Here is a 61879-nt window from a genome sequence, read left to right as displayed (position 1 = left end):
GGTAAGTAAACAAAGTGGTAGTGCAAAATCATAACCATTTATAACAGCGATTCACTAATTCTATTCCTTAGTTTGTTTCGTTCAACAGAAATAACACCGGAGGAAGAAACCGCCCTTGGGAGAGCAGAATGTTGAAGAAGCGGAGGAATTCTACGAAAAATAAAAATTTCCGCGTTGGCGGCTCGAGCAGAATACAACACCGTCTTCTCCGTCTCATTTGACATCCGAAATGGATTATATAGTTGTGTGCGTGCCATTATGGTGAAATAGCACGCACACATTCGTAACCTCTGTTTGGCACTAACACCACCACAAAATAACCGATTGAATGTTGCACCCCACCCCCTTTTTTGGTGCAACACTGTCTCGTTATGGACATCGAAAATTAACAAACGAGATGGTAACGATATGATAACGAGACAAAATTCGCCAGTTGGGTTGGGATCGCTTGTAAAAATTTGGCTCATTGGGAGACGATTGCGGTTGATGGTACGCTCAGTTGCATGCCTTAAGGCGCTTGAGGCACTGTTTAACCGCGTAACTACATTAGGCGTACCATACCAAAAAATGGTGCGGCCCAGGTGGTAAAAACCGACTTTTCTCTCTTTCTATCGCACCATCGTCACTGGTAAGCTGTCACTAGACCGTACCAGGTTTTTGGTATGGTACGCTTAATGTAGTCACGCGGTAAGACGTTCGATCCATAAAAGAAATGAAACCTTGGATTTATGCCTAGTTAGCGAATGCATTTTAAAAAGCAGTTCAGCTCTTTTATAAAATGAGATATGTTATATATTTTTAAAATTATTAAGAGATAACAACATTATGTGGTAAACATTACAGTTAACTAGTTGTAAGACTTAGTAAGTTTACTAGTCATAAAAGCGGTTAATGAAATTATTAGCAATTGCGAACTTAAAGTTCATAAATCAATAGAATATTTCCAATTTAAAAGAGATTTGAGCCCAACATATAGACTTGTCCAACAGTCCAACTTATGCCTAGAATGTAAATAAGAAAAACAAATGGATAGATATTACGGTTCTTTCCCAGATCTTCGTTAACGGAAAATCAATTAGTTTAACACTCGTCAACTGTTTTTTAACTCTATTTTTTGCATATGTAGTAATTCAAGTAGATAAGAATATCAACAGACGATTGCATTTTTATAATAATTTATTAGCATATAAACTTAACATATAAAACTTATTTGTATTAGTATTCCACCGTGACGCATTTGGTTTTGAGGTATTCATTTAAAGCTTCTTTCCCTGTGGAAAACAAAAAAACCAAAGAGAAACCAATGAATATTAAATGGTCGGTTCTTTCCCGCAGTCAACAGCACTTACCTAAATCCTTTCCAAAGCCACTCTGCTTGAATCCACCGAACGGCGCGGCAACGTCCGTCTTGTTGTACGTATTGATAAAAACTGTCCCCGCTTCGACCTTCTCGGCAAACAGGAGTGCCTTCTGGATGTCCTTGGTGAACACACCGCTCGCCAGCCCGTACTCGGTGTTGTTGGCGCGAGCAACGAGTGCCTCAAAGTCGCTGCTATGGAACTTGGAGATGACCATGATCGGCCCGAACGACTCCTCCTGTGCGATGTACATGTGATCCTCGACGTCGGTGAACACGGTCGGCTCAAAGAAGAGTCCCTTGAGGTGAGGTACCCGCTTGCCGCCGCACACCAGGGTGGCACCTTCCTTCACTCCCACGGTGCAGTACTCCTGGAGCTTCTGCAGGTGGGCCAGATGGTTCTGGGGGCCGTGCGCCGTGGCACGGTCGAGTGGATCACCGATCTTCATCGTGCGGATACCCTTCACCACCTTGCGCACGAACTCATCGTGCACACGATCCTCCACGAAAAGGCGACCGGCGGCGATGCAGTTTTCGCCCTTGTTGAAGAACACCGCCGACATGCCGAGCCGGACCGCCTTCTCGAGGTCGCAGTCGGCGAAGATGACCAGCGGTGACTTGCCACCGAGCTCCATCGAGCACTTTTTAATGTTCGACTCAGCGCACGACGCCATGATGCGCTTGCCGATCGGTGTCGAGCCGGTGAAGCCGAGCTTGCGCACCAGCGGATGGTCGGCCAACGCTTGCCCCGCCAGGGAACCGGTCCCGGTGACGACGTTGATGACGCCGGGTGGGAACCCGGCCCGAACCGTCAGCTCGGCAAACTTGAGCGCCGTCATTGGACACACCTGGGCCGGCTTGATGACGACCGTGTTGCCGGCCGCAATGCACGCCGCCATCTTCCACGAGAGCATCATGAGCGGATAGTTCCAGGGGGTGATGAGCGCGCATACACCGATCGGTTCCCGTTTGGTAAACGTCAGGACGTGGTTCGGCCGTGCCGGGCTTACCGGGATAGTGGTTCCCTCGATCTTGTCCGCCCAACCGGCATAGTAACGCCACGCATCGATCGACATACCAACGTGGGTCTTCAGCGCGAGTGTATAGACAGCTCCCGAGTCAATCGATTCGATCGTCGCCAGTTCCTCCTTGTGTTGTTCCATCAGCTCGGCCAACCGGAACATCATCTGACCCCGTTCACGAGCCGACACGTTCGTCCACACGGTCTTGAATGCCTCATCGGCACTCTTCACCGCCTCATCGACATCACCCTTCGAAGCGGCGGCTACCTCGCAAATAGGCTGTTCCGTCGTGGGATTTACAATTGGAAGTGTTTTGCCACCCTCGGCATCGACGAACCGGCCACCCACAAACATCTGCGTGGGGACAACAATTTCCCTTCGGTTCGCCTTAAGCACCACGTGTCGAAAGTCGTATCCAATGTTTGCACCGACTCCAACCGAATCGTTGCCACTGCGCAACCGAAGCACCACTTCCTGCATGAACTCACCGTACGTCGGAGCCATGAAAAGGGTTTCGTTGCTAATCGGCACCTCGAGGGTGTCCTTTACCTCCTCCACCAGGCGTACGACATCCATGGAGCCGGCGCCGCACGCGAAGAAGTCCGTTTCCGGCTCGATCTCCACCTTGAGGATCGCCTTCCAAATTCCCCGCAGGATGGCGTCCGATTCGAGCTCCTTCTCGGTCAGCTCGAGCGGAGCGGCCGGTTTGGCGTTCGCCTGCTCAAACCACTGGCTGGCCTGAATCACCTTATTGCCCCGCTTGAGGCGCTTCACCTTCACCAAGCGTCCATCCGTGCCGGTGATAAAGATTCCTTCCTTGCACACGTACGCCGGCTCGGTGGTTCCTTTGAATTGGATTTGTTTGGCATTGGCGAAGGATCTCCGTGCGCATAGTGATGCTCCGAACAATCGCACGGGAACCTCCGTGCCTGATTCCGTTTCGACAATCGCCAACGCTCCCGGGACCGAATCGAGACCACGGATAAAGTTAAACACCGCTACCGCTGACTGGTTGAGGTTAACGTATTGGTTCTCCTCTCGGAACAGCGCCGGATCGTAGCTGGCACCGATTTCCGTTTGCGGAATCTTTGGAGCCGTCCCGGCGGCGATCATGTCCACCGCTTCCGCCATCGACGTCACGCCCTCCGGGTAGAGGAACCGCTTGTACAGCGAGTCGAGCGTATCGTCGCCGTACACCGGGCACTGCTTCTGCAGCAGCACCGGGCCCGTGTCCAGCCCGTCGTCGGCCCAGAAAATGGAAAACCCGGCCCGCTCGTCACCGTTGATCAGCGTCCAGGAGATGGCACTGGCACCGCGGTGCAGCGGCAGCAGCGACGGATGGTAGCAGATGCTCCCGAACGACGCTCCATCGATCACCTCCATCGGGATGAACTGACTACAGAAGGGTAGCACATTGAGGTTTGCCCCGACCGACCGGTACTGCTCGAGCACTTCCGGTATGGGGACCCCCTTACGGCGCCAGGCCGGGAACTTGAACACCGGTATGCGATGCTGCCGGGCCGTCGTCGCCAGGACGTCCTCCCGGGAGCCCTTATCGGCGATGGTGAACACACCGACTACCATGTGCTCTCGCTCGAGCAGCACCTCGAGCACCTCGGCGGCAAAGTTGCTCTGGCCGATGATGGCAATCTTTAGATCCTCCGGATGTTGGTGGCCATTGGTGGAGGCGCTCTGGAGAGGTGGAAACACACAAACACTCGTCATGAGCAATTTTAAAACAGATCTAAGAAGGCTTTGGAGACACCATCAATGCATACTGCGATATCTACAAACTCGACACGTCACTTCGTCACGATTGAAAAGGAACAACGTAAGTCTGCATCGAAACCAGTATTCAACAACAGTTCACATACTTACATGCACTCCGTTTGTTTTTCCAGTTCCATTCACTGCGCCACTCATGTTTTCCAACGCAATTTTCTATTTTGGCACTGCTGAGTAAACCGTCCACCAGGACGAACACAACTAGATCCCGGCACCCACTCTGGTACAGCGTTGACAGCTGGTAGGCACTGAACTGATCGTCCGATCGCGATCGGACCCATTATTTATACACCGAGCCCCCAACACGCCGGCGGAGGTCGCCGGAGTGTGGCCGAAAAGAATCCCTATCACTTAACGGTCGGGATGCTGCATCATGCCACGCCACGGGTGTGTGCATCTGTGTACGGTGATTAGGGCCGCCAATCCAGGCCGTGCAGCCCGTCCGTATGTTGATAATCGTACCTATAGCAGATCGCCGCTGGATGCCTTACGTCGTCCGGGCACCTCTAGGAGTTGACTTCATCCGATGTAATCACCGCAGCCCGGGGAAGACGGGGGGAGCGGGTCATAAATTTGCTGACTGTTGTATTTAAATTGATAGAACCTCAAAGGCCCATTACGCGTAACACGAACACAATGACGCCGCCTAGAGGGAGCCCCGTGCCAAGCCCCAAAGTGATCTGTTTTGACCCGCTCGACATTCGGCAGCGTTCTGGAATATGATTACGATGGCGTAGAACTCGCACAGCCGAATCGCGATGTGTTATGTTTACTTGGCGTCACGAGTTCACCCAGTCCCAGTCCCGATCGGCCGAGGATGCTATTTATGGGTTCGGGTACCGGTCCGAACCGGCTCGGCGATGACGGGAGAGAAAGTGCGCTTGCGTGACTGCTCGTGTAGATCAGCTGGTGCAAGCGTGTCCCTTAACAGCATAGCATGATCGATCGATGCCAGATCGATTATCAATGAAAGTAGAACCCGTCTCCCCGCCGGCAATGTCATTGTTTGTCAGCACATGAGGGATGCACCGGCAGTCGGTCGGTTCCATACACATCCGATCTGTCGCACATCTGGTCCACACCGGTTCGGAGCCGATGGTTCAATCCAGATCCTTTGCGGAACGGTGCATCTAGGTTACGGGCGGCCGATCGGTTTACTTCGGCTGACCCCGCGGTGCACCGACACGATGGGGCACCTGATACGGCACGGCGAGGATGCTGTAACCGGTTATTTCCAGCTCCGATGGAAAACTACTGCAGACATGGTCGGTAGTCGGTACGGAGTCGTTACGAAGAGTGGTGAAATGTAAATTAATACCGACCCACTGGAGCTGCTTCAACCGAGGCAATAAACCCGCGTGTTCGATGGTGGTACGTTATCGCTTTGTTTAATGTTTGGGTGCCGCTCTGTTTGCTTGCAAAACCACAGTTTGAGCCGAAGAAATTGAACAACAAGTTCAAGTCAGCAGGCATTGCGTGGAGTATTGTGAAATTTACTTGAAGTACGCTTAGTAATCGTGTGATATTGTGAAATTTTTATTCGTGTTATGTAAGTAAAGAAGAGTAGCATTGTTCTATTAAACATCTGTGAACGTACTTCTAGTGTGATACTGTGGTATCGCATGCCAAAGAAACCTAAACGTTGTAGTACAGCTAGGATGGCAGGCCCGTTTATCTTTAGTTGTAACATTTAATTAAGCACTTTTAAACACCTTGGGAAATACTGACAACAACAAGCTAAGATGAAACAACAGCTTACAAGCGTATATTTATTTTTTTCCTGTCTCATTGAACACATCTGGTATTGCTTTAATCACAATCTTGTCATGGTATTCCCCTCCCCCATAATCTTTACTAGACTTTTTCCCTTTGTATGTGTGATTAGTCAAGTCCTCTCGTACAGAGGAGGAACCCATGGTTATAGTAGTCTTTCCCGTTTTAATGGCTCCAACAATCTTGAGATAGTATTCTTTTCCGGAATGATATGTGTGTATGTTTTAAACATAAAATAACTTAACAGGCAGTTGAAAAAAAGATTCACAACTCATGTGCACGTTTTTTGAAGTTATTTAACATTTTTTCAGCATAGAAATATTTTCCATTTGCTTGACCATGAAGACGATTCAAGTCATCGACACTATCTACCACGTGCTGATGCTTGCGAAAGCAACTGGTTTTTAAATCGCGTCATGCGATATAAGTATGAATTTATAACATTTAGAGTACGAATTATGCATTTTTTCAAGCACATGGGATTTTGAAAGATCCAAAAAATTCATTCTTCATATGAGTTTTTGAAAGATGTTCAGTTTTGGTTGGATGGAAACGATTTCCCTACGATTCTACGTTATGTCCATGCTGGTTGACCACCTACAATGCACTAAGATTGACATTTTATTTAACTACACTATTGACCTATCAAAGCTGGTGCTACCACTTTCTCCTTCGAATTGGCAAATCTGTTTGTCACCAATCAGATCTGTTTGGAACTCCAACGCTCTCTTTGACCTAACATTCTTCAAAAGTTTGGTGCTCCATTTTTGGAGTAAGCCTCTGTTTTCGCTGTTCCAGCTTTTTTGGTGTTGAAAGTACGGTTTTGTTGTGGCAGTGAAATCTGGGCTGCCTAAGACTAAAATAAGCAAAAACAATCCTTAAGATGAAAGGCAAGCAAAACAAAAAAATTACTGACGTGTTTTTTCATATAATTTTTGAATAGCCTCACGGCCACGAGAGGCGAAAATTATTTTTCACCCGAAAAAAACCGGTTTTTTTTCGCTTCAACACCGTTTTCACGAAGTTCACCATGGCCGGGCTCTTTATCGTAGGGCACTCACAACACTGTCTTTTATCAGAAGATTTTGGATGAAATTGATAATTCTTTAATTAATATATCAAATAAACGTTCAATAATTGCTAGACTCGGTGATAATACGCACCACGGCAGAACAGTTTGCTTAGATTTGAGCTGTCAAAACATTTTCACCCTTTTTTCGCTACCATTTTCGTGGTCCATCCACAGATTTTGAAAAACTTTTTCGGCACTCACAGTCGCGAAAAAGTGAGTGCCGAAAAAGTTTTTCGTCTCTCGTGGCCGTGAGGCTAATGAAAACAAAACCGGTTTATATGAAAGCTTGTTAATATTAGGTCTCTATATAATAATTCACACTTCTGTGACATGTTTGGTAAATTTTTGTATGACAAATGTGGGTCTTTACAGAGATTTAGATAGAAATCGTTGTGGTTGTATGCAAACTGCTATATTGTTTCGATACCATGAAACGTGTCAACTCTCATCCGTGTTAGAAAATATGTTGTTTGGCATGTTGGTGTGCTGCAAATTGTAGAAAAACAGACTACCATATCGCTGATGTTTTAAAACAGTTCAGTATATGGATAGAATCGATCTAGCACTTACAGATCAATGTCTCTAAATGCAAAAAGAGCTAGTCAACGGTTCACCGTCCAATTTTCCACCCACCGGTAGCCATGATAATCTGTAATGGGTCAACATTCCGTCAACCGTCCCCATTGGGAGGTGGGGACAGTGAACATATTTACCCAGACATTCGATGGCATTCTTCAGATAATGCCGAAGTACTTGAAAAGATTAGCGTGGTATAGAAAAAAACCGTACCTCCTTTTTTCCCTACAACTAAGCACGTTTTGCTGAAGAACTCCACGCCGGCGGATGTGATGCTCCACTGGTAAGTGTGCAGTATTTATAGCCACCAGTTCAAGTGTGTTTTTCACCCGTCAAGTGTTCCGTTAACCACCAGTGTGTGTATATGTGTGTGTGTGTGTGCACTCGGGACGTCCTTTGGTGCGATAACCACTCGGGTTTGATGTTGATTTTTATTTGCGTTAATTGCGTGGAATAAATTTGCGTTCTCGGCAATTAGCATCCCTCCGGTTGAGAATAATGCTGGTGGCGCCATGGGACGCCCAATCGACCATGGGAGACCCGCAACAGTGCGTTCCCTAATCGGTCGCGGCAGCCGACGTCGATCGACAAGGTGTAATCTTTATCGACAGTGCATTTCGCCTGAGTTCGGATGCGTGAGCCGGCTTACGGAAATCGGTCTGGGCGTGCGCTAGTTAAGCTGCGATAATGTTCAAGAGTGTCGCTACTTCTGGAGGCTTAAGAAAGGCTGTTTTAGCATTCGTGGCAAACGCTCACGCTGTGCCAAAAGGCTCGATAACGAAAGAGAGGGGGTCGGACACACTTCACCGTACCGGATCCGTATCTCGATTACCGTCAGCCGCGGTGCGAGGGGTTACATCCTTCAATGTACAGGTGCGGAGGAAGACATCGCTTGAGGCCCGGCATGTACACCCGCATGGGATCCCCGGTATAAAAAGGCTACTCCATCGGGAACATGCCGGTACAGTCGAGTGGAGCGAGCGAGCGAACGAACATGCAGCGGAACGTGGCCTACTTCGGAACGGTTCTGGCGGTGGCGTTGGCCTTCGGGGCCGTCGCGATCGAAGCGGCGGAAGTAGCGCGCTACGATAACTACCGGCTCTATCTGGTGACACCCCAGAGCGAGGAACAGTTCGAAGCGATCGCGTCCATGGCTAGGGCGAGCGACAGTCTGATATTCCTCGAGACGGCGCGGAAGGTGGGCGACCGATTCGACATCATTGTGGCACCGCACAAGCTGGCCGACTTCACCGAGGCACTCGAAGCCGACTACATCCCGCACACGGTGCTCGATGAGAACGTGCAGCGATCGTTTGACGTCGAGCGGAGCCGGCTGATGAACAAGCGCGCCAAGGGAGTGTTCGACTGGACGGACTACCACACGCTGGAGGAGATTCATGCCTGGCTGGACAAGCTGGCCAAGGAGCACCGGGAGGTGCAGCTGTTGGACGCGGGTCGCTCCCATCAGAACCGCACGCTCAAGGGTGTAAAGGTGTCGTACGGCGAGGGACGGCCGGGAGTGTTCCTCGAGGGTGGAATACACGCGCGGGAATGGATCTCGCCCGCCACGGTCACGTACATCCTGAACGAGCTGCTCACCAGCCAGAACCCGCAGGTGCGCGCCGTGGCCGAAAAGTTCGACTGGTACGTGTTCCCGAACGTGAACCCCGACGGGTACGAGTACACGTTCAAGGTGAACCGACTGTGGCGCAAGACGCGCAAGCAGTACGGAGCGTTCTGCTTCGGTGCTGACCCCAACCGGAACTGGGACTTCCACTGGGCCGAGCAGGGCACCAGCAGCAATGCCTGCGCGGATACGTACGCTGGACCGAAGGCGTTCTCGGAGGTCGAGATGAAGTCGCTGTCCTCGTTCGTCAACTCGCTCAAGGGCAAGCTTGGCGCGTACATTGCGTTCCACTCGTACTCGCAGCTGCTTCTCTTCCCCTACGGTCACACCGGAGAACACTCGCCGAACCATCAGGATTTGAACGAGATCGCTGAGGCGACGGTGAAGTCGCTGGCAAAACGGTACGGCACCGAGTACGAGTACGGCAATGTCTACGACGCGATCTATCCGGCTAGCGGTTCCAGCGTGGACTGGAGCTACGGTGTACAGGATGTGAAAATCGCCTACACCTACGAGCTGCGACCGGACTCCGGTGCCTGGAACGGGTTCGTGCTGCCACCGGATCAGATTGTGCCGACGGGTGAGGAAACGCTCGACTCCCTCGTCACACTGCTGGAGGAATCCTCGGCCAGGGGTTACTACAACCAGAAGGACTGAGCATCCCACGGATACTCCAGTATCTTTACCGACCCCAAGGGAAGTAGTTTGTACGCGAAAATCCAATGTTCGATTAATAGAACCAGTGATAATAAACAGTAGAACAGTTTTTATCTACGTGCAGTTGTTTTATTCTTTCTAAAAATGGTGCACAAAGTACGCAGAAATGTCTCATTTAAAAACGGTGCCGATATAAAAAACTGGTTCCAAGTGCTCACTACCGGTTATTGTTCGTTTAGGATGAAATTTCCTTTTCCACCTTGACTTGAGTACGTTGTGAATCTTCGTTGAATAAATCTTCCTGTTCCGGCTTCGACTCCTCATCTTCTAGCTCGTCGATCTTTGGTGCCGTTTTGTCCGCATCCGATTTCATTAGAACGGGGGACTCTTCAGTGGCTGCCGGGGTTTCACCAGGTTCTTTAAAATCCCATGCATTGCTTCGCCTTACCCCTGAAACACCTGCTACCTCTCCAGCGTCTGGTTCGATTTCGATAATCTCCAGCTCCGCCGCACTCGATTCCCCACCGGTGGTGGTCGCGATGCTCACCTTCCGGCTCATGATGAGATACTCATCGAACAGATGGTTCGACAGGCGCCTCTCGTATCGCTGGTACGCTTGCTCCAGCTTCCGGACGTGCTCGCGATCCTCCGAATCCGTGTCGGTTTCACACTGACACTCGATGAACCGCTTGAACCGTTGGATGATCGGATGCGCATTCAGGTTGAGACAGCGACGGAATGCCTCGACATCGTCGTACCGCGCCCAATACTCGTCCACGGCGTCGTGCAGCAGCCTAGTTTCCTGCTCGTCATCGCCGTGCAGCTCCCGGGCGGCCTCAGAAAGTACATGGAATATTTCGTCCGCCGTCAGCTTGTCTATTTCGTGCTGAATGTCGATAAACTTGCGGTACACCGGATCGCCATGGAACTCGTCCGGGATGGATTTTCTCTGCGGAGCGGCGACGAAGATTCCTTCTTCAATTTCAATGCGAGAACCGGGTTCATTCTCATCACCTTGCTCGTCGTGTTCAAATAGTGCAGGATCAAATGAAGCCCCACTTGATTCCCCGGACGACATGGGTTGATCGTTTCCGGTACCGACCGCTACGGCTTCGACGATCCGCTCGGTGGTGCTTTGCTGTGGGATTTTATCCAACGCGTCGTTGAATTCGTCCTCATCATCTCTGTCCACTTCCTCCTCAATGGTCTGTATCATGTTGTCGACCCTCTTCAGCTTCTCACTGATTTGCCCGTAGTCGTCCATAATGTTCGCCAGCTGGACGTGGATGCTGTCGATTTGTGCATTGTACCGATCCTTGTGCGCCGTAACGCGATCGATCAGTGTCTGCAGCTTGGCCGGACCTTCGCGGAAAACGTCCAAACGGTACTCGTTTAGGTTGTGCGGCTTACCCCCGATCGAAATCGTCGGACTCTCGATGTCCATATCGACTGCTGCGTGACCCTTCAGCAGTCGCTCGAAGACGCTCTCCTTGGCCATGCTCGCGCAGGCCTCCGCCCGTTCCTGGCGTACTTGTTCAATTTTACTCGCGTTCGACTGGCGCTCCATCGACTTCAGAACGCCGTCGTAGATGAGCGGTTCCGTCCGCTGCGATTTAGCCGTCTGAGGACGCACCAGCTTATGCCGGTTCTTCACGACACACTTCGGGTCACGCGTGTCCACCGAGCGGAAGAACCGTTTGTACTCGTCGATGAACTCGGTGATCGTATTCTGCCGATCCAGCTTGCTACCGAGTGCCCCCGTTTCATCATCCGACTCCGAGCTGCTGCCAGTCGACGACGGGTCGGTGCGTACAAGGGACGCCAACTTGCGGTGCTTCCTGGGGACAATCTTGTCGAACATGTCCTCGCTGTCGGAGGTGTCCGATCGGGAGCTATACGCCACGCTGCTGTTGCGAATGCAGCTGTCACAATCCGTGACGAGTGTGGGATCCGAATTGGAATCCGACCCGGTGACGTAATCGACGGAGGCGACGGAAGGCTTCCGCTCTCTCTCGCATACTTCATCATCCTTGGAAGTTCGAGGAATCTCCTTCCCGTCGCTGCACGACGGTTGCATGGTGATGGAAATTTCCTTCGAATGTATTACGACGTTAAGTGTTTCCTCTTTTTCGGCCGAAGCTATTTTACTTTCTTTTTCATTTTCAATCTGCAACGTATTCAATGACTCTTGTGTTGTTACTACGAGTTGATCCTCCGTCTTAAGATCGGCTTCAGATTCTTTTCGCGCCAGAGGTGTACCGGGGTTTTCTTCTTTTAGTGATTCAATCTCGTTTATGGGGCAATTTTCACCTTCTCTTATATCATCTCCAAATGTCTTTACCATGTTCTCGCTTGCGCCGGAGAGTTCTTCTTTATCTGGCTTGTTTGCAACTGCCTCCAAAGCCTTCTTTTCTAATGTCATCTCGTTTATGGTTGCTGTCGAGTCGTTCTGATGTTTTTCGTTCGAATCTTTCCTAGCTGTTAGCAGGTGGTATTCTTCGTTGCTTATTTCTTCGACAAGCGATCTTTTCATATTATCCTTGTTATTAACTGCCGTATTTTGTTGGCTTTGTTCTAGGCTTGGCTTGTCCTTTACATCAACACCACTCCGCTGACCGTAAGATGTTGATGGCGAAGGGGATGTTTGTCCATCTGGAAGCTGATTGGACAAGGCTTCCGTTTCTTGCCACGCTTCCAAATTGGATAACTCCTGCATATCCTGTAATTCTTCCTTTGTGTTGGACGATTCATTTTTCTCTACATCTGCTTCCTCGTCGCTGCTTGTTTTCAGCTGTTATTAAGGAGATATTGTACTGTTATTTTTGGAATATATGTTAATTAGTTAAAACTTTTCTATACACTACCAATTCTGGTTCCCCATCCCCTCGATGACGGAGACGTAATGTTGCTAAAATGTTGAGAGATGTTGTTTAAAAAAGCATTAAGGATTAGTTTAGGCAACAAACCATTAATGTTACGCCTCATTTTACGCTGCTCTTCTTTCTTCCATCGTTGATGCTCCTTAAGCTCCTCTTGATATCCACCACGTTTCCTGGAAAACGAGAAGTATTATACAATTTCTTTTCTATAATCACCCAAAATGGTGTACATTACCATGCTTCAGCACATGCTCTATCTTTGTCGAAAACGGGACGGGAATCGAGGTATGTGAGTGTTTTCTGTAAAATATTTAAAGATTAAGCAATATAACAATTGCACACCGAGAAGGACTCTCAGAACTCACACACTCCAGTATTAATGTTTTGCGATAGGAAGGTATTTCATTGACCACCGGATTCCCCGTCAGTGTTAGCACGCGCAGCCCTTTCATAGCTCCAAGAACCTGATTGGGGTGGTGGAGGAAGGGAACAGAAATTGTTGTAGACATGCAGACAGCTAAGCATGGACTAGATCGACCTTACCTTTACGATAGCGATGTCTTCGATGCGATTGTGTGAAATGTCGAGAACGGAAACAAAATCACACTTTCGAAGATCTTCCACACTCTCGATCGATTTTAAATAATTGTGTGACAGGTTGAGTGTGTTCAAGACGGGCAAAATGTCTGCAATAAAAAAAATTCAAATGGTTAGGTTCAGTAAGGGTCTCATTTAGCCTATGCTTGCTCTGGTATTACTACTTACCGATGCCACAATTTTCTACCTTTGTTATGTGATTATGCGAAAGGTTCAGGGTATCCAGCTGTTTGCAATGTTCTAGGTTTTCTATTTTCTGCAGTATAGAAAACAGAATGCGGATCAAACAGAATGCTCTCGAAAGTTGATATGAAACATAAAAATCAATACATATCGGTACTGACCTTGATGAGGTTGTTGTGCAAGTACAGACAGCGCAATAATGGTTGATGTTTCAGACCGGAAATGCTGGAAATGGCGTTGCACTCAAGCCAGAGACATTTCAATCCAACGTACTCCTCCAGGCAGTCGATCTCATTGTATCCTGTTAGGTGACAAACATTATTGAAAGGGATCCTTCAATTATCGCGTTCAAATTTCTCACCTGAATAGTGTAGATACAGAACTTCGTTCAAGTGTGGAGTAAGATAGAGTTTATTCTTACGACACGATGCTTGAATAGTTTTCTTGGTCATTCTTTGGATATGGAAAAAAACGGTTATGATTATTTGTTCACTAACAATTTGCCATCAAAATTGGATAAACTACTTACTTTTTGGGCCCAAAATCATTTTCTACCTCTTCGCGCACCATCGTGATGAGTTTAACTTGGAAGAAAACTTGAACCTGCCACTTGCTTGGATGCACGAAATGAAAATAAAGCCTTCACCAAAATAACAACCGTGCCGTTACCCATGGAAACGTACCGCCATAGTTGACTAACGATGGGTTCCAACCGAGCGCACTAGTTGTTTATCCATATTGTTTATCTGCATAGAATTTCGATTGGTGATAACGGTGAATGTTGCATTCTACTCGGGCAAACCTGAACTTTGAACAATCAAATGGAATCTACAATGTAAAAATTAATTATCTCATAAAACAAAGAGCAAAACGTGTAACGTCTATAGGACGAGCTTCATTTTTATTAGAACAATAAGTGAACAACACTTATTAAGTGTAAAAAAAATTCTTATGCCGAGTGTATTGAAGTGTTGATTATGTAATTTCTGGACTCCTAACCATTTCACATAGTTGGGTTGTCACATAAAATTTACCATGATTTCGCTATACATCGCTTGCTGGTTGAAAACGTCAATAAAGCAAACTTACACCGCTTATCTTAAATCTATTTTTGAAAAACTTTTTTAATTTAGTAATAATCCAAAAAATATTACAGTACATTCATCAAGTATTTTAAATTAATATATATTCGGTTTTTTCAACTGCCAATCGGTTCAAACCATAATCAGTGCTTTCAAATGCTACGAAAGCTTTTCAAGAAGCTTTGCTTCATTTACAGCGGTTGTCAAATGTTACAGCGGTTGTAAATTTACATAATTCAAAACATTCAAGTAATAAACGAGATTTGAATCATCAATAAAGTAAAGCAACATCTGATGATAAAGTGATAATTCAAGATCAAAAATAAATCTTGATAACTGATTACTGCAGCCCAACACTTCAAATGAGAGGGAAAGCTAAAATGGCAACGCAAGCAGTTTACTGCCATAGTCATTTCATTCATTATTTCGATGAATTCATCCTCTTTCTACATCTCAAACACTGCGCATTGTATATCCGGCGATGTGAAAAGCATGTACAAATATTTATTACCTGCGATATTATTTATAAAGCTGTCCAGTTGCCTTGCAATCAACCCTCCTTCAAACAATTCAGTCGCTTGCGAGAAACGTGACGCTCGTCGGTACAACTTTTCCATTATCGACCGAGTGCATTCACGGATTCGTAGGTCCACGCTAATGATGCAAATGAATTGCGATGGCACGTCAAAATGGCAATACCGACATGGCACGATGTAAATCAAACGTTTAAAAATACTCTTATGTTGTCAAACACGGGCGAGTGTGCAAGTGCGACAGTAAATCAATTTCAATTTGCGCTTTTCCAGGTGTTCGATGATAATGTTGATTTTACTACAGCTGATATACTTAAACTTAAACTAACGTTCGTAATTTCAAAGAGATGTAAACTAATTTTTTTATGATTTTATACATGTGTTCGTTACATTGGGATAAATCATGTAAGTGTGTTTGAATGTGTATGAATTCTATTGATCTGTATAAGAGGGTTGCAAATCTATATGTATTGACTAGTTTTAATAATTTGTTGAAAACTTAAATATTATTAAATCATCTTTCCTGTACACTTTTACTTTGTTACAGCTTCCAAAACTAATACCAAAATGCATTTCGCAACGATTTGAAAGTTACCCAAACTTTGATGAGATCTAACGGCTAAATTGTAATAATAAAAAGATTGATAATATAATCCTTTATTGGATGCTGAATTGAGCAGATCACGAGACAAGCTAAGAAGATAATATGCTGCTGTGTGACGTGTGATTGTGACGTAGAAAGTGCTAATAGATCGTCATGGACCGTCCTACCGTCTAACAATCGTCAGACCAGGCTATCGGAGGCAAAACTTAAAGCTGCCGGCGTATCAGACGATGTCCTTGGTGCAAATCAACTGTGCATAGTATAAATTCATTGTTAATTGTACCCCATTCTGCTAATTGTTCCCGATCGCCTGAAGCGGATTCTTCTCCGGGAGGTGATAAAAACGTCACGTCCTAAGGCTGTTTGTGAGAACTGCCGCGATATAGCACGTCTCCGGTACGGATCCGGCGCATCATGCGTAACCGAGAACCGAGTGGACATAGAAGATATACATATCTCAAATCGGTGAATTAACGATCTCGCGACGATTCGATAGCTATCGAGTGCGACATGATCGTTACAGGAAGACATGATCGTACTTTTTAGTGATCCGTCAGCACGTTAGCGTGCTGGCGCTTTAGTGGCAATCGTCCCGCAGCGTTCCTGAAACCAGCAAGCGTTGCTGCAATTAGCAGCCGATTTGAAACACGCTAAATATTGATACCCCTTGACAGGGGCAGCATGGTCTCGTAAAGGTGTAATTTCCGTGTCGTCATCGGGCGGGGAAGAGGCCGGGTGCTAAGTGATTGAACATGTGCCCAGCTCTCGTGGTATTTATCAACCGGCCGATCACGATCGTGTGGTGACGTTTTCTGTTATGATTTATTTATCCTTCCAGTACAGCTAGGTACCTTGTTGATTTCTTAGGGTCTGCCAGAAAATCAACTCGAAGAAGTGGTTGCTAAGGACGGACAAAAGGTGACGTAAAGATGTTTCGCAAATTCAACGCAAACACTTCAGATAGAAAAACAACAACCAGACGACTTTTTAATGTTCTTTTACTGTTCTTTATAGAGTTATTTGCAGTTATTTGCAAATATTCATTGGAACAAAGTGCTGTCGTTTTGCAATGGTTTATATTGATTCATGGGCTGAACACTTGAGTGCTTGTAGTTGCAGAGAGTGTAAATATGTTAAGATATGAAACATCCAGTTTGTTGGAGAATTGTTGCACACTACAAAGACGCATTAGGTACCGAAGTTTTTAACTTTTTTTTCAGGGATTTACAATTTATATTATTGTTTAAATTTTGAGTCTTGAAAATTTGTGATGTTTTGATTTGTGACTATGCTATCTAGTCCTGTTTTGTAGAAGCAAATAGAATTTGTTTATTGTTTATTATCCCGGAAAAATCCGCTAATCCCAAAGAAGCTTAAGCATCGGTTGCAAATTGCTGCAGAAATAGCGAAAATGATTGAAAGGTCGACGACTAGACTGAGTGAATGTTTTATCAGTATCGAAAAATACTGGATTGGATTGAATACTTTAAAAAACTGATTCGATTACTATCACTATTCGATAGTAATGTTCATATATGAATGCAGTTTTAATAACTGTCTTCGAAATTAAACCAACTAATAAGAATTGCCATGGTCACTCTTAAGACAATTTTAATTTTTGCCAATCAAGTTTTGGATTTTCTGTTTTCACTATTTAGATAATTTAGTTTTAAAACATTTTCAGTTACATTCATTTATCGGGACATTACGTTGATGTTCCTTGTGCCCCTCCATTTTCTTTTCCTTTCATTAGTTTCAGGATCCGTTGTCTGCTCAGCCGCGGTCGATATATATTTTTTGCCTTTTTTATCTATTCCTTTCCAATTTCCTGTTCATACCTTCGTTTCATTTCGCCCGCTCCCCAAGTTTCAAACCCGCCCGTCTCGATTGTAAGGTCCTCGAATGGGTTTCCGGATTTCGTTACTGGAAACCGTTGGATTTATCCACCGTCGAGCGGAGCGCTGGAGTAGGGCCAGGATTTGCTGGCAGGCCAAAGCAACGGGAGTGGTGCCCAACACCGTGCCGGTCTACCCATCCAGCACGTCAAACCCCGCCCGCCATCGCCGAGCAAGGCGCACGATGGTTATATAATTGCTGCATGATTGACGCAAGGTGTAGCTTGTTGAAAAATTGTTGAATATATGTTTTTCTGATTGCTTTCAGATGGTTTTGTTTGATTCATTCGATAGCGTGAGGATAAATTGGGAATTGATAGCCGTATCGACCAGGAAGAGGCTGGAACCGTACGGGAAAGCGGACACCAAAGGCCGTTCTATTCTCTGGCAGCGTTGGGCTGATTGGGAACGGTGGAGTTTTTTTTTTTGACCGCAGGAAGGCAGGTCGCTCGTCTGCCAGCGGGGAAACACTAATGGCGTAACAGCTGAGGTATGACGTAATGGATTGTTGTTGTCGTTGTACGCTCCCACCTCCATCACGCTGCCCAAAAGGATGAAGGAGGCCAATTTTCCCCTGAAACAACCCCACCGTGCAGGGGGCTCACGGCTCCTGGAGGGCAGGACCCGTGAGCGACCGTCGCCATCTTGCGAAGAGCAACTAGCATTTGGCGAGAGCAAAAGGGAAAAAAAGAAAGTTAGCAGCGATGGGGCGCCGAGGTGTCCGATTGGGGTGTGGTGAAATGGGAGTAGGGCACTGATGATTACACAATCACTGGCGTCGAGCTGGAGTGGGAGTTGGGAAAATTGGAGCATGGCCACAGCAGCCGGGAAGGCCGGGGTCCTTGCAAGGCGGACTGTCTTGGCGCAGCGAGAGCGCGCCTGCTGGAGTTTTGCTGGGAACACGCAGCTTGCCAATTTTCCCACAGTGCCCTTTTTTGTGTTTGCCCGCGCCCGCCGGAGAGCAGGGAATTTTCCGAGCGAAGGAACGCAAAACCAGAGGAGAGAGAGAGGATGAGAGAGAGAAAGAGAGAAAGTGGGCACTCTCGGGCGCTTTTCCCTCCCCGCGCCCACCGGAAGCGTGGTCCTTGAGCCACGGAGCGGACGGAAAAAAGGCCCACTTGCATAGAGTATTCGGTTCTATGTGGTCATAGTAAGAGGTGTTAGGTTCTGGTCCCGTGTCGGTCGGCCTGGTTGAGGAAAATTGGTGCTCCAGCAAGGGTTGCGAAAGTCGACGAAACGTCCGAAAAAGCAGGGCCGACGAAGCGCAGAAAATCCGCCAAGGATAAGCGTGCGTGCGAGATACAGAGAAAAGGGGTAATAACGCCAAAAGCGCAAGGTGTTCGTTATATTAAGTGGTTTTTCCAGAAACGTTGCCTTTGCCAATCGGTGCCATTACGCAGCCTAGTGTTCCCTTAGCATTCCGTCAGTGCCACAAAAAACGGTGGAAGAACAATAGTTGGTAACACGAAACAACCAATTCCTGGGTGGCGAAGGCATCGGTCAAACATTTTACGCAGCTATGACATAATGAGTGCAGACGGGCGAGCAGAGAAAAAAAAAGACTCGACGAAAGAATTATCGATCCAAGAATCCCTGCCTGTATCCTGTGGCAGTCTCACATGGTTACGTGGTGGAAGAGTGTCCGGAGGACACAACGGGGGGAGAGAAACTGTGGAATTGACAGGGTAACTACCAGTTACCCTTCAATCGGAAAAAAGCGCCGTTTGAAGCATTGAAAAGTATCCAATTTCTTTAATTTCGTTAGTTTCGTACCGTATAGTCGTTTTTCTTTCGTTACCAATTCGTGAAGGCTCCATTCCGTCTACCCCACAGTGAGCTGCATATTTACTCTCTCTCTCACACACACATACACACACCCAACCATAAGGGGATGTACTCGAACGTTCCTACAGGATGTCCTTGTGTCCCCACTGGCGTTACGGGCCGCCATCTCTGCAGAGCCGATCAAACGCATGCGCACTGGAGGATAGCGCGAAATCTTCGCCTCCCTCCATTTCCACCATCCCCACGGGCAGATTTTTCCCTTGTCAACTCTCTCTCTTTCTCCCATTTGTTCGCTCTTTCCTGATTTTTCTTCATCCCTCTTTGTTGCTTGCCTTTTTTAACACTCACAGGATGGGCATAACATCCCCAACATTTTTTTTTTCTGTGGTAACTCAGCGGAGCAGTTACTAGCAAACTTCGCGGGGAGAGTGAAAACTACGTCCCTCCGTGCATGGAATCTGGAACGGAACGGTATCGCGCCAGCATCGCTCTCGGAGTAGAAAACCGCGATACAGAGCGCGAGAGATCGCGAGGTTCGCGCGAGAATTCACTCCGTGCTAAGGGTTTCGAGGGTACAGGAAGAGAAGTAGGGTGGGGTGGGGGAGTAGGCGAAAAGAAGAAAACCGCACGAGAATCGTGGATAAATATCCAAGGCAGTTCGCGGTGTGGTGACTCGTTCTCAGAAGCGCGATAGGGACGGTTCCGAGCGCATCGTCGTCGCTTGTTGTGCAGCTGGTGTTGGTTTTCCGCACTGAAGAGTGAGCTGTCCGCTTCGGTACGTTTCTGAATTCTGGTGATTAGTAGGTCGTTCTCGAAAGGCAACAGCAGTTGGGAGGTTACGGCCCACTGAAAGTAGTAGGCAACTTTGCTGCAGTGAAACGAAAACTGTTAGAAAATTGTTTTAATCATAGCAGGCTTCGATTGGATTTGAAATGTCCGTTTTTGCAATTTATCGAAAGGGGGATAGTTTGAGTTAGGAGCGCAACTTAAAAGACACCGCTTAACGTAGTCGCAAGTCGGTAGTAATAGTTACGAAACAATGGTGGGAAAAGAAAATTCCATAGTGGTCGTAGTTCTTGTTGGAAAAAAAACACCCTCTCTGGAATCGATCTCTGCACTTCAGTGGTTTACTTGTAAAATTGATTTCGTGTGTGTATGTATGCCTGTGTGTGTTCGTTGGTGTGCTTGTGTGTGAGTGTGTGTGTGTGTGTGTGACTTAGTTCTTAAAAGTGGTCTGCACTGTGTCTCACTTTTGGCCCTGACGGGCGAACGTTTCTGAAACCGATAAAACTCCGATGTGACTGGCGTAGAAGCGTTTAAAAAACGAACCAGCTTGAAACCTTGCATTTTATGACTGAAAATGTGTCCTCCCTCCCTTGCTACCGCTCAGTATGTGTGCGAGTGTGCGTTAGTGTGCCGTGGGAGAGGTTTTTTCGCGTCAACCGAGAGACTGAGAGAACGGTATCCCCAAGGATACTGGGATCGGTGTAAGGATATGTTGGGGAGCGTTTAGAAGGCATGGTTAAGGATGCTTAGAGGAAGATAAAGCAGGGAGCGAAGCAGATTGGGTGAGCAAGTTGGCCGTTTGCGAGAGAGGAGAGAGGCAGAGGTTGCCCGTTAGCAAAAGAGTTGAGTAATTTTTGCCGCAAGCCGAGAGACGAAAGGACATCCGATGGTTCGATTTTCCACCGTGTTGTATCGAACGTCGGGAAAAATCGAGACACATTCTCCCATTCAGGTGTGAGATGGGAAAGGGGGTGTGGTGTGGGGGTAAAAGGCAAGGGCAAACAAGCCAAAGAAGACGTTGCGCTCGCGCACGCTGACTTCTCCCGAAAGGTGGTGGTTACATAAAAAAGACGGAGCCGCGGATCCACGGAGCTGAACTAATTCTTAGTAAACCGTTGCGGACTCGGTGTCGGATCGGAAAAATCCATCACTAAAACGGGCGCTTCCGTCATCGGGTCGCTGACGGTTTCGTCCTTCGGGGAAGGGTTCTTTCCGCCCTCACTTAGCGGTTCGATCGTTTCGGTGTTGTAACGCTTTTCCTTTTTTTTCTTGTCATTTCTTTTCCTCCTAATCTTCGACCACTTCCCGATCCGGCGTGTGTTGTAACGGGCCTGTTTCCTGCTGCCCATCACCACCAGTTGGATTAGCGAGTGCCGGGCGCTGGGAACGAGTTGTTGGGCCGTGCGTGGAGTGTAGCGGTGGTGTGAGTGTGTGTACGTGCGTGTATGCACGGAAGCGGAAGTGAATAGTTGCAAAGGTGTGCGTTCGTGCTCGAGTGTGTGGGTGCGTGTGCGGTCACTATCGATCGCCAGTAATAGCGACGGACGGAGTAGTTCGATCGTAACCAGGGGAAGCGGGAGTGTCCGCGTCCGAAAGCCCTACAACTCCACTGCCAACCAATCCCCGAGCACCGAGCGTGTTGAGCAACAGCAACAACAGCAGCAACCATGGCCGACAAAAAGGTAGCAGAACAGTACTATGCCCCGCCGCCCAAGCTGGGCAAATGGGAAGGATTTAGGACGTTCCTGTGGAACAGCGAAACCAGCCAATGCCTTGGCCGTACCGGATCTAGCTGGGGTAAGTAGACCGAGGGTTTAGAAGCTCCCAACCATCTACAGACACTCCACTGCCATCCATCTGCGCGGGACTTCGTCCGTTAGTACTCGGTTGGAGTTGTGGGCGCAGCCATGTTGGATTTCCAGTTTGACACTATTCCTCCATTATGACGTTATGGCGAATGGGGAGGGGTGAGGGGGAAATGAGGTGATCACTGGTCGAGGTGTTAGTTACCCGCACACTCACAGATCCAGATCCTGCCTCGCCGAACCATCCGATATAGTATAGCGCCACCAAGTGTCCTTCCCTGTTACTAAGAGTGGAAAAACTGTGCCTCTGAAGTTTTAGTTCGGCTGGAGCAAGGTTTGTATGTGTGTGTGCGCGTTTGCATTCGAGTGGGAGAGGAGAAAAATGTTGAGAGAGTGAGCAACTCTCTCCCATTTTTCACTCACCTGTTTTTCCGCGCTCGGACGGGCTGGTCGGAAAAGCTGGTTACATAAATTTTTACTTACACTCGCCTCATTGGTTTTGAGATTGTTGAACGACACCTAGAATTTTTATATTACTGCATTCACACCCGACACCAGATGCCGATTAGTGGGATTCTAGAGGACTTATCCCAAGATCCTATAAAATCCTAGTGTTCATCCTTCGAGGCTGATTGTTGGGTAACCAATCGAATCAATATACATTGAATCATGCATAGGCATGTGCTCATCGTTCTCCATTTGCTGGACATGGGTGTGATTGACAATTCATCCTTGACTTGGTTGATTACTGCTTGCGGGCCAGGACCATATGGACACGAACATAGGAGGTCACAGGTGCATGCTTACGTAATCGGGGAAGGCGTTTTCCTTTGCTTGTCTATCATGAATATCGTCTCGATAAAGTATGGTCAGAGTGAATAATACCTGAACTGAACAGGAAGAAGCTACTAATATCTTGAAGTACCTTCTAACAATCTAAGTGTCTTCTTAATGTCCTGAAGTACCTTTCTAGTTTAAACTGAACGTAAAACAAATAAGCTTAACATTCTCCTACGAAACATACTACCCCGACGTGAGCCATGCTTCGGTGCGGTGGTTATGTAACCGTCATCCACAACGAGACGAGCGGAACCAGACCTCCAGAGCCGCGCACATACACACAGCGAAAGGCGGCGGCGGCGTCGTCGATGACGGTTTCTGCTCCTGCCATAAGTGGGTATACACTCTCTCGTCTCCTCGGTTTCCTTCCGGCTCGTTTCGCCAGGGGAGGAAAATGGGGGTTAGCTGGCAAAGGGCGAACACACATAAAAAGTCCAACGGAGTGTTGGTAGTGCGGATATTTTCGTACAGACTTAAGAATTTGTCGTAATATGAGTTTTACCGATTTGCATTTAACTTTTTTCCCGTTTTACCATCAAACACCGCAACGCGGTACTGCGGGCAAAACGGCTCGGCAAAGGAGTTGAACGGGCGTTACATAAGCGTGTCTCGGAAATAATCGTTAGAAATGGAGTTCCGGTGTCCAAACACAACCGACGGGAGGGACACTATTGCATTTAATGTGCATTGACAATAACCCTATCATTTACTGATGATTACCTTTGGAGGTTCTAAATGAAGGTTCAAACTTAATTTGTTCTGGAATATGAATTGGACCTGGTTGTAGCCACAATGGGGAGCTACAAAAATGGGCCCAAGGCTCATTACTCAGGAATTAGCTCTTGACGTTACGTAACGGATGAGAAAACACGATGTACAATTTTTTTTTCAGAGGTGTCAATCTCACCTATAATACTCTCAGATGATTTAATGACATGTGTTACGGGAGCTAGCACAATCGTCGATTTCAAACTGGAACACAAAAAATCAAGTTCCGCTCTATAGCCTATGCGTCCAAAGTTCATCGAGGCAACTTTCCGTCATCGATCCGACAGACGACGCTCTTATGGCAATGGTTTGGAACGAATGGATATGATGCGATTTTCCTCCGCAAACATATTTGTTATTTAAATTGGAGTGAATTGAGCTTCAATGCTATGCTCTCTCGGCGTGGTGGTTCGTGTTGGTAGAGGCCGGAGAAACTAGCCGAGGCAGAGGGGCGACACACGGGACATAGCTGACATTCTTGATGGAATTCGATACTTGAAGCTTCTCGTGTGACAGTTATATTGAATTAATGACATATGTCATCACCATTATCAGTACTAGTACTGAGTTTTGGATTCCTCGCGGGCAAACATAGCAGACACATTCACGCACCAATCCCTGCGGATCGGATGGGCCGCGACTGTCGACCCTCCCCCCTTCCCAAGGGAAGGAAAGCCAGGGTACGAATTGAGTTACGAATATCCAATTAAGAAACGATCGATACTGTTGACTCCATGCATCATGCAAGCTCGTTAATCTTTCCACTCGCATGGAATATTCACCGCTTTTCCCACCCCTGGCGAGGAAAATCATTCAAAGGAACGCTCCAATTGCTAAATTTAATACTTCGTAAACTTCCACGCGGGGAAACGCGCTACCTTCAGACATAAACGACCCATTTCTTTGCTTCCTATGTCGGTCGAAGCCGAGGCAAGTTTGGTGCGCCTGCGCTTTACCCTATAAATAACCTTTGCCATGCTATGCTGGTGGTTGTCTCATGCCTCCGGTGTAGAATTCTGGATCTTGAGCGGAGGTACCAACAGGAAATGAGAAAAGAACCAAAAGTTCTAGTTCGAAAAGAGACCAGAATATTTCAATCATTCTATTTATTTCTCGACTTTTAGGATAGAAAAAGAGTGTTGTATGAGGGTCAGCGTCATTAACGTTAGTAGAAAAATTTAGCACCTGAAAGGAGTGGCAGAACTGTCCAGCCAACGATGGAGGTTGTGGACCGGTTTAGTGAACCGTGGGTGACTTTCCGACCCATCTGGGATTACCGATCGTCTGTTTATTTAACACCCCGTCCCCTCCTTTGCGCAAAAGTGAGGGTACAATTACACGCCATGTAGTTTGTTTTTCCGTAATGAACAAACGTTCAACCGGTCTGAAGCGGAGTCGGGACACACTTAGCTTGGCAACCATGAACTGGGTAGAACGTATCGGAGGTGGTGCATGGGGGTGGTGCACATCGTGTTCCGCAACAACGCGTTTTTCGTCAGACAGCGGCCTCAGCCTGAAACAGCGATACTCAATCGAGCAAACCTGCTGATGAAGGCAAAATCCCTACCGCGCCTAATGGCAGCGTGTGGAACCTGTTTGCTGCGGCTTACGGCCTTAGCCTTCGCCTGCTTTCTACAGAAACGTTAACTGATTCTACTCCACTCGCCGTTTGCCGAATGTATTTATCCATCCAGCTGGAGGAGAATAAAAAGCGCAAGGCAAATATAGACAACGCTCATGGAAGAAGAGACACCTCGTTCGGAACAGGTATTTTTTCGCCGAGCGCATTCGGATCCGGTGGGGATTTCGACACGATGACCTCGGGTTCGCACGTCCCGATGCACGTCACGTCGTTTCGTCGTCGGGAGCAGCGTTTCGGATGCTGGGCCATAAACAACTTCTCAAACGCACATGATCGGCGTCGGGCGTCCCCGGGTTTGTGTGAACGTCTGTGGCGGCCAAACAAAGTTATTAATAAATCGCCAGAAGTCCAGTGCGATGGGAGTCGAACGCCTGTGCCAAACTTATATGCCGATCGTGACCTATCGCTTTGGTGAGGGTGTCGGTTCCATTCGCGAGCCGTTGCTGCGCCATTAGCGTGGTGTAAGTTTGTCGTGGCTAAAATTAAATTTAATGCGCTCGTTAAAATGTCGCTCTAAGGGACACACGGCATTGGAAGTAGCGGATTGGTGACTTAGAGTTGGAATTGGATTTTATTCCATTCCCTGTTTAGGGTATTTGTATTTGTTGTCGAACAGCACATCTTAGGCGTCTTGAAATGGCTCTAATCTGACACCAGAACTTCGTGGCAGGAAGAGCATGTCTCGAGCGGACCATTGGAACTCCAATATTTTCGAGGAACTCGATCCGAATCGCTCCGTAGACTCTTTTTGCTGGATGTTGATAACCCTTGTACCAGAATTTGTTTTCGTAACTCAGCGTTTCTTCCTCCGATGCTTCTTGAGATGTAGACCCCGATTAAATTTCACCCCGAAGCGCTGAGTCTGAATTGCTCCGAAGAGGCCAAACGTCCGTTCTTCTTTCCTCTGTAGATATTTTAAACAAAGTGATTCAGGTTACTCTCGAGTAGTATACATGCTCGTGGAAGGATTGATTTCCCTCCCCCCTCTAACCATTTTATCAGAAGTATTTTGCTGACGCCTAGTTCTTGGGAAATGGAAGTAGGCTAGTCCTTGTCATGCTTGCCATGGCGTCGTTCGGTTCATGCGCACTCTCACCATACGAACGGCGTTGATATCGATGACGTTATCGAGATTCAGACTCTGTTTGTTCAGGCAAACAACATTGCCCCCGATGATGGGCCATTAGATGACATATAGCCCCCCCTCGAGGGGCCCTACCGCCCCATGAACAAACATTCTCTCTCCCCCTTCTTACTCAGGGGGGGATTCCATGGCGCTACTACTTCATAAACTTCGATAAGCCCGGTTGGCCCATTTCGGGTGGGGATTTTGTGGAGTGGTCGGGCATGGTTGAGTGGGCAATCGATGACTCGCAGCCGACCAGTGCTACTGATAAAAACGTGACGCCCCGGGGTAAGCAACCCCGCCCGAACGGGCTGGTCTGCAGGCCATGCGAACATGCGAACGCGAGTTAATGAATTCCAACGACAGGGCCTCATTCTTCATTCCATGCTCGGATCGGCGAACGTTTGGCTCGTCGCTCGAGACTGGTGGTTTCCTTTCCTTTTGCTCGTTGTGTTTGCTGTTTTATTTATCAGAAACTCATTGTCAGGCACACGATGGTGGGGCGCATGTATTGGGCGGGTGTTGTTCTTCTTCTGTCCGACTTTTTCTTCTTCCGATGCCGGGCGCGACCGCGAACTCGCTTGTTGCCATTTGTATTCCTTTCGAATATGTGTGTTCCCGCACGCGTGTTTGTATACATATACAACAAAAATACAGTCGCGGGGTCGATGCTGAAGAGGGTAAACATTAAAAAAGCTGAAGGGATGGTTTTGGTCGTTTTTTTTTTCTTGTTGGGTTCGCGACGCAACGGTTGAGAATACACAACCAGCGAACCGGATCCATACGTTAGCACATGTTGCGATTTTCTTCAGAGTGATATTTTTTTTTTTTGTTCAACCACGTGTCTTGAGTGTCATATTCGTGTAGATTTAAAAATAAAATATTTGCTCGTTCCAAGGACAAAACAAATTAGAGAAACATTCTAAACAAGTTGTTGGATGAACATTTAACAATCGAAATAAAATTGAACTAAACTCGTGGAAAATTGTTTTCGATAATTTCCCCGGTTCGCCGGTGCCTCACCGAACGGAACCCAACAGAGAAACGTGATTCGGTATCGATCGATATCAAACGGAAGGGCGTTGCGGCGCTGAATGTCGCGTGACTTATCGCGATCAATCGAACCAGTTTTAAAAGCGGAATTGGAACGACAGGGTACTTTGCAAAGAAATTGTGGTAGTTGTACTTCATGGCGTGTGTCCTACCGCTCGCGCCACTAGGAGAACCTCCACCATACGTGTAGTCGCTTATTCCGGCAAATAGACACCATTTGCCGCTTGGAGCTCGCGGGACATGCGTAACGGTGGCAACAATGCGAATGCGTACCTCCCCCTTCCGTGAATCGAAAAGAACCGTCGCAAACGAGGGTAGGCAATTGAGCGCCAGGGTTAGGCTCAATTAATTCCATGTCGAAACAATCAATAAGTATTAATTTCAATTGATCTCCGGGCGATACGCGGCGACATACTTGCGGAGCCACTTTTCAATAATCGATCGAGTTGGAGCCGCTCGATCGGCTCACTCTCGGTCTTAGTGGCGCGTATCCAATCTTGGAGCTGTGTGTGGTGGAAAAATTACAAATGTTCAGTTGAAAAGTCCGGGAACACATTGAAACCGGCAGTGGCAGTAGGGAGGACTTGGGGGATGTTTGCACGAACGGAACGATCCTGCTGAAAAAGGGTTATTAGCTTGACTGATGTGTGATTCCTAAGCTTGTAATTACGAGTCACTTTATTTTTTTATTCGATTCCAAGCGGGCAGAAAAGTAAATAACAATGTCGTCGGTAGACGGGTTTGTCAAAGAAATCCCCAAACGAGCTGCTGGAAAGCAGATAGCGTTTGTTGTTTGTTCGGGAATTACGACCCCATTCTGGGGATGTTTGTGTTTGCATTAATGTGTAAGCATTCGAATACGGTTGGGAAGAACCGACACAGAAAAAAAACCATGGCCACTTGGATACGGTTTGTAAGATTTACAGCCTCAGCTGGGTGTGAAACTAATCACTATCCGTTGGTCACGTGCGATCGAATGAATTTACCTCAGCAATGTCGCTAGTGCCGGTTGTAAAACGGTCCACTAAGCACCACGGCCTATGCATTGGCACGGACGTGATCATTTCCCGGCCCCGGGATTTCTCTGCCTTGCTCGTTAGAAGGGTTGATTTATGCAGTCACCCACCGCACAGTACTCTTTCGAGACATCGCGTGACCTTCCCGCGAACGGACTGACGCAGATTCCAGTTCACGGAATCCTCCGGCGGCCGGCCGACCTCGACAGTAAACCGACGGCGTAAATCTAACGAATACTGTCGTTAAACAGTGGACAAGTGCACCCTACAAGGGACGTCACCAGGGTGGAGAGTAGTTGGGGCGCGCAGTGCGTTAATTGGTGAATATAGTGATTGACGGTTGCGCCTTGTTAATGAAAGTTGAAACGTTTTTTGGCGGGAGACGGAAAGATAACATAGCGAGTTCGATAAGAAACTTTCTTGGATGCGTTGCAGGAAGTTTGTGACAAACCCAGCAGGAATGTGATATACTAGCCGTATATTCTATGCAATTAGAGTCTAACATCAAACTGGTAAATTCGTTTGAGAAAACCCATGACTTACAGCAGATACTCTACTGATTTATAGATGCCACTACCCACTACAGCGCTTTTTGTGTCCACAAATCGTTATCTGGTGGTGAATAATAGTAAGGAGGGATGAAAAGCGACATGATGTAAATTTTTGCGCCCCAGGAGGCTGGCAAAAGCGATGCCATTTCCCCTCTCCCTCTATTCAGCATTCTATTCAGCTGTTTGTTAATACACACTAACGTTGACACTATACATATACCCTTCGGCAGCTAAGGGATAGCTGAATAGGCTGGAAATGGCAGACCGTTGTATGGTCAATGTTTGCAAACACCAGCCTGCAGCTGTCAGCTATCCAATGTAGAACCAGTGGAAACTAGGAAGGTGAGACCCGGTGGAGGAATATGATGTCCCTGTCTTGGTATCGTCGAGGAAAAACCACTTGAAAAATTGTTAAGACGTTCTACGACGTTAAGCTGGCCTGCTCCTCTTGTGGATGACATCGGTGATGGATTCTGTTCATCCCTCGAATCCAATAATTGGTTGCCTAGAAAATGCAACTAAATGAAGATGCAGAACCCTATCCTTGTAAGGAAATTTCGTTTACTCTCCATCAATACACGTTTTTCCACCGGTTCCGGCCTCTAATTTGTCTTCATACACGTACGACATCCTTGTAACGATTAGCTGCAAACTCGTTATGTTGCCACATCTTCCCTTCTCATGCAATCCATCGCCGCAAAAACGTGATGGATAGGATGTTCTCATGCTTGTCTGGTGATGGCACGCAACTCGCAACATCTGTTGCTGTGGCCACGGTGGAAGAGAAGTGTTATTAATAGAACGACGATGGCGCCGATGCTTGGTGGGCATGAGTAAGCAGGGTAAAGATGCCAATCGGGAAACGGGTTGGCCATTTCATAACCTTGCACCACGGAACGCGGTCCCTTACAAGTCGCGCCGAGCAGTTGGATGAAGATACACATGCGTCATTCGGGAACGGGGAAAATGTCATCACTAATGAAGTGTTCATTAATCATGCCTCCGTGCGGTGCGCTTGCCCCGTGATGCTACGTCTATTTGCAGCAAAGATCCTGTTCTTCTATGTGTGCTTCTATGCCGCCCTGGTCGGGTTCTTCGCCGCGATGCTGGCTGTCTTCTGGCAGACGCTGGACATGCAGATGCCTAAATTTCAGCTGGACAGTTCGTTGATCGGCTCGAATCCAGGTAGGATTGTCAACTGGTCAAACTTGGGGTGGGTCGATGGTGCACGCCGGTATTAAATTGTGCAATCTGTTTTCCAGGATTGGGCTTCCGACCGACGCCACCGGAATACGGCAACGTGGAGAGCACGTTAATCTGGTACAAAGCGTCCGATAATGGCAACGTCGGAATCTGGACCAAGCTGATCGACGAGTACTTGAAGCGTAAGTTTGCATGGTTTCGCGTTCGTTCCCGGACTGGCAAATATACTCACTTTCGGACCATTCTTTTGCGCTCCATACAGCTTACTCGCAGCCGGAGGATAATCGTGTGGATTGCTCGTTCAAAAATCCACCACCGGAGGGCAAGGTGTGCAAAGTTCCTTTGGACGAACTGGGCCGATGCACGAAGGAAAACCAGTACAGCTTCAAGGCGAAGAAACCGTGCATATTCTTGAAGCTGAACAAGGTAACCGAGTAAAGCGTGTTTCGCCAAAGGCTTCCCATCCAATTGCTGAACGCTTCCTTACGGAATCCTTTCAGATCTTCAACTGGGTACCGGATGTGTACAATACCTCCACCAACCTGCCGGAAAAAATGCCCCAAGACCTCAAGGAGCACATCAAGGCCAAGGAGGTTAGTAAGGAAACCGACATGGTATGGGTTTCCTGCGGTGGCGAAAATCCTGCCGACAATGAGCACATCGGTGCAATCCAGTACTACCCGCGGCGTGGATTCCCTGCTTACTACTTCCCGTACAAGAACATCGATGGATATCTGCCGCCCGTGGTAGCGGTCTATTTCGAAGAACCAAAGAGTAAGTATATCCAGTACTTAAGACTATGATTACGAGAAAATGCAAAACGATGCAAATATTTGTTTTTAAAATTATTTTATTCATCGATGAATCGGTTACATACAGTTTAGAGAGATTTGTAAAAGAAAAATCTACGTGCCCGGCCGTAGACATTGACTGCTTCCCATCCACTTTGGCCGGATTGGGCAGTAAAGATCGTTGAAAACAAATTATATGGAGTTGGTTTCGGTTTCGTTTGAAAATTAAATGACGGAAGGTTTATTGACGGAGATCGTTTGGTGGTACTTTGAAACGAACTGGCAGTAGTAAATAGATTGCTGGTATTTTCGAGATCATTACTGCCCGTGCTTGGCGATGAACGAGGTGATGAAGTTGCCACTGACTGCGAAGAAGCAAACGTGAAAGTAGGTCTAGTTGGGACAGATGTTTGAACAGTAGGGGTAGGTCTGGTTGCTGGAGTTGTTGTAGACGAATGTGTGCTCGTTGTGTGAACACTAGTAGAGGTAGTAGATGACGAAGTAGAAGAAGTTGTTGAAGGGAAAAATGTGACAGTTGGCCTAGACGACGCAGACGACGTCATCGACGTGGAACCGGTAATCATTGTACTAGTTGATGTTGAGCGTATAGAGGTTGATACAGTAGGAGAAGTTGTGGCAGGCGTTGTTGGGGAAGTTGTGGGCAGTTCAGTTGACAACGATGTATGAGATGTAGAAGAAACTGTTGTGGAAGGCATGGGTGTACTACTAGTACTAGCAGAAGAGGCAGTTGAAGACTGTGTGGACGATGTACTCTCAGTTGTAGAAGAAGTAGTCGAGGATAGAGTTGGCATTGTCGATTGTGTGACTGTAGTTCCCTCAATCGTAGTAGGTGCTGTCGACGTGCTCGTTGATGAAGTAGTTGTAGAAGACACAGTAGATGATGGAGTGGAAGCTGTACTCTCCATAGTAGAAGAAGTAGCGATGGATGATGTTGATGACGTCAATGTAGAGGAGATACTATCTCCAGGAGTTGAGGAAGACGCAGCAGATGATTGTGAAGGTGTTGTAATTTCAATCGTCGAAGAAGCAGATAAGGACGATGTTGGTAATATCACCGTGGACGAGCTACTATCAGCAGGAGTTGAAGAAGACATAGTAGGCGATTGTGTGGATTGTGTGCTGTCGATCGTAGAAGAAGTAGTTGAGGTTGATGATGGTGTCGTCGATTGCGAGGATGTTGTGCTCTCAATAGTTGAAGAAGCAGTTGAGGATGTTGTTGGTGGCGTAACCATGGACGGGGTACTATTAGGCAAAGATGTAGAAGAAACAGTAGATGATTGAGTAGATGTTGTACTTTCGATCGTAGAGGAAGCTGTTGACGTGCTCGTTGACGAAGTAGTTGTTGAAGACACAGTAGATGATGGAGTGGAAGGTGTACTCTCAATAGTAGAGAAAGTAGCGATGGATGATATTGGTGATGTCTGCGTAGAAGAGCTACTATCCGCAGGAGTTGAAGAAGACACAGTAGACGATTGGGTGGATGTTGTGCCCTCAATCGTAGAAGAAGCAGATGAGGCTGATGTTGGTGACGTAACCGTAGACGAGGTACTATCAGGCAAAGATGTAGAAGACACAGTAGCTGATTGAGTAGATGTTGTACTCTCTATCGTAGAGGAAGCTGTTGACGTGCTTGTTGACGAAGTAGTTGTAGAAGACACAGTAGATGATGGAGTGGAAGCTGTACTCTCCATCGTAGAAGAAATAGTTGAGACTGATGTTGGTAACGTAACCGTGGACGAGATACTATCAGGCAAAGATGTAGAAGACACAGTAGCTGATTGAGTAGATGTTGTACTCTCTATCGTAGAGGAAGCTGTTGACGTGCTTGTTGACGAAGTAGTTGTAGAAGACACAGTAGATGATGGAGTGGAAGCTGTACTCTCCATCGTAGAAGAAGTAGTTGAGACTGATGTTGGTAACGTAACCGTGGACGAGGTACTATCAGGCAAAGATATAGAAGACAAAGTCGATGATTGAGTATATGTTGTACTCTCAATCGTAGAGGAATCTGTCGACGTGCTCGTTGACGAAGTAGTTGCAGAAGACACAGTAGATGATGGAGTGGAAGGTGTACTCTCAATAGTAGAGAAAGTAGCGATGGATGATATTGGTGATGTCTGCGTAGAAGAGCTACTATCCGCAGGAGTTGAAGAAGACACAGGAGACGATTGGGTGGATGTTGTGCCCTCAATCGTAGAGGAAGCAGATGAGGCTGATGTTGGTGACGTAACCGTAGACGAGGTACTATCAGGCAAAGATATAGAAGACACAGTCGATGCTTCAGTAGATGCTGTACTCTCTATCGTAGAGGAAGCTGTTAACGTGCTTGTTGGCGAAGTATTATCAGCAGTAGACGCTGTAGAAGACACAGTAGATGATGGAGTGGAAGCTGTACTCTCAATCGTAGAAGAAGTAGCGAGGGATGATGTTGCTGACGTTAGTGTAGAGGTGATACTAATTCCAGGAGTTGAAGTAGATACAGTAGGCGGTTGTGTGGATGTTGTACCTTCAATCGTAGAAGAAGGAGATGAGGCTGATGTTGGTGTCGTCGATTGTATGGATGTTGTACTCTCCATAGTTGAAGAAGCAGTTGAGGATGTTGTTGGTGACGTAACCGTGGACGGGGTACTATTAGGCAAAGATATAGAAGACACAGTAGATGATTGAGTAGATGATGTACTCTCTATCGTAGAGGAAGCTGTTGACGTGCTTGTTGGCGAAGTATTATCAGCAGTAGACGCTGTAGAAGACACAGTAGATGATGGAGTGGAAGCTGTACTCTCAATCATAGAAGAAGTAGCGATTGATGATATTGGTGACGTCAGTGTAGAGGAGGTATCATCTACAGGAGTTAAAGAAGACATAGTAGGCGATTGTGTGGATGTTGTGCTCTCAATCGTAGAAGAAGGAGATGAGGCTGATGTTGGTGTCGTCGATTGTATGGATGTTGTACTCTCCTTAGTTGAAGAAGTAGTTGAGGATGTTGTTGGTGACGTAACCGTGGACGGGGTACTATCAGGCAAAGATGTAGAAGGCACAATCGATGATTGAGTAAGTGTTGTACTCTCGATCGTAGAGGAAGTAGTTGAAGAAGATGTTGGCGTTGTCGTCGTGGACGAAGCGCTAGCTGAATTCGTTGTAGAAACAGCAGTAGATGATTGAGTAGATGTTGTACTCTCAATTGTAGCAGAAACTGTAGAGGTGCTCATAGGCGAGGTATTATCTCCAGGAGTTACAGAAGACACTGTAGAGGAAGGAGTGGAACCTATATTGTCATTCGTAGAAGAAGTAGTTGGTGCTGATGTTGGTGATGTCTTTGTAGAAGAGCTACTATCAGCAGAAGTTGAAGAAGACGCAGTAGACGGTTGTGAAGGAGTTGAACTTTCTATAGGAGCAGTTGACGAGGAAGCAGTTGAGGATGTTGTAGGTGTCGTCACCGCAGACGAGGTACTAACAGCAGGAGATGTAGAGGAGACAGTAGACGATTGTATGGATGATGTACTCTCAATCGTAGAAGAAGCAGTTGATGATGAGATTGGTAAAGTCACTGTCGATGAGGTACTTGCTGCAGTTGTATCAGAGGACGCAGTAAACGATTGTAAGGGCGTTGTGCTCTTGATCGTGGAAGAAGCTGTTGAAGTTGTTGTTGATGAGGTTGTAGCAGAAGTTGTAGAAGAAACAGAGGACGATTGTGAAGGAGTTGTACTCTCTGTCAGAGTAGTTGACAAGGAACTAGCAGTAGCCGTTGTAGAAAACAAAGTAGATGCTTGCGTGGACGTTGTACTTTCAATTGTAGAGGATGCAGTCGAGGTACTAGCAGTAGACGATGTAGAAGACACAGTAGATGAATGTGAGGATGTTGTACTTTCAATCGTAGAAGAAGAAGACGAGCTACTAAGCGCGGGTGATGTAGAGAATACAGTAGTTGTAGGGATATGCATCGATGTTGAAGCTGTCGTCCATGGCGTTGTATGTGTTGAGTGGGTTGACAGTGACGTTGATTTCGTTGACGAAAGCACCGTGCTACTCGGCGTAGAACCAGGTATCGTTGACGATGAAGTTGTCACCATATTTGCGCTTGGCACACATTTTATTACGACTTCTACATTGCTTCCGATAATGAAAGATCTTTTAAGATCTTTTATCTCTACCGTCACAAACAGTCGGCCGATTCCACCGCGAACCAGATTCACTGCCAATTCATTATTGTACCGGTGGGGAGGTGATTCGACTCGAATATACTGTATGGGGTTTGGTAAAGACTGGAAGGAAGACAACTTATGTTCAAATGCTCAGCAGTGAGGATTCGTTAGCACTATACTTACATTTTCAAATGTGAACGAAACAGGATTGCGCAGTCCTTTGAGGATACGTTTTTTGTAGCAAATGTCCAACAACACATCGGGCGATCCGAACGTTATCACATTGGCCGTCGCGCCCCACAAAGACACGGACAGTAACAGCACAAACGAAATGGGATGCATTCCTATAACCATTGCACTTTCGGCGCACTCTACTAACTGAGCCCATGCGAGGTCGAGATGCGCCGGTAACATCTTCAAGATTTCGGAAACAAACATAAACCGGTTTTGGCATTAATTTTAGTTTGGTGTAAAGAAAGTGTTTTGTTCTTTGCTTTTTGCAACGGACACCGTTATACGGCGCCGCCAACCAGAAGAACGTTTCAATAAAACCGGTTTCCACCTGGGTTGCAATTATTTATACCGTTGCATAAACTGAATTCCATGAATTACGGCCTTTTACTTTTCAGGATCGCTTTGCACAGGTTCAAGGTTTACAATTATGTTCCAGCCGTGTTGCAAGATGATCTTGAACGGCGTTTTGGGTTTCCTTAACTTTTTTTTTATCGCTTCCATGTTGCGAAAAGGATCTTCGCGATCATAGTTGTGACTTTAAATATGAATAATAAGCAGTGTTTTGTCATCTTCGAGAAAAATATGTACTGTAACTAATTGTTTCCTCCTTTCTTGATTTCTTTACAGCTGGTGTTCTCATCAACATCGAGTGCCGAGCCTGGGCCCGCAACATCCACTACGATCGAGCTGAGCGAAGAGGGTCCGTTCACTTCGAGCTGATGATCGATTAAATCGTTGGCTAGGAGTTGCCATTTTAAAAACCGTTTTCCGGTGCGTAAAACGTGTTATCATCGTTAAAGGCGGGTGGTGAGCGAAGAGAACGAAAGAACATCAGGCAGGCAGAAGCGAAAGGGGGGAGGGCAGGGGTAGAGTACGGTTAAACACAAGCAAAACAACATAACAAGAGTGGATGGAAAAACGGGGCACCATTGATTCGAGGTTCGAATAAGTTGGCGCGCCCGTTTAGGCGTTAAAGGTGGACAGGCAGATCATCATGCTGTTGTGCGCAAACATTTAGTGCACCGAAAACAGACAGCCAGCAGTAGTTGGTAGGCGTACCGACATTAGATGGTACCGGCTAAACGCAAGAAAGGAGCAAGCAGAAGGTTTAAAAAAAATAAACAAACGAGGAACAAAATAGCGAAAGCAGCTGCTCGCAAGTGATCCACGCCGAAGCAAGGCGCGGAAAAAATCAACAGCATATAAACACACATTGTAGTAGGAGTAAGGCGTAATGTTTGAATCATTTGGCTAGGCATTTTATACTTTTTCCGTACCGTCAGCGATTGGTTGGGAAAGATTGTTGTATGATTTTGTTATTGCAATAGTATACACATTACTAACCACGACACAAAAAAAAAAAGAATAAAGGAAGTAAAAACGCAAAACCAGAGGCAAGTGTAAGACCATCGTTAGTACTGTAGGTCACGAGCTGTACAGCTAAATGGCAACCTGGACACGTTCTGTTCGCCCGCCGAAGAATCCCCCCGGGGGTTAGATGGGGCGCTCGGGTGCGTTCTTTTTTTTTCTAGGGTCAACCGCTAGGTATATCTAGGTACCGCTACTCTACGTATAACTTCACCTACTAATAGCATAGTATGATCTCTGGCAAGAAACGCTGAACCGCTGGCAGAAAGTAAAGAAGAGTGGCTAATAAAGAAGAAAAACACAAGAAAACATAGCATGAATACGATGGCGAAAGGATGTTTCCAAGGGTTCCCGTTTCCCGACGCTATCGATTCGAGTCACTGTCGATTCGCTGCTTCAGCCCGGAATAGTCTGCAAATTGTAGCGCTAGTGTGTGGCAGTGTTGATCATTGAGCAAATCCCCCGTACACGAAGGCCTCAACACCGTCGTTACGGTGGATATCGTATCACATTCATGTTTTCTTCGTTACGATTCGTTGCGCGGACGCGGTGGTTGGCTGGTTCGTCGTTACCTTCATACCGGTTAAGCTAACTTGTGCAGCAATTGTACGATGCATTAGCCTACCGTGAAGACGCAGAAATAAGAAGAAGAATAAAGAATAAAAAAAAACAGATCAAACAAACAATTAAATTCACTTTGATGGGTAAACAAAACCACGCGCTATCGATATTAGAAGAGCCCGCAAGCCGTAGCCGTAGAGTAAATGGCGAGTGCAGAAGAGTGTGCTGAAAACAGCAGAACATTGTTCAACAGAGCACACGCCCATTGCCCATTGTTTGTGAGTGTTTGTGTGTGCCGTGTTCACACACAAACAGTTCTTCTGCGCGAGACCAGCATGCAAACAAGCAACATAAAATTAAAACAAGTAATAAACCTAAGCAAAGTAAAACCGTAGCGATGATGAATACCGTAGTAAAACCGAAGTGAGAAAAGAGAAAATAAAACAATATGCAACACATGAAAGCAAACAAACAGCAAACAGAAGAATAATTAAACAACTTTAAGAGGGCCTCTTTCTATTCTTACCACTCACTGCCCATGAATAAGTTAAAAAAAGATGCAACACATTAAATTAATAAAAAAAAACACACACACACACACAAAAGAAGACAAAATCATGCAAACAGGCAGTCACGTAAACGATAACCACACATAAACAGACACACAAAAACACACGGAAATCAGCATAAATGTAAGCGCGGCTTGCCGAAGCGAAGGGAGGTTTGTAGAGAAGTTAATGGTAGTAGATAAAATAAAGAGATGAAAAACAAAACGCAAACTATTCAGCAAACACAAGATAAATAAAATCCCAAAATCCCATACAGAAAATGAAGCAACACAAACCATGTTATAAATAAAAGTGTATAACTATGATCCGGACGTTGCGGCCCGGTGTTGGGGGTGGGTGAAATTTCACTTATTGTATAAACAATGGAAGCAAAGAAATGCAACCGAAGCAGAAAACAAACAGCAAGAACACCGCAAAACAATACCAAGCGGCAGCGGGAGGTAAAAGAAGGAAGTGAATTAAACTGTAAAATCATAGAACTCTAACTACTACTAGCGAAGAAAGATCCAGCCGTGTGGGGGTTGCGTTGTAGAGGACAAAACAATAAATCCACTTTGAAAGGAAACAGTGGAAACACATACAAACAAATACACATACACACACATATGTAACGCTTCATCATTCACCGATTGGATGGTGAAGGTGTCCGTTTCCAAATGCGTTCGTTGGTGGAATTGGCCGGTGTGTTATCGTGGGTGGGTTGGTTGATGCTGATTTGAGCGAACGTTGTTGATGATGTTTATTATTGTGAAGCCTCGTGGATGGGCCGGCAGAGGCACATGTTGTGCGTTGTAGCGAAAATTCGATGTTGGCAAAATAGGGAAAGTCCTGGCAAGTTCTGGCCCGGTGCCTGTTTTGTTGCAACTCACCAGTTTGTTTCTCATCTTCAATCTCTGCCCAGCTAATACGAGGGACACGTTTTGTTCTCTTTACTGGATAAACCACCGGTTTCTGGAAACGGTACACAGAACCCTGGTGGAAGCTATGTTGTGTGGCTTGAAGCATAAAACTTGCACGTATAAACCGATGAACCTTTCACGCAGTTGGCACTGGTAGGAGTAGAGCCAACATTGCAACTCAAGATTGTTGATTGGAATGCTTAAAGGGCACCAGCGCTTTTCGGCACGCAATTGTTTGGCAGTGATCGTATAGTAGGTCGCATCGTAGGTCGTCTACTTGGGGGTTTCTTTTATAATCCACAAATTGTATTCTTGACAGTTCAATAAAAAGAAAAACCTGCCTAGAACGTAACCAATCGGAAAGTGTGTCTGTGAAGTTGAGATAATTCACTCACTCGTCGCTCCAGCATCAGTAGTACGGCGTGCGCCCTGTGTTCAGTGTCTAGCCCGAATGGGGTATTTTGAAGCGTTCGAACTTACCGTAAGCATGTAGCGTATTAATGAAATAAATGCACCCTCTGAAACTGTCGGTCTCTGTTGAACGAACGAAAGAAACACTCGCCCGCAGGCCGGACAGAGGGCTGGACGGGTCGAGGTACTTATTTAACGTGCGTAAGCATACCGCCACCCACATATGACCCACGGAGACACACACACGCACCCCCTCCCCGGTAACCCACCAGCGTAAGGTGCATGGTGCATAAGATGCGTTTTGGAGAGGCAACGGTGAACGTTGGGCAAGTGGCGTACAATAGCGTAATATACCTTTTTGGAGCTTAGGGCATCTGTAGGAATTACGAGTTATAAGTATTTTTTTAAGGTATAAACTATTAACAAAGAAAATTCGAACGATCGGGAAGCAGCGTGGAAACACACACCTACACACACACACACAAACAAAGACAACACACAGCCACATCCCCACGAGGCAGGCGAAGTTCCCTTTGGCGGCCGGGTTAGGTAGATCACTATTATTATCCCCGCATGGTGCGGCAGGACCCTCGAAAACCACCACGGCAGCGTGGGTTAAGCTTAAAGAATTATTTATTGATAGGATAGAGTTTATCAGCTCGTACCTTGTTAAGTTTTTCCCCCCATTCTTGTGTGGCATAAATTGTATTGCTGTTTCGCTCGTGTCGTCATCATCGTTGTCGTCGTCGTTCGTGATTCGATTTTTCGCGACACGCATACGTAGGCATGGTTTTTTTTTTTTTAATTTTGTTACATCGGTGTGACTAGGAACCCCTTTTCGGTTCCTTGTCCCTTTTTGTTGGAGCTTTAATGGTTTGATGCACTCCTCCAAGCCGTTCTGTTTCTTCCCGTGTCTCCCGCCGAGCATGGGACCGGAAAGTTAAAGAGATCCTTCCGATTCTGTTCGGAGGTTGCCGTCGAAGTAGGCAAGGGACAGGACCGCAGGTGCTGACGGTGCTGCGTGTGGCGGAGGAAGGGTGTAGCAGAGAAAGGATTAAAAGAATTGCAATGCAAAAACCCTAAAACAGAATATAGCGCTAAATTTTAATTACAACTTAACGTTACAAATGGTAAACCGACGCAGGAGTAAATAGGAATCTCTAGCTTAGTGGAAGAGAGACAGAGAGATGCTGAAACAGAAAAAAAATCTATTGTTAGTCGAGAATATTTACTAGGATACCGATGAGTTGATGGCATAAGAAATACACACAAACATCCTACAAAACAAATAAACACAGCTACACGCAAACATACCGACACAGATGATCATGAATGAAAAATCCTTCTAGTTATTAAAGAAAAAAACATGTCGTTGAATAAAAAACTTAAGTAACAAGTAAACAACAAAAAACCACACCCACACAAACACAAACCATTGGATAAAACAACACATAAACACCGTAAAAAGAAACACTCCACCAGCTCAGTGCGCTAAACGCTCCACGTTTGACTCACGCAATAGCCACACACGCCCATACATACACACCACCACACACAATCACACAGCAAGTACACTCTAGTTTAAATACCTGTCGCAGGGTAGTGTCGCTTTTCGAGATCTGAAAGATGTGAAACCAATCACGCAAAACGAGCAGACATGTTTTGCAACAAGTAACAAAAGAAAAAACAACAGAAGCACAGAAAACAAAGAAAAAACCAACAAACAAGTAACAAAGCAAACACCCAAAATACAACATTACTTAATACTATAAACTATAAAAACAAACAAAAAGCCCAATAAATGCAAAAGAAAATTAGAAATTCGAAGAAAGATGAACAAATAATAAAAACAAACAAAAAGAAAAAAAAACACACACACACACACACGAAACGAAAATCCAAACGCTTTCAGCGAGAGGCGTTTGTGCTGCAGCTTTTAGTTTCTAACACACGCGAGCGTAAGAACACCGTAATTTCACGGCAGAACAAGGAAACAGCGGCATAAGATCTACATGAGACAGAGACCACCCACCACATTACACAAGATGAAATCGAAAAGAAGAAGAAGAATAGATTACAAATAAAAAAAAGGAATGAAACCAACAAAAATAAAAATTGAGAAGACAAGATAAATTTTTCCGTTAGAAAGCAACAACGCAAACGAGATCTAGATTGATTGGAATGGGCTCGCACGCATATTGTGGTTCAGGAATTCGGCAAACCCCGTAAGGCAGGCACGACCTATATAAGCTAATATATAGACACACACGTGGGAATGGCAGAGTGGACGGTGGAAATCATCAGACAGCTCGGAAGGCGGCCGGAGGGAAGTGGCGCGGTAGCGTGGCGGTAGGGGAAGTTGAAGTGGAATGTAAAGCTATTAAATCTTTTTAATAAACCAATTATTGAAATAAAGAAGAAAAGTCCGTAGAGACACAATCTCTGGATTACTTGTTTGAATTATTCTGTCGGAAGGGAAAGAGTGAATTTTTCATCTATTGTGATTACATATTGTGTATTACATAATTGTTTGGTGAAGAAGTAAAGGTTGCTGCAATTTTTTTTTCTTGTTACATTTTATTGTGCTCATCTGGTCAGCTTTTTTCTGTTGAAAATACTGAGTAATGTCTTTTGGTTTCTGTGGAAATACTCCACCCTTGGATCAAACACCAATAGAGGAAAGCAGCAAGAAAACACGTGTTGTCTCTTTGAAAGTCCAGTAACAATAATTTATTTCATACTGTTCAAGTTACGTTGACAGCCAAATGCAGTGCTGCCAACTTTAGTTCTTTTCTGCCCAAGGTTTATACGCAGAGGTATTCACCCATTTCCTACACTCCTCCTGGGTGAGTACCAACCTTACTACTTTGCAAGTATTGTAACACGCGCCTTGCCGCACTACAGTCACTGTTGTTAGGCTGACTGGCTTTGCGTCCCCTGTATGTCTTCGAACGGTTTGCTTCCTTCATTTTCCGCTGTGTACCCTGGATCCATTGGAGTTCTTGGCACGTTCGACAGTCAACTCATCTTCGAGTCTGTCGACTTCCTTCTGCAACTTCTGAACGGAACGTTCAGCGAATTCAGCGCGAGCTTCAGCCTCCTTGAGACGCTGATCCAACACTCTCACTTGACCACCGTACGATTCCTCCCGTTGCGTTGCCTTTTCTTCCGAAACTTCCAGCGACTTCAGGTTGTTACCGACAACGCGGAGTTCCTCCTGAAGCTCGACGACCTTGCTTTCGTTCATCTCGACCTTCTCCTCCGAACGCTTGAGGTCCTGTTCCATGAGCACTAGTTTTCTGGCCACCTCTTCATATTTTTTGTCTGTATCTTCTTGCTCTGATGCTCTCGGTTGTAACAGGGTCCCTTCATTCTTGTGGTCACATTCAAACGATAGATCTTCGTCACTCTCTAATACAGGATCATTCAAAACATGTCGCTCCTCCTGTTTCATTTGGTTCTTTGTTGCCGCCTGTTCCCCGCAGGGGTCTCCGTATTTGCCTGGCGTCGGACGCTCCATAGAACTACAGAGATCCGTGTGTATGATGTCCATTGGTCGCTTAGATTTCCGCTCTAGGACCTGCGGAAAGGGCTTCCGCACCAGCTTTCCCAGCATGCAACACTCACACACCATCCGCTCTCGACAGTTTGTCATTCTTACTCCGTCAACTAGCCCTTTATTCACCATCGTGTTCACAGCCTGCATGTCACGGTGTCCCATTCGCCGGTGCCACGTGTGTTGGCAGTCTACACCATGATAACGCGTTGCTGTCATACACGTTTCCACCACCTTTAGCTTATATTGGTTGCCGACTAATATACCAACAGCTACGGTAGTATTTTGTGCTTTTATTTCGCAACCTTTTCTTCCGAATGCTACCGAGAAACCTTTTGCTGCGAGCTTTCTTACAGATATAAGCCCACCTTCTAGCGCTGGAACTAACAACACGTTTTCCAGTGTGATGGCCACACGTTGACCATTGGCGTTCATGCCTACAATCACACCGTTCCCAATTCCGGTCGATTTTGTTTTCGTTCCATCTGCTAGAGTCACATCACCCAAAGGTTCTCTTTTAAATTCGGCGAAAAACTCAGGGTCATTAGTCATGTGACATGTGCAACCACTGTCAATCGTCCATGCACCCGGTATGACGTCACCCGCTATGAAGCACACAGCACCAATAACCGCCGCCTGCTTCTCCTCCGACGAGCGTTCGCCTTCCATTTGAACCTGTTTCGCTTTCGGCTTGAAACTCTGTTCACTGCCGGATTGCGCCAGAAATTTGCGGCAGTTTTTCTTTAAGTGTCCAGGTTTCTGGCAAAAGAAGCACTTCCTTTGCTCGCTCCGTTCTGTCACTTTCAACACCATTTCATTTTCTGAGACGTCATTAGAATTGGAACGTTTCTGGAACTCGTCCCGCAACCGCGCAGTTACCAGATCTAAGGTTAGATCTTCCTGCGGCCGATTCTCTAATGCAGTAACGAAACTGCTGTAAGACGGTGGGAGACTGCGTAGCATCATAATTATGCGCAGCAGTTCGCTGAGCTCTACCCCGGCGTTGTCGAGGCGCTCAAACAAGTCCTCAAATTCCTCGAGGTGCTTCTCCACGTTACCGCCTTCACACAGGTTTTTGGAACATATCTTTTGAAGCAACATTACCTGATTACCGGTGGTGGCTTTTTCGTGGTAAGCCTGCAGGTTGCGCCACATGTCACGAGCCGTCTTGCTTTTCTTGATAAAGCGAAGTTGACTATCTTCAACAAGAAGGGAAATCGTCGCTCGCGCTTTGACGTCTTTCTTTTTCCAGTCTGCGTAATCATCATCATTTTCTTCCGGCTTCGGTAATTCTATCATGTCCCACAATTCCTCGCGTTCCAGCAAGGACTGCATGCGGAACCTCCATGTTTGATAATTACCGTTCCCGAGCTTCGCAAATGTTGCCTTCCAACCGTCCGCCATTGTTACTTTTTCTGCACACCGTTTCTCTTCAGGAATACCACTTCCTGGAAAACCTTGTCCTCAACCAAAGACTTTAACACACGCTCCGAAGCACTGGGGCTGGGCCCATAACCTGTTGAAAATACTGAGTAATGTCTTTTGGTTTCTGTGGAAATACTGCACCCTTGGATCAAACACCAATAGAGGAAAGCAGCAAGAAAACACGTGTTGTCTCTTTGAAAGTCCAGTAACAATAATTTATTTCATACTGTTCAAGTTACGTTGACAGCCAAATGCAGTGCTGCCAACTTTAGTTCTTTTCTGCCCAAGGTTTATACGCAGAGGTATTCACCCATTTCCTACATTTTCTACGCAGCTTTTTTTTCGATCTGTTACATAGGTTTATAATCGTACAATACTCCCAGAAGTATGGCATCATCATGCAAACTGCTGCCAATTGAACCTAAAAGGTCTTATCTACGTCTATAGTAATGGTAGTATGGCCATGATGTTTGGCTTCTCATAATTTACTGCATCAGTTAATTCCTGCGTCATCATAAAAGTTTTGTTTGTTTACAATAGAAAAGTTATTTATTGATTTTTTTTTTGGAAACGTTCATGGCATGTAAAATATGGTTATATTTCTGTTGAAATATACATTTTGGAATAGTCCTGATAAAGTTCAATTAAAAGCATATGGTTTTAATCCAGCAGTTTACCATATCCCATTAGGATAGGGATCAATATTATGTATTTCTATTCTCACACACATATTTTCCTAAAATGTTGAAAAATCCTGTCTCACTGGTATATCTTTTTGCATTAACTAGGGCCAAACCAGCAATCCATAGCTTCAAAGGATTCCATTACCAACCGAGGTCTTCGTTACCAACCGAGACGCGCCCTATCTCCAGCACCATCAAAGGCAAATCGAGATGGTGTCGATAGATTGAGGTGAATCGTTTTCTATTCATTTGCACTGGTCACTTTTTGCTGCAGGCAACCGTTCATGTTTTTTCCTTTTTCATCATTCATTTGGTGGTTGTGGTGGTTATTTGTTTTTCTTTTCATGCTCTGCTCGCACTTCCGGCCATGGCTTGCTAGGTGTAGCTACTACGTCTACGTTTGTATAGCGATAGAAAAATCCAACATACCTTACAACTGCACGGTGTTTGGAGAGACCGTTTACCTTGATGCCGGAACCGGGTGCAACGATGAGAACTCATTAATATTTAACCCCGTTTCTCGATGAGCTAAATCGGCAAAAACAAATTCTTCCACCCAACTGAAGAAACGCAAAACCCTACCAATCCCTTCCAAATAATCAGTGCATTGCAAGTATTTGCTCACCGCTAGGCCAAGCAAATACCAGCCATAATTGTCGACAGGGTCGCTTGCTCGTCGTATTGCTGGAAAAAGAGCTACCACCTCGAATGTAGGAAATGGACCCATGGAACGAAGTCAAAAGCAGCTCTCTGGTTGTACAAATACGGTTGATGGCTTATTATTGCATTGTGTCAATACGGTTTTGCATGAATGTCTGGAAACATTGACAACTCTAGTGGTCACCGTATCGAGATAGCAATTACGCTACTGAACCGCTTTTGATAGAGAAATGGAACGAAGCATTGAACTTTTTGCCACAAATGATTTATTTACAATTTCACCATCATAAACAACAATGACTGAAGTTTTTCTTTAATGTCTCTAAGACTTCATTTGAATGAATGAATTGAGGAAATCAATGGACTTTTTCATCAGGACATCTTTTTATTAACAATCCAAAACGCATGCACTTGAAGAAGATTACAGACTGCACACTTACACACAATTTAAATGTTTTAGTAACGAATCGCTAATGGAATTACAACTTTTTTGACCGGATCTTGAAAGTTCAAATTTGGTTGAACCCATGTTTGAATAGTGTTTGTTTTAGTTTGTCCGCTTTAATGTTTGATACCACAATTAATTTCACAAATATTAAAGAACAAAAACATTGAACAAATATTCCCATTTGGATTGTCCAGTGCAATAGCAAATCAAATGAGAGAAAATTAACAAAAAGTAAGAATGTGTAGAAAAAGCATGAGTTTAAATTTTCCAACTTTGTTCTTCAACAAACATTTCAACAACAACAACAACAACAAGAACCGTTGAAATTGAAAAGGCTAATAATGCTCCATACAAAAAATTTAGTAAATATTGCTCGAAATTATTATATACTATATAGTGTTTATTTCTCCTTTACTTACTTCTAATAAATAAATGACCAAACCGTGTGGCTCTTAAACTGGTTTCTTTTAAGGTGGCTCAACTAGATGTTTTTTAAATCTTGCCATTTAGTCATTTATTTAAAAAACTGCAAAAAATTTCTTATACTTAGGCAGATGACGTAAAAGTAGATGAACCTACTATTAAAATCGTTCGAAATTTCTTTGGTCAAAGGTCAGCACCCAAATCAATATTACTGAATTATTATTTTAAACTTAAAAGTAAATATAATACACGAGGCTTAATACGACATTTGTAAAATGTATTACAATTATTTACTGCTGATCACACAATCAACATGAATATTTTACACTCAAACGATCTTTATTTGCTGTCATGGTTATTATCAAGTACAGTTGACAGGATTCAAGTACAGATGGAGGCGCCCAACAGGTGACTATCTATACCAGGGGTTGGCATACCTTTTCCAAATGGTGTGGGATTATGAGAAAAAACCTTACACCGCGGCACATTTACACTAATCGATATTTTGATATTTTTAGATGATGTAAATGATTATGAAGTAAAAATGTAAAACTATTTTATATGGAAAAATTGCCTTTCAACCATAATTTAAAAAATGATAAGCCTGGTTTGGGTCGCAGGCTGGATTGTATCACCATCTGATCTATATGATAAGTGTAGAATAGAATTTAGTCTTCTGAATATATCGTTTTGGTATCGTACAAAAATTTAAAATAATAATAAGTAGCAATGATCTATGTTTAATGACTACCAATTCGAACGATAGGAAGACTCCGAAAATGCAAACCCGTTACGTTCATTTAGCTATCCTTTGGAATCAGTAAAACTTCTTACTAAACCAAATGTTCGTCTTCATGAAAATCATGCTTCAAAAGCCAATATAAACAAATGTTTTTTTAGAAGTTCTGCGAACATAAAAGAAACCGAAGGCAAACACAAAAAAGTCCACCCTAACAACCGGAAACTCATTTCAAAATGGAACGATTAGCTTTCGAGCCACACTCCGAAGTGTCTATCTCCGTCACCATCAAACACCGTGCTGTAAGGAGGCTTTTCCCAAAGGTGCAAACGGCCACGGCACGGTAAACGCGCCGTGGAAAAACGAAACCAGGCTAACGAGGACCCACTGTATGGTGCCTAATTTCTCCATCTGCATGGATCAAACGGCTGGAACGTAAAGGCCAGCCTGCCAAGATAACATGGGAAAGGCGCGGGGGTGCAAGTAAGGGCCGATGGGAATCTTTTCCGTCTCTGCACCGTCGCTTTCCATTGCATTCGGTGGCAAAGGAAAAGGAAATGGAACTGCAAAACAACGAATGTCGGCTTCCGGTATCCAGTTAGCATCGGAGGATATTCATTAGGAGAGCGTGAACAAACTAGCCCCATCTGGCTCACTCCACGCTTCATTCCTGTGCCCTGTCTGCGGTTCGAGGAGCTGTTTACACTGGGCCGTTCAGAGGTGTGGCTTCATCCGTCCTATTTGCCCAAGATGGGGTGAATGATAATTTATTTCCACCAAGGTGTATGCGTAGGACCGTGAGCGAATTCTTTTTCATCCCGGTGCAATCGGTTTTTTACTCGAGTACCGAATGAAAGAAAACTTCAGTCACCGAACGGTGGAAATGAGTATGTTTGCCTAACATCTCGCCACCCTCCACTCTCCACTGTTTCACTCGGTGTCTCAAGTTCCGACGGTTCGCATAGAAGATGCAGTGTCGGTTCATGCGCGCCTCTGTCGTTTTCTTTTTTCCTTTCAGTGTTTTTCCAACGGCTTCTGGTGGCTTTTTTCCGATTGCAACTGTCACTGCCATCGAGGCTTCTTAATCACCGAGCGCTCCTAGGACTTTCGTGAGGTGAGTAGGCCTATTGTTTACGGTCGGAAAGCGAACGGTTGGGGTTTTCCTAGGAGGAGCTATGATTTCGCAATCGCGCAAAGAAAGATCGCCCCGAGACGATTCGTGGTGGAGGAACGCAACGGAAAAACCCCCTGCGTCAGGTGGGATTTCTAATCAAAAAGTACTTTTAATCAATCCCGGGACCGGAGCGGATGCGTTTGTCGAATGGACGGATGGATTCGCCAGGGACGGAATTTATGTTCGGTACGTTGCATTTCCGGAATCAATCGTGCAGAATCATGACGAAAATTGTTCTACTGAATCGATGGAAATGCGGTATAAATGCGGTGTGTCTTACAGACCGTCTAGTAAAATAATCACAACGATTAAATATTGTATACAGAATGGTCGATGCTCTATTTGAACGTTGGTACATCGAAGGAAATACCATGCATATCAAAACTAACCACTCGAGGTTGAGAAAGTTTAACTTAGCATTAAAGCATATTTACATCAGTTTTTCTATAATGCATTTGTTTGTTACTGGCGCAAAAACTTGACATCCATCGTATTACGGGTTATGTTTATTACCGTCCATCTCTTCTAAGATTTTGTATTCATTTAAATGAACATAGATTAGTTAAAATTGTTGATTGTAAATTAAATAGAAAGTAGCAATAATATGCATAATCCAATGAAAGAAAAAAAAACGATTATTTGATTCCTGAAAGAAACTAGAGGAATGAACTTCCAATGTGTGGTTGTTTTCAATGGCTTTTCCACGTGATATCCATCTCATACCATCATTGACGAAACATGTTTTCTCCTAGATAGAATGTATCTGGCGCATTCAACATCGAAACGCTCTAGATGTAGAGTGAAAGCTGATTTTCCTGTGGCTCAATTTTGTCATGCAACGGTTCATCAACATGTGTTATAACTTTGGGTGAACAGTGTAACATCATTTTGACTTATTTAAATAAAATAATTTCGTTTTGCAGATTTTAAAACATACCTGTTTGCCTATACGTGATGGTTTTGGTATTTTGTTTTCCCCATCGAATTAGGTTCTTATACAAATTAAACACTTAATTTTGCGCTAATAATTATCAATGCAAATTTAATTTGTGTATAGCTTCAACGTTTGCCTTTGCTTTGGGTTTGTTTGGCATCCAACATTTCACTCGGAAAAAGGATAAACTTGGATGAACAATTCCGTTAGTTGGAACTTACGCGATAATGAAATGGAGCAGTAAATGGGGAAACGGGTTCATTCAGGAAAATTTTCCTTGTACCATCGGATGATGGTTTGCGACAGGGTTTTTCCTTGTAGCTTTGTGCAGGGTTATTTCCCCTGATGCAATGATACTCTGGAATCGCACAACCACGTGGCAGTAATGCGAAGAAAACGACGGTTGCATGTTAAGAGTGGGGTAAAGTCGTTTGCTATAACCCTTAGGCAAAACAAAAGAAACAAGAGATGTTGATGAACTGAACCAATTTAGCAAACTATTATGATATTATTATTAGTAATTTTAGCAACAACTGATACTGTTGCTGACAAACGTATATGAACCGGTTTTGGCGGACAAGCGTTTTAATGGGTGTTGCATCATTTTGTTGTTTGCGTTACATGAGTTCATTGTAGCTCGTTTGGGTATCCATTTTTGTATGGTAGCACGGAATGAGGAAATGTTGCGCAAGATTGATAACAACAGAATACAAACAAAATCATATAGAAAACATAAGGGGACTGGAAGACACAACCCCCTAGAAGTTACGTTCACCAACATGTAATATCACTTTGGGTGAACAGCAACGTATTTCAAAATGTTGTCCGACATCTGATCAACAACAACCCTTTCTTCGTACGTTACAATTCAATAAGATGAATGCTATCAAGTTACCTAAACTGAAGCTTGCAATATTTTTAAAAATAATATTTAAATTTCTTTTATGTGCTAAATTCCTTATACAAAGAGTAACTACATTGTGTTAGGTTTGGTAAAAAATAATAACATTTAGTTGCATTCATTTTTAAGTTCTCCCTACGACTCTTTCTATGCTCCTTTTCACTTAAAAAAATGGCTTGTTTGCTTTCTTCTTCTTCTTCTTCTTCTTCTTCTTCTTCTTCTTCTTCTTCTTCTTCGTCTTCTTCTTGGCTTGTTTGCCTAAAGGTGATAATTTTATCATTTTTGCTTTACTAATTGTTGAAATGTTTCATTTATTTCCGTACTAGTGTTTGCTTTGAAGCTGTTTTACGTACAACAATTCACTTGGAAAAGGGATAAACCTGAATGAACAATTCACATCACCCTGAAACGTTTCGGTATTTCAACGAACCTATCAAAGGAGAGTACGAGTTCACTCGGGAAAATTTTCCGTGTACAATGGCAGGATGCATTACGGCAGGATTTTTCCTTGTAGCTAGCTCACCAACTCACACTCGAAGAGAAAAAGCTGCGATTTCTCACCCGTTACCATGAGTTTTGCTCTCTCTCTCCCTCTCTACCTCTCTCACCGAGCGCCCATATTTTCACTCCTCCTCGGCAAGGACCGTCGGGTTTCCGGATGTTCGGTAGGGGCCGTTTTTCCTTTTTTGATTCCCTCCGTTTTCCTGCACGCCGACGCCACGGCTTGCATATATGCGGCAGATTGCGCCGCAGACGAACGAAGGGAACGGTCTCGGGATCCGGTTTGCGAGCCGTCCGCACCGAGCGCTCCTCAGTTGCAAACCGATCTCGTTGAGCGTAGGGACACGGTGCCCGTCGCGGAACCGTCGTCGTCGGGTTTGGTGTGCGTTGTGCGTGTGAGTGTGTGATTGTGTTTTTATGTTGTTCGGAAAATTCGTCGCGCATCAGAAAGGAAGTGCAGATGCAGAAGTAAGCTGTACCTTCGGATCTATCCACCGCAAAGAATACGGTGACGCAAATGTGTGCCGATAGGTCGGTCTGTGAAAAGCCGATTTTCGATCGCTCGCCAAGAAAAACAAAGCGTTCCATTCTCGAACCTTCTCGACGTATTGTGGATGGGTGCGGGGGGGCTAAACGAGGACGACGGAATGCGGAACTGCCATCGGGCACTTTAATTCGTGCCGCAAACGTGCCGAAAAACCATCGTGCGGTACCTTAAAGGTTTTTTCTTCGGTCCGTTTTCCACCCATTAGTGGAGGCAACTCGGGTCACGCACGCACATCCTTTGGACCCGGGCGACATCGTAAACCGGGCGCGATTGTGAGTGTAAGAAACGGGGAAAACTAAATTAGTAAATAAATAAATAGAAAGAAAACCTTTCATATCGACAGCACCGGTTGGCACGGAAGGAACAAGCAATGCAGAAAAGAAGCTCCACTAGTTGTTGTTACGATACATCGCTCGGGACCGTAGCCCACGAAAATTAGTGTCTTCGGCGCATCAGCATCATCCGCACGTTACACGCCACACGAGCTGTGTGTTGTTTTGGTGAAAAATCGAAGCCGAACCATGGCGCGGAGTGTTTCGTCTGCTAGGGGCAATCCTTTCCCACGGGTCGTCTACCGAAACTCACCGGCGTTGTGTTTTTCCACCTCCATGGGACACTCAAACCGCCCCTGGTTCAACAGCGAAGTGAAGTGGTTCCGGTTCCGGTTCGGTTGTTTTTCGGTGCGTCTTTTTGCTTGCCTTTCCAGTGTTTTATTTTTTTAATTTTTTCTCTTTTCCCCCCTTTTCAAAATTTTCCTTCGCACGACGAGAAGTGTTATTTTAGTTTATTTATTATACCAACTTCATGTCGAACGGCGTGTTGGTGCGTTCCACTACTACCGGTTAACTCATCCGTCCCTGGCAAAGGAAGCCTACGAGCGCTGGCAGCAGGGAAATACACATTTCCTTCGATGGCGTGAAAATTCGAACCCTTTGCCGGCGGTTGGTGGGTGGAAGGTGTGGATCATTTGCGCCTAACCTCTGGATCCGACCCCGGTGACATTGAAGTTGGGAAGATTAACGACACACTGCCGGTCGAGTGGTATCGATTTGCTTGTTGGGGATGGGTTTGGAAAAGTTCGTCCATCCACAATGATTCCATTTTCGCTCCTTAGTGGTGTTGGGGACAACAGTTGGGAGTAGGGTGGGAGCTTTGGCGCGAATGCCAAAAAGTGTGAAAGTGTCATCGGGGTTTTTGGAGAGTTTCTTGTGATTCGGTTCTGATTCGTTCCGGCTTTCGATAGGTAATGCGTCACCATTGGCTTCAAATGAGTGCTGTTATACTACAAGTGAAGTGAAAGAGTTAAAGTTTGGCTTACAGACGTTGATTCAGTGAAAGAAAATTATATTAGGTACGCGGTTTTGCAGCATTCCACGAACTGAACTGATATTTGAGGTGAGTTGTAGAAGATTTACAATTTTTTAACATGTTATTAATAGGATTAATTAGTATGTCCTATTTCTGTAACTCTTCTTTCAACGCAATCGTACAAATAGTATGGTGTTTTGATTAAACCTTAAAGTTGCTCTTTAAGCACTGCCCGGATCACCCAGTAATGATAAAAGGTTGTTCACCCTTGCCCGGCCCAATTCCGAACAACCTATAACAACTTGCAAACCCGTTCGCTCGTTATCCTTGCGTGATTCGTAAACCCACGCTCGTAATTCGAAACCCCTGCAGGACCGCGGACTTCATCCTTGCCAAGGCCACTCAGGTTCGCTTGGACCGTTAGGGACGTTTACGGTTTTAAGATCGTGTGAGGCAAAATAATTTGAATAAAGAACATTTTATGAGCCGCGGGAGACGTTCGAGGGGATGGGGGAGTATTAATTCTAATACTGAAACAACCTCCAAAAGTAGGGAAATCAAAAGGAGCGACGTTTTGGCAGGTTCGTCATTACACTAACGTCTGCTTCAGAGGTTGATCTTTGGATCACGCTTTTCACCAATCGATGATTGGTCTAGGAACGCAACGGTCTGTACTATAAAAAAGTCATATACTTATAATTCTCAGAACAGAAAGTTTATTATATTTAAAAAAAATAGATTCAATCTTTTAATCTATAAAAAGGGTGCTAAAGTAAACTAAAACACTTTGTAAATAACACATTTTGGCATGAGTTTGAAGTATGAGATACAAACGCTCAAAACGAAACTAGTACACTATGTAATTAGATTTGATAACAAGTTTATCGGGAAATTTACTAAATAAGCGACCTATTTTTAACACAATGGACAATATTTCGATAATTTTCCTCGGTGATCACAATTTTGAGACAGCAAATCACGTGCCAGATAATGAGATTCACTCAATACGCCTTTCAAAAAGCACTGTACAAATAGCTTTATATGGTGGTTGAACCATTAGATTCTACAGTTTCCACGTAAAAGAAACTGATGTCAAAGATTGTTTTTGACGTTTTCATAATTGTTGACGCTAAACATTGAAAAGCAGTAAAAATCATGTATCGGTTATTAATGTTATTTAGCTAATTTTGTTACCCTCAATGCTGGATTTGCAGTAAAATGAATGAAATAACAGTAATTTATGCTACATATTCTCATTATTTTCTTGTATAACGACCGTTTTCAGTACTGGATACTCTTTCGACATCTAATTACGTTTACGATACGTAAATAGTTTGTCCTCTCGAAGACGAGTTCATATGAAATTTGAATAAGGTTCAACAATATTTCATATTTCGATCAGTTAAAATAAAAATAAAATATTTTATGTTTAATGCATCCCGCCCTTACTAGTTTGTAAAAATAATTTTGAAACCAATTTGTAGAATGTCACAATAGAGATTTCTTAAGTTCAAATGATTCGATACAAAGATAGAATTTGTCAGTTTCGATTAAATTGCAAACCACAAAAATGGAACTAATGGAACATCTTCCCATAATTGCTTGAAGAACAATCATTTTACAGTTGAGTCAATGCCCAAAAGTTTGCCGAGTGAATTTATTCATACTGCTGTTACAATAATCGCCCATGTTGGCCAAAAAATTAATAGCATTAGCCGCAAGATTGTTTCGCAAAAGTTTTCCCCCAAACCACCAAGCCTTATCGCGGTCCAACGACCAAACCCCTCGATCGGGGGATCGTTCAGCACGCCAGCGCACTAATTTATTCACTCATTTCGAATGGAAATAGATTTTCGGTAGTTGACAACGAGGGGGTTTAAGTTTTCACCTTCCGCCGGTGGCGCCCCGGACCGAGCCGAGGCACGACGTATCAGTTAATTAAACTGAAACATTCAACCGCAATCGAATAAAAGTTCATGTTTTCTCCATTCCGAGCGCAATTTACGATCCGGGCCACCATTACTCGCTTGCCCACTGTGGATAGCGCACTGTGGATGTTCCGTTCCGGAGGGGGCTGGAACCTTTTGTGCTGGCGGTCCTGCCAGCTAACGATTACGCTGGACGCTGCGTTCACTAAGCGGGGTCGGAAAATTCGTCCCATTGAAGTTCTTTCCAACGGAGCGGCAATGTGTAGCTCTATGTAACGTAGGTTTAGTCCGAATGAAACCACAAGCAAGCCTTTCCTGCCTGCCTTTTTCGCCACTCGAAGGATGGAGTAAAAATTGTACTAGTTTGTTCCGACCCATACCAACTCCATTACTGGGCCTCCAGTAACTGTACAGTTTGGCGAAGTTTCCAGTAGGCGTTCGCTGTACGTATCCAGCTTCACCGGAGGTTTCTGGCATTGCGACTCCACGCGCTTGTTTTGGTCGGCCCAATAAAACCGTTATCGCAATTTAAATAACATTAGCGGATATCCACATACACAAACAGTCGAATCGGACGAGAACTCCTTCGGTGGTGGAGTTGGTTAATATTTTGTTGCACGCTCCTGACGCGTTCTTTTCCCTCTCGCTCCCTATCCTGCAAGTGGCACGACCGCGCGGAAAGTTCGAAATTGGTACCGGCACTCCCTTCTTCCTAATGTCCCCGCGAAGCTGGAGCTGCCCCGGATGGTAGGTTTTTGTATTTTCCCGCTTTCACTCGTACGCCAGAAGGTGGCCGCGACTGGAACTGGCCATCATCGTGCATGGCACACGCTTTTCCGCCCGCGGGGCCCGAGTGGGGCCATTAAAAGCGTGCGCGTTCGGTTATTGCCGTTCGGGGAAGTTTGATGAATTTTTGATGGTGCCGCCCGTGTGTGCTTTCGAGGGAAATTTTCTTCTGCAACCTGCTGTTGCGGTACCGGAACGGGAAAGGGGAGAATGTTTCCTTTCAGAGGAATCGTTTTCCGGCCAGTTGTTGCTGGCAATAAAGTTTAGACGATTATTTCGTGGGTTTTTTGCGTGTGGGTGGAAAACGTTTCTTTCGATGGTGGAAAGCAGGAAAACAAACGAACATCTTTAAATGGCCGGCGCGCACGGCAGGCAAAGATCGAAGACGCATTAGGTCTTGTGATCAGAAGGGAATGTGGTTTTTTTCTTAACAAGTTGCTTGTCCTCTCATTGTGACTCAGCTTTAAATAAAACCTCCCTAAAGTATTTTGTTCGGTTATGCACAATATTGGATTAAAGAATAATCTTTGTTTTCCTTCGTTTGTTCAAGCCAAAACCACAAACCAATTTAAATCAAAACTCATCAATCGCACACACCTTTCCAGTATGGTTCGCCATTTTCCAGCATTCAATACGTGTGGGAAAACGTGATCCACTTCGATCATCCTTTTCCAACCCCAATGTGAGTATATTTACGTGTGTATGTTAGAGTAAACACATCCAACACCGTACCCTAATCAGCCATCAGCCCGATCGTTAGCTGTGGGACATTTTGCCGTTTTTATTTTACGTCCAATTTGCCATGATTCTATCGAGCTGCTGGTGGTTCGTTTGCCTACACGTTTATGGGGTCATCGTTGTGGTCATTTTTTTTTGTTTATCACTGATAAGAACGATAAATTTTGGTCAACACACACCGGCCACAGTCATAATTGTTATATGCTGTAATTAACACTTGGGCAAACATGGACGCTTTACGCTGTTTACGAATCCGACACGTGCGTAACCCTTATTATAATACAAAACTCCCGGGTTGATTGCTTTGTGGTCGTTTGGTAGCGAGTTTGATGGTTTCAATTAAGTCGGGTGTGTTTTTGTACCAGAATATCGGGGTTTCTTTATCAACTTTGAATGATACATTTTCTAATCAAAAACCAATTACTTTTATCAATTAAAATTGATTAACCATGGTAAAAGTGCACTTTTTAAGCGCTACAATTAAAAACAGGATTTATTTAGAATCATATAAATTAACTTTATATTTTTTGGGATTTTAATCGGCTGTTCTCATATAGTTGTAGGTCTATGTGTAACTTTTGAATACTTTGCCTGATTTTAAAACAGATTTATATTTTTCCTAGTGTGAAAGTAACTGTACTTCCTTCCAGTTTGAAATCAAAACGAAGATCCGGGAAATACATTTTTGTTGTGCTATGCCTATAAATACTACTTACTTGATTACCTGAAATCATAATGCAACATTTCAGTTCAAACTTTTTTTTATTAAGATTAGCTATTTATAGTATCTATTTATCAGCCTTTGAATAGCTGCAGCAAAAAAAAAAACAAAAAACCTCTCCAACATTCAAACAAAAATGTAATACACTCTAAGAAGCCTTCAACAACCATGAAATATAGTATGAGTCGCTAACAAATCGCTCATTCTACTACAGGGCAACTTATTGTTAAAGATCGTTTGCATATAACAACACGGATGACACAACGCTGGAAAGCAAACAACCGAAGAAGATTGCCTTTTCCGTTTCAGGCTTCAGTCAGCTATTTTATTTTTATTTGACAAAAAATGTACCCATGGGTGTTTTACCATTTTGTCCATGAACGTACAACTTTGTGACGCAGTTGATGTTTTAGTCATTTTCACGATCATCTAGCAAAAACCTTTCGGCTTAAGTGGTATACATAGGTATAATGAATGGAGAGATTGTATTGGAAAAATTCAGACCGCAAACAATATCTTAAACAGTAAGTGTTGATTATCTTCGGCTCAACCTAACAACAACTACGTTAAAGGCACGTGCCAAACAAACAGGTCCAAGGGAACAAGGAGACTCGGGTATATAAAAAGGTTCGGATGACTGATGTTTTGCAGTCAGTAAAGTTGATAAACCGACAAGCTGTAAAGCGACTTCAAGTCATGCGTTGTAAGGTTCCATTCCTCGCCTTGGTTTTCGCCGTCTTTTGGTCGGCTGAGCCCACTTTGGCCACCATCGAATTACTGATGACTAAGGTCGACTACCTTCAGGGAAAGTTGGCCGAAATAGAACTCGGTATCAGGCAGTGGCAAGGTGTATGTCTGAGGAGTACGCTCGGGTCGTGTCAGGATGAGCCGACGAAAGTGTCCGGGAAATACCTGGTCCAACTTGGGCCGAACAAGAAGCCGTTCGAGGTGTTCTGCGAGCAGACCAGCTTCGGCGGCGGCTGGACGGTGGTTCAGCATCGCTTCAACGGTTTGGAAAACTTCTACCGGAACTGGACCGAGTATCGCGATGGCTTCGGCAGCCTCGGTGGCGAGTTCTGGCTCGGGCTGGAGCGTCTGTACGAGATTACGTCGCGGCGACCGCACGAGCTGATGGTGGAGGTGAAAGACTTCCAGGGAAACTACGGGTACGCGCTCTACAAGGAGTTCGAAATCGGCGCTGAAGTCGAGCAGTACCGGATGAAGAAGTTGGGCCTGCAGAGCGGCCCGGCCGGAGACGCGCTCCGGGTGAACCAGGGGCAGAAGTTCTCGACCGCCGATCGGGACAACGATGCCAACAGTAACTCCAACTGTGCCGTCGCCCTCAAAGCGGGCTGGTGGTTCTTCTCCTGCACCAACAGCAACCTTAATGGGCCATACAACAACACCACGGATGTGTGGAATGCGATGACCTGGTACCATTTTAAGAACGACAATCGCCCGTTGGCCTACTCGAGGATAATGATTCGCGCCGTTTAGGGAGACTTTCGGATATTCAACAAGAATCAACGTAGTATGGAGTTTTGATTTTATCAATTAATACTATTAAAGAGAGTCGTTATAGCCGAAGTTGAAGAATTGCAACTTTCGGTTATCTTTAACCGTCATACGCCTTCTGGACCATAAACCAACACTTTCAAAATCGATGTAAACGATTCATGTTTCATTCATTACCATTGTAATATTAGTGTGTAAGTGCCTAAGTTCCGTATAAAGAGAGGTCACAGTATACCATACAACGAGCCAGAAACCGTGGTCATATTTTTGACAGCTTGGTTGAATTTTTTTGCAACAAGCAACTGAGGCGTTTGATACATGTTCTGGTTGCAGGTGAGGAAGAGCAACAGACTTGATAACGTCCATAGCAAAGCGTCCAGCAAGATTCATATCCCATGACTGCGCACCGAAGAGCACTTTTGACTACTCAGGACATTATTTCACTAGACTTTCCGCGAGATCCTGGATTCAGAATTGCTATTTCGTTTCAGAGAATGCTGCGAAGATCTCCAACATAATGCAACTCTTCTCGAACTAACTGTCAAAAACCGAAAGTTGCTTTCGTTTAAACAACAACGGCTTCAACATCTCTTGTTTTGTAGGGAGGATCATAAATAAAGGATCATAAATAAAGTAAATGAACGGTTAGGAAAAATATTGTGTTTTGAAAACGAATCGCCATCTGAAAGGAATTGCTATTTGAGTAAAAACATACTCGTTTGTTAAGAAATGATTGCCTTTTTTAATATTTGCCAGCTTAGGATAAATATAAAAACAGGTTTGTTTTCAAAAAGGAACGATTCGGAGTTTAACACCACTTACCTATCGAAAGTTCTGTGTAAACAAAGTACTTTCAAGCTATGTTTCTTCCGAAGATCCACAATAACAAACATCAGAAATGGTTCAAAGAGAGAGAAAACGTTCTGCTTGTGGAGAAGAGCGTATAAATACGTTTCCACCAAATCAAAACAAGCAACCGAGCGTGCTGATTAGATTCGTGCGAAATCAAACAGCCTCTCGTTGGATAAATCTCCCATTTTCCAAAGTGCAAGCGGTTTGCTATCGATTGCGGAAAGAACTGCGGGACCACCTGTGGAAAAGTCACGTTACCGTTTGTGGAAAGATGTGGTGGCATCAGGCGTTCGTTAAACAATCGCGGCTCTTCATGATTGGACCTGATTGGCAGAAAAAATGGCGCTCTTTTGTGTGATTTCACCAAACAAGTCGATTATCCGTTCGCCGAGCGTTCCGAGGCGGGCCAACGGTGAGTCCTTCCACCACCCCGCGACCACCACCGGGTGAAGATAATCTTCGAATTATCAATCAATTTAATAATTCCTCGCATGTCGCCGCCCGAGAGTCCGTGCCTCTTCGCAGCACACGTGGGCATCGCTTCGGTTCGGTAAATAGAAGCACATTTGCGAGATTGCACGTACTCCGCCAGTGCATGGGTTCCTCCGCTACCCATCGAAAACCCAGGGAGCAAGTCCGTGCGCTCGCTCGGAGCAGACAATTTAAACACCCGAGCTCGGCCGTCCTTATCCCGCCTTGCTCGGAAAAGGTCACTAGAGGCTGGGAGGAAAAACTCCACATCAGCTCGATGGCCTCAACCCGTTGCACAACCAGGGGTGGTGATGGGGAGGTTGGCACGGAAGCTGGGAGGGGACAGATAAGCGACAAGAAAAATGTCTGTATACCTCCGTAAGCGCACCATAATAAACTGCATGCTAGTGATTGCATTCCCTTCGCCCTGCCTTGGAAATGACAGCGAGGGCCGTCTCGGGCCGTCCGGAAAACGCTTTTCCCTCGATCACTCGGTCGTCTGCTGCCACCGAAAGTCACCATTGCACCTTGGGAGTCGGTAGCCGGACAGACGTCCAGTTTCAACGAGAAGACTTGGGTTGGGCAGGATACGCCGGAGGAGTGACTTTCTTTTAAACGGGCGGACAGTTTTCCCCCCTGTGAGGAGTGCCGGAATGCATTTGGCATGCGGGTTCATTCGATCTGCATTCGTCCTAAGACCCCGTAGGCCAGATATTGAAGCGAGGATAAGATGGTTTTTCTTCTACCTCTTTCTCTCTCGTGTTCTGACTATTGCAACGTCATCCGGACAATAACAAGCTGGAAAAATAGGAAAAAAAAACCCCTCCCGTCTCGGCTCTAATACTCTTCGCGGGCCAGCAAACAATCCTTGGGAGGTCTACCGAGCACCGGATAATACAATCGGACAGTTTGGCAGGTTGCAGCTGGGGATTTCCGTTCCTTTCCTTCTTCCCGTTTCAGTCCCGCCTGCTTTCACTCTCTCTCCCTCCGTCTTCGTTAGCCCTGTTTTCCTCCGTCATGTCGCGGCACAAACAACTTCCGAAAAATGGCATCCGAATCGACTTTCGGACCGAACGGGTCGTTGAAGTATTGCACACGATCGCCGCGCTGGTGTTGGTGGTGGAAAGCGCAAGCGAATTATGGCACCGAAGGAATCGCAACGCGGACGTGACTTGGGAGTTGAATAAACCCTGGAGCGGATGGGGAAGGGTGGTGGAATCCACACGGGCTCGCGATTTTGTGTCCTCGAGGAACCCATTTTTCTCCGGCCGCGAGCTACGCGGGTTTTTCCGCTCCGGCGGTGGAAATGAAAAGCCTCGCCAAAAAAAAAAGAGAAGTAAAACAAATACGAAAACCCGTGCCTTCCGTTGCAAAGGAAAGCATCGTGAAAACGCTGATGCTTTTCCCCACCTCGCGAGCTGCCCCTTCCGCTGGATGTGGTGGAGTAGAATCGAAATGAAAAACAGATCACCGATCGCTCCCAGTGCAGTGGCGTCTCGATTGTGTCACACTCGCCCCGTTCGATGCATCCTTGCTTTCGTTCGGTTTTCCTTTATTTTCCTCGGGGTTTTCCCCAAAAACCCGACCGAATGCTGGAGGGCGCGATATGAGTTCAAAATTTCAATCACGTTCAATCGTTTGAAATAGTGTGTGTTTATGTGTATGTGGGTGCTTTTTTTCTTTCGATTCATCCCCCCTCCCCTCTCATAATTCCCCTCTTCTAGTGGTCAACCCTTTGCCAACCACCAAAATGCAGTAGTTGTTAGTGGTGGGCTGAATTTTCCTCTCGCTGCACCCATCTTGCTTTCTCTTGCTTCTCCTGAAATCGTCCCGGAAAATAGGGAACGGGTTAAAGGGGATTTTTCGTTTTGCTCGATCTTATTTTCTTTCCTTTTTTTCTATTTTTACCTCTCTCCCTTGGTGGTTTTCTCCTACGTGACTGATTGTGTGTGCGTTTTCCACCTTCACCATCACCGCCGGCTTGACCGACCGCTAGGGTCTAGGGTTTGCTGGAAATATTTATTAAATCTTTTCCACGCCAATGATCCATTAAATATCGGACAAAATTGGTCCGAAATGTTGTGGCCCACACTTCGAGTCGGCCGACTCGTGCGAGCTGGGATGGGAATCGAAGCGGAGGGAAAATGGGAAAATAAACCCCCTTCGATTCCTTTCGGGCTGAAAGCAACTCAATACACACACACACACCCTGACACACACATACCGCTCGTCTATTGAGCATCGGATGAATGAGTTGTTGCTACCTCTAGGGGGCTGTCCCTAATCGTGGGATGGTTTGGCTTTCTTTTCCTTTTTCTCCTTCCGCTGAAACTAGGTGGAAAATAGCTCACAAATG

At 45.4% G+C, this 61879-nt stretch overlaps 5 protein-coding genes across 6 annotated transcripts; 3 read left to right on the top strand and 2 right to left on the bottom strand.

Moving 5' to 3' along the window:
* Positions 1-1215: 1215 nt before the first annotated feature.
* Positions 1216-4302, bottom strand: LOC131293246 (cytosolic 10-formyltetrahydrofolate dehydrogenase). Its single transcript, XM_058321326.1, has 3 exons — positions 4258-4302; positions 1350-4071; positions 1216-1271 (listed from the first exon to the last, which is right to left on the bottom strand). The coding sequence occupies exons 1-3, from the start codon at positions 4300-4302 to the stop codon at positions 1216-1218; spliced, it is 2823 nt and encodes a 940-aa protein (XP_058177309.1).
* Positions 4303-8540: 4238 nt separating this feature from the next.
* Positions 8541-9869, top strand: LOC131293245 (zinc carboxypeptidase A 1-like). Its single transcript, XM_058321325.1, has one exon. The coding sequence runs from the start codon at positions 8541-8543 to the stop codon at positions 9867-9869; it is 1329 nt and encodes a 442-aa protein (XP_058177308.1).
* A 235-nt stretch (positions 9870-10104) lies between these two features.
* LOC131293244 (dynein axonemal assembly factor 1 homolog) lies at positions 10105-14098 on the bottom strand. Its single transcript, XM_058321324.1, has 10 exons — positions 14058-14098; positions 13890-13981; positions 13690-13829; positions 13514-13601; positions 13292-13434; positions 13114-13212; positions 12984-13048; positions 12836-12921; positions 12734-12777; positions 10105-12660 (listed from the first exon to the last, which is right to left on the bottom strand). Exons 1-10 carry the CDS (start codon positions 14096-14098, stop codon positions 10105-10107), a joined length of 3354 nt encoding a protein of 1117 aa, XP_058177307.1.
* A 7512-nt stretch (positions 14099-21610) lies between these two features.
* LOC131282300 (sodium/potassium-transporting ATPase subunit beta-2) lies at positions 21611-36242 on the top strand. 2 transcript variants are annotated; one of them, XM_058311716.1, is made up of 6 exons: positions 21611-22010; positions 30059-30199; positions 30277-30397; positions 30469-30643; positions 30718-30991; positions 36033-36242. In XM_058311716.1, the coding sequence occupies exons 1-6, from the start codon at positions 21881-21883 to the stop codon at positions 36134-36136; spliced, it is 945 nt and encodes a 314-aa protein (XP_058167699.1). In that variant the 5' UTR covers positions 21611-21880; the 3' UTR covers positions 36137-36242. The 2 variants fall into 2 exon arrangements, with proteins under 2 accessions (XP_058167699.1, XP_058167698.1); XM_058311715.1 differs by having other exon boundaries at positions 30277-30399; positions 30480-30643.
* A 21223-nt stretch (positions 36243-57465) lies between these two features.
* Positions 57466-58182, top strand: LOC131293243 (angiopoietin-4-like). The gene has a single exon (XM_058321322.1). The coding sequence runs from the start codon at positions 57466-57468 to the stop codon at positions 58180-58182; it is 717 nt and encodes a 238-aa protein (XP_058177305.1).
* The last annotated feature ends 3697 nt before the right edge of the window (positions 58183-61879 follow it).

Source organism: Anopheles ziemanni, chromosome 2 (assembly GCF_943734765.1).
Source record: "Anopheles ziemanni chromosome 2, idAnoZiCoDA_A2_x.2, whole genome shotgun sequence".
Lineage (NCBI taxonomy): Eukaryota > Metazoa > Arthropoda > Insecta > Diptera > Culicidae > Anopheles > Anopheles ziemanni.
This window is presented reverse-complemented; position numbering and strand designations above follow the sequence as displayed.

What these genes read in the sequence shown, in the direction of transcription:
- LOC131293244 (XM_058321324.1), bottom strand. Translation starts at nt 14,098, where the DNA reads ATGGTGCGCGAAGAGGTAGAAAATGATTTTGGGCCCAAAAA. An exon ending in AAGACATCGCTATCGTAAAG is followed by an intron (nt 13,213 to 13,291) that starts GTAAGGTCGATC and finishes CACCCCAATCAG; the next exon opens with GTTCTTGGAGCTATGAAAGG. An exon ending in GGGATGGGGAACCAGAATTG is followed by an intron (nt 12,661 to 12,733) that starts GTAGTGTATAGA and finishes CCTTAATAACAG; the next exon opens with CTGAAAACAAGCAGCGACGA.
- LOC131293246 (XM_058321326.1), bottom strand. Translation starts at nt 4,302, where the DNA reads ATGAGTGGCGCAGTGAATGGAACTGGAAAAACAAACGGAGTGCAT. An exon ending in GAAAAACAAACGGAGTGCAT is followed by an intron (nt 4,072 to 4,257) that starts GTAAGTATGTGA and finishes CCACCTCTCCAG; the next exon opens with AGCGCCTCCACCAATGGCCA. An exon ending in TGGCTTTGGAAAGGATTTAG is followed by an intron (nt 1,272 to 1,349) that starts GTAAGTGCTGTT and finishes TGTTTTCCACAG; the next exon opens with GGAAAGAAGCTTTAAATGAA.
- LOC131293243 (XM_058321322.1), top strand. Translation starts at nt 57,466, where the DNA reads ATGACTAAGGTCGACTACCTTCAGGGAAAGTTGGCCGAAATAGAACTC.
- LOC131282300 (XM_058311716.1), top strand. Translation starts at nt 21,881, where the DNA reads ATGGCCGACAAAAAGGTAGCAGAACAGTACTATGCCCCGCCGCCCAAG. An exon ending in CCGTACCGGATCTAGCTGGG is followed by an intron (nt 22,011 to 30,058) that starts GTAAGTAGACCG and finishes GTCTATTTGCAG; the next exon opens with CAAAGATCCTGTTCTTCTAT. An exon ending in CTGATCGACGAGTACTTGAA is followed by an intron (nt 30,398 to 30,468) that starts GCGTAAGTTTGC and finishes CCATTCTTTTGC; the next exon opens with GCTCCATACAGCTTACTCGC.
- LOC131293245 (XM_058321325.1), top strand. Translation starts at nt 8,541, where the DNA reads ATGCCGGTACAGTCGAGTGGAGCGAGCGAGCGAACGAACATGCAGCGG.